The sequence below is a fragment of the Papaver somniferum genome, chromosome 11, assembly GCF_003573695.1.
Source record: "Papaver somniferum cultivar HN1 chromosome 11, ASM357369v1, whole genome shotgun sequence".
Classification (NCBI taxonomy): domain Eukaryota; kingdom Viridiplantae; phylum Streptophyta; class Magnoliopsida; order Ranunculales; family Papaveraceae; genus Papaver; species Papaver somniferum.
Window position 1 is genome coordinate 57634677 of NC_039368.1, and position 72089 is coordinate 57706765.

The window sequence follows — 72089 nt, forward strand, 5'->3', positions numbered from 1 at the left end:
TTCATCTGAATCTGACTCGATATGTGAGTCAGTAGTTTGGTCCCATAAGTCAGGAATATTTTGTTATCTGACTCAAATGGATCTGAGTCAGAAATTAGGTCTGAGTCAGAGGTCGAGTTAGATCTGACTCAAAATAGAAAACAAACAATCTGACTGCTGACTCGGTGCGAGTCAGGGATTGATTCAGATTCAGACGTCGAGTCAGCTGCAAACAAACAAGGTCTAGATTCAAAAAAAAATTGTAGCATCCTAGCCATATACCTGATTTGTTGGGAACATTTCTTACTAGGTTCAAAGAACTTGAACAGCTGGAGTAATTTTTAAGTTGATGTAGTAAGTCAATTCCATATATAATGAGTCAGATCAAATGAATCAATTGGTTTAGAAAAAATAAAATTTAGGAATTGCTAGTTAACCCTATCCAGAGGAGCCGTTTAATCGGTGGTCCACCCGTTTGATTCGTTTTACTCGCAAAACATGTACGAGTCCCTATTTTTCTTTTAAAAAAATCCTAATATTACCCTGCTGCAACGAACACAAGAAGAGAAAACCAAATGAAATCTTTATTTCTTTCTCTTTTTTTTCAACTCAAATCTGAATTTCCTCTCCTTGTTTCTGCTGATGTTCTTCGATTTTTAAGTTTTAACTCAAATCTGAATCCCAAGTGTGTTGTTATTATTATCTTCTCCGTTTTCCTTGACTTTGTTATGCTTTTCATTTTCTGTTTGTCTTTTCAACTGAAATCATGATGATCATCTCGATTTCATGATTTGTCAAATTCTTTACACTATTTTCTTTCTCGATTAGTAACAAATCATTTTTCTTTGATGCATATTGTTAAATTTCATGAATTAATTCCGTTTTTGTTCGTATTTAAGTAATTTTGTTGATTTTTTTAATCTAATTTTGTAATGGTGATATTTTTATTATTTATCAAATCATCGTATTTTTTTTGTTTATATATCGTTTAATAATCTGTTAGATTTAATTTACTTATTTTTCCCCCCAGATAATCAAGAAACAACTACTTCCCTTGTACTCAATGAATGATTTAGGAAGAAAGTCAAATAACAAAATATTACACTCAAGTGCAATAAGTGTCGGGGTTGAAGAGTTATTTGAAGCATTATGCTAAGAAAACTACAAATTTAGAAAAAGCGAAACAAACAATACTTGTTCCATTATCCTGAGCTTGAACATTTTTTTTGTGTTATACGTGTTAGGCCAAATTTTGTTTCCCAACGTTAGCTCAATGACATTAGTTGGCTTTCTCAAAGGTTTGCAAGATTAAGAAAAAGCACCTACATATGATTGGGGGTCTGCAATTTTTGATGAACTCTACATAACTCTTGGTGATTGCTCGTGTACTACTAGGGATAGCATGAACGTTTTAAAGTAATATTGAAGGTAAGAAGAACAATTCAATTCAATATGGTATTTGATTTATTATCAATTTAATTTATAAACTGGTAAATGTACTAAAATAACAATGTTTTTCAATGTTATTTTCAGTATTGGCGGTAAACTTACTTCGATTTTTGCGGAATCCGAACTTCACCATAAACAGATTATTTTTCCAGTCGTGTATAAGTACATGTTTTGGGGTAAAAACTGATTCTGCTGGAAATGATAAATTTCGGTGTGCCGCCGAGAAACGAATCTAAAACTTAAAAATTTCACTTCACGGGAGTGCTTTAGATTCGAGAGATCAATCTGTACAATCCTGGCCTAAACCAAGAAATGGCCGTTCCAGTCTTACTTCGGTCACAAAATGAAGGAGAAGGGTTAATCTTAGGGAGGGAATTGAAGAAGGTGTTGAGATCAGAATGGTTAACTCTGAAGGTGTGGTTGTTTTATGACTTGTATCATAATATGGAACTTGCTTGCGGAATGTAAGTTATGAGTTCTTTGGTGTTTTTCTGGATCCTTGTGTTGATAACCGTTGTTTTGTTAAAATAGGTTGAAAACCTATTTATATAAATCATAGTTGAACGCACCCTGATCTCAAAGGAAGTGGAAGTAGTTGAGTAATGGAGAAGTGGAAATCGTGTAAAAATATTGAAAACCACGCCTTTCTATGAGAGAAGACAGATTGGTTTGCACCCACTACTTCTCTGCAGCCAATAACTGTCCGCCTTTCCTGACACTTTCTTATAATGGGCACGTTGCACGCCCATGCTGTAAACCGCCAGACAATTACCCTGATGAACATCCCCCAGTTTGTGACATGTTTGATGTCTCAAATATTTTTGTGGAAAATATGTAGCAAGTTGCGAGTCTTGCTGGAAAGACCTAGCTATTTTGACCAATCACGCGCAAGCTAGGCGGCGAACGGTCATATGTTTTAAGTCAAGCCATGAGACTTGCCGTAAGAAAAAGCGTGTAATGCTTTTTAGGTCAAATAATTAAATTATTTGTGAAATTGATGCTCATAAAGCATCGTTGTATAAAGCTCGTTTAAATTAGTCGCGGAGCTTAATGTATTAAAATGAGCATGACCGGCAAACTTCAGGAAGCTGCCAGGAGTTATTCATGCACGTCAAAGGTGAGCTGATCGGTCCTAGTAAGAGAGTGATGGATGGTAGCCATTTTGACACCCTATTGGTTTTCCCAAGTTGAATCTAGACCGGTTAAATTGGCTAGCCAAATTGAGTGGCTGAGATAATTTACGGCAGTTAATGGCTGTCGTTGAATCTATTAAAATTCCACGTGACTAGCCACCTTTGGGCAACCGTTTGGGAGTCGTGTAGGCAAGACGCGGCTTGGCCAATCATTCCTGGTGGAAGGGGGTGGCTGGTGATCATGGCGACATCTTATTGGTCGCCTAAAATTGGATCTAGGCCAGTCAATTCGGCTAGAGAAGTTGGACGTCCGAGATGATTTGCGACAATTGCATACTGCCGTTGATTCAATTTAGGGTTTTAAATCTGTGTGTCCAACCTATTTTTTGCTAGCGGTTTTAGGTGTTGGCCTCGAGCAGGGAGTAATTCGACGGACCAGGGTTATAGCCGGACCGCTGGTGAGCATGTCCGCTCCTTGCCCGTTTATTGAAAATAAATATAGGACGGTCAATTCGTCCGGCGAAGTTGGATGACCACGATTAATTTAAGACTTCCATATGCGGTCTTAGTTCCTTTGAGCTTCTTTTTCTATCGGCGCGGCCATCCTACTTTTGACTTGCGTTTAGGGTCGTTGTCGGCGTGCTATGAGAATTCTGATTGGTTGGAATGAAAGTGGGCGTACCAGTGAGTATGATGGAGCTTGTCTGGATGCGCTGGGAGGAGGCCAGACTCGTCGAATTGGCTGGCCAAAATGTATGGTCGTGATTGTTTTGAGACTGACATGGGCAGCCTATGTTTAATTCCTTAAGGAATTAGGCGTGCGTCCAGCCAACTTTCACTTTTAATCAAAAGTGTGTGCGGTGCTTTTGGAGCGTTTTTATTGGTCGATGGAAAAGAGGGGCCAGCCAGCAATAACATGGGGAGCGGCCGGCCGGCCACGGGCAGTGACTGCTAGGGAAAATCGGTCGGCCAAGTGGCGTGGCCACGCCTCCCTTTACTGCTGCTTTTATTTGCCGCAGTTTCTCTTTCACTTCTTGTTATCTACTTTTGGTAGGATTTTGCTCCTACTAGTCCATGGCGGATCAATTTCCTAGTTTTCCTAGGTTTGGCCTCGACCAATAGGGTTCGAGATATTGCGCATGCCGCAAAAAGACCTAATTTTTGTAAATTAGTAAAATTAGGTTTAAAAAGATTGAATTTTGTAGGATGGCACAAAATCAATTTCTGGTGAATTTTGCGTTCATACAAATTCACTAATTATATTTCAGAGGGCAGCAAAACTTTGCGTGCCTCTAACTGAGTACTTCCATGCATATCTTACTCCTGACACTTCTGGAAATTCATGCTACTCTGCTGCGAGCGAGCATTAATTGTCATATCATGCCAATATTAAGAGTTCGACTGGGGAAATCAACATAGAATAAATACTCAACAAGTCGTGCATTAGTGAGTAATGCGGGTGGAAGATAAAATTTACAGAATATTTGGGATTGCTGCTGCAGGCACCATTCTGGAAAAAAATTTCATATAAATATACTGAATTGCTCAATATATATGTAAGTAAAGAGGCCTGGGCACTCATCACTTTTAAATGGCTCAGTCTCTTTGCAGAATGACGGCGCATTAAATATAGGGTTTCAAAATTTTATCCCTAAACTAAAAACCACCATCAACATTAAATCCCCTACTTAGTACGTAACAGTGCCATTGTTGCAGGGTAAGCACTAGATGGTGACAATCAAGAAAATTCACAAGAAAGGTTTAACACACGTTACCGGGATAGAGGCCAGCTCGGTTTTTGAGCAAGACACATTTAACGCAATGATCATCCTCCTAGCATTCGTCAATTATCTCCAGGTAGATAAACATTTAATCGGTTGATATCTCGTATCTAAATCCTTTGTACACGACAGGTAGAGAGTCATTCCCTTTCCCGAATATTGTTGATTTGTGGAATATAAAAGGGAGCGCTTGAGCCTTTCTTTTCATATCGATCATCACAGAGTTGCACTTTTCCAAGTACGTGCTTCGTATTCTATTGTAAAAAAATTTAATTGTTCGTCGTGTCAGTTGTTGACATAATTTTGACGTTTTTATGCAGTGCATGATGGGAACTCCTGGTGATGATTATTCTTCCAACTCCCCGGAGAAGGATTTTGAAGCTGCCAATCGCAGGATAACTGCATCCGAAGAGGTATTGGTTAAGATAGATCGTATGTTTCGTGAAGCTGGCCGAGCTATACAGGGTATGTCCCTTACACATCTGAGCATCTTTCGAGAGCGTGATCAAGCTTTTCTGGCTTCGGTCAGCATGGAGGAGAAGTGGAGACGCGATGAAGCATCTCATCCAACGAGCGCCAGGGCTGAAAGATTTGCGGCTCGGCTAAAGCGAAGAATGATTGAGTATGAGCATCCCCCAGGTGGAAATAAACATGATTACCCTATTTATAACGACGTCATAATTCTCGACTCTGATGTGGACGAACCGGAGCATCCTCAAAAGGCTATTGGAGCAGTTTCTGAAAAGGATATCGGAGCAGCTTCCGAAGAGTATATAGGAGCGACCTCTGAAGGAGATGCTGGAACGGTTCCCAAGTAAGAGGTTGAAGCATCTTCTGAAAAGTAGGTTGAGGCGGCTTCTAGAGAGGATGTTGAAGCTGCTTTTGGAGAGGACGTCAAAGCGGCTCCTGGAGTGGATGTTGAACCGTCTTTTGGAGAGGACGTCGAAGCGGCTCCTGGAGAGGATGTTGAAGCGGCTTCTAAAGAGGACCCCAGCGAAGACGCCATTAACCTTGGCGTTGATATTGATAACCAGATTTCCCACTTTGTTATTTCTTTTCGTATATAAGCATCTTTTCGTAGCTCGCATATGCTTTTTTGATATTTAGTGGTTTTTGTTTATGTGGCTGGAGCCAGGCCTTCAACGAATAATAATCTTTCATTCATGCTGCTTTGATGATTTTATGTTTCCAACTGGAAGAATGAATGAAATCCCCGGGCTAGGAAACCCAAATCCTTAGAGAAAAGAGTCTGGCAATACCTTGAAGCTTTAGACGCAGCACTCTTAGGTAGGGTTGCGGCAGAAGAGATACCGCTTCACAATAATATTTCAACACATGCAATGCTGGAGACGAAAACTCATATTAAGGAAAATAACAATAATGGTTAAGGATTCGACCAACCTTCTGTTTGATTTTCCCTTTATAGATTACATGCTTCTTGAAGATTTGTGGCGCGCCGACTAGGTATGTAGGAGCATGGACGTTGTTTCTGAAGAAGTAGTTGCGTGCCGTTTTCCGGTTTTGTGAAAGGGTTCCAAAAATCCGAAATTTATAGACTGAAGAGAATAAAGTTCCTTCTACGGATTCCACATAGGCAGATCGAGACTGTCTCAGGGTTTGAATTTGAAGGAGGCTTCTCAGGGCATGAAAGACGTCTTCTCTAAGAGGGATGTACTGCTGCTGGAAAACTTCCTTGAATATTTTGTCCTTCCTTTTTCTTTTGCATATCCCCTCTTGGGCGTGTTTCGCAATATAAGAGATGTTTCCTCTGTAGTTTAGTTTTCTGGCTTTGAGCTAGTAGGTAATTGCTTTTTGAGGGTTTTGAGTTTATTTGAGATTTTTGATTTTGAAATGGTTCACGAATACTTCAATTAACTGATAAACTGAAACCCTAATTATGAATGCAAGTCGGTGCAATCATTTTGGAGGAATTACAAATATTGCATGAAAAGGGAAATGCTAAAGGAAACTCTAGGGAAGAGGTGGCATGATATTTTAGGTATTGAAAGGTTTGAGCCACCTGCGTGTATTACTACACCTTCTAGCTCGTCAGTATTGATGAGCTTGCAGTAGCCTCCCAATATAACTTCTCCTACCAGATACGGCTCGTCTTTTCCTTATGTGGGATCGGGCGAAGTAGGTTGAGCAGTAATCCTTACTACCATATCTCCAACTTGAAATGGGTTTGGGTGTTGCACCGTTACTTGATTCTTAGATTCCTTATCTTTGACCGAGATAACTTCTAAACTCTTGATAAAATACTTGAAAGGACCAGCATCCCATTCGCATCTCCTAGTGACAGCTGGTTTGATAATCGGATCGAGTCCCCAAGCATTGACGGAAGGAGGAGTGACTGGTTTTCAAAAAGGGTTGTTCAATAAGACTTACTTGTGCGCGGAATCTGTGAACAAATGCTGATGCGCTCTCTCTAGGAATTTGCGTCACATTCGCGAGTTGTTGATACGACAACAAATAGTCTTCAAGTTTGGATGGCTTGTTGGAGACCCTTTCAGGTATAGACACTGGAAAAGGACATATTCCTAGCTTCGCCTTGTTGTCGTGTATCCATGAGCGCCTCAGGACCATATCATAATTTGGGTATTCTTTAACTATATGAAATTTGGCTTTTGTTAGAGTATCTTCCACCTTGATTTCGAGATTGATGTACCCGTAAGCGTCTCTGGATTCTCCTTATGAGATTTCGATTATGGTTGGGTAGTGAACAGCTTCCTTGTTTGAAATCCTTACAGCTCTCAGAGTTTTGATAGTGACAATGTTGAAGTCAGAAGCCGCGTCAATCAGTGTGCTGTCAAACTCGACATCCTTCAAGTGGGCGGTGGTTAGGAGTCCCCAGTTGCATCTATCAGTCGTGCTTTCCAGGAGAGGTTAGGGTTTGGGAGCGGCTTCCCTGACTGGAAACAGCCGCCTGCCTGATACAACACGGTTGAGGGCTGCAAATATGTCTTGACGCTGCGTCTTGGAGAAATACAGAATCCCACATAAATGCTCCATCATAGACTGTACGGTTTTGTGGACGAAGTCCCCAGAAATCATGCAGTTCCTGACAGGAAGGGGATCTCTGTGAACTCCTTCAGTGCCTAATTGAAGTTCGTCTGCATCCATCTTCTCTTTGAAAATGCGTTTCAATTTGTTGCAGTCACTGGTTGGGTGATTGACGAACCTATGGTAACGGCTATATTTGGGATTTGCATTTCTTCTTCAGTTGGTGGAAGCCTGAGAGGAGGTATCTTGACGGCGTCATATTGAATCCACTCTTCTAGGAGTTCGATTACCTCTTCAATCGGAAACATGAAGGTTAGAGCAGCCTCTCCAGTTTCTTGTTGATGTGCAAGCATCTTAGTCGCAATGGGTCTGCTGCGCTGGTGCCGCATGTTTGGATTGTTGTTATGCAGTCGTAGCTTTTCTCTTTCCTCCTTCACTCACCACACTTACATAGGGTTGAGTGTTGTATTTTTGTTGATGAGACGCCTGTTCCCGCGAGTCTCACGTGCATCTTCATTCCTGGAGGGCCTGGTTCTTTCCATCAAGGCTGGTGATGTTGTGGCCGATCGCTTAGCAGCTTCATGAAGTTCATAGAATGTTTGGAAGCGCAGGTTATCCAGTAAAGCGCAATAGACAGGTACCATGCCATTAATTCACAGCTCTACCAATTGATGTTCAGTCACGTTTGGTTCATGACAATCTAGCGCTTGAATCCTGAATCTCTTGACATAATCATTTGGATGTTCATTGTTTCGCTGAAATATCCTTCCCAAGTCTGACAAGGTGATTTGCTCAGACACAAAGAAATATTTCTTGTAGAAAGCACGTGGTAACCATTTCAACCTTATTGGATATGTTGTTTGGTGAAATGTTATTATACCAGGTGTACGCCCTTCCAATGAGTGATTTTGAGAATTTTTTCAGGCAAAGGACGTGGTTATATTCATGCTCCCCTAGTGATTCAAAAAAACGAGAGATGTGTTCACGAGCGTTACCCTTACCGTCATAAAGGGAGAACTGGGGAGAAGAATATCGTCTTGGACGAGGAACTCTTTGCACGCCGGGAGGATAAGGAGGTTGGTGCTGATGAATGGTAGATGTATTTTCCTTGCCTCGATTCTGGAGAAGTCGTTCCAAGTCCTCTCATGTGATGAAGTTGGATTGTTGATTCCTTTCTGACAGCCGTTCAGGAGCTACACAAACTTATTCATCAATAAAGATACTCCATGTTGAAGTACTCGCGCCAGGAGTCATGAAAGTATTCCGTGTCTGATCCATTTGAGGTTGGCATGGTTCTGGTGGTAATCTTTCCGTCATCTTCTTGAGAAAAGTGAGTACCTCCTTCTGAGTTGTAACCATATCCGTCTGAGCTTTGGCAAGAACTTCTTGTCTCTCCATAAAATCAGCAATGGTAATAGGAGGTTGGTTTCCTATGGATCCTCCAGTCTCCCGACCTAACGAAGAAATAACAGCAGCTCTGGTGACAATTGGGGGTGTTAGCTCGAAGAAACGTTAGGAATAGCAGCGGCTATGGCTCTGTTAATAGCAGGCACCTACCAGAGGGGATACTTCCGGCTCTGGTGGTGTTGGTGCTAGAGGATGTAACACCACGAGATGTGTTGATTGTGCTGGCAGGAGGTATATTGGTGTTAACAACAGGGATAGTGGCGCCAGGACTACTATCAGCGCCAGCAGCATCGGGATTGGTAACTGACCCAGACCTAAGATCCACCATCTTGAAATTGAGAAGATTGAAATGAAATTGAAAATTGATTTCACAACCGAGAGATTAATCTCCCACTGTGGTCGCCAGTTGTTTTGGGGTAAAAACTGATTCTGCTAGAAATGGTAAATTTGGCTGTGCCGCCGAGAAACGAATCTAAACCCTAAACAAATGCATTGCGCGGGAGTACTTTAGCTTCGAGAGATCAATCTGTACAATCCTGGCCTAAACCAAGAAATGGTCGTTCCAGTCTTGCTTCGGTCACAAAATGAAGGAGAGGGGTTGATCTTGGTGAGGGAAGCGAAGAAGGTGTTGAGATCAGAATGGTTAACTCTGAAGGTGTGGTTGTTTTTTGACTTGTATCATAATATGGAACTTTCTTGCGGAATGTAAGCTATGAGTTCTTTGGTGTTTTTCTGGATCCTTGTGTTGATAACCGTTATTTTGTTACAATAGGCTGAAAACCTATTTATATAAGTCATAGTTGAACGCACCCTGATATCATAGGAAGTGGAAATAGTTGAGTGATGGAGAAGTGATGCGTGTCGTGAGTGCAACAAATCAAATCACTTATTTCCACACAATTAACTGGTAATATAATGGAAGCAAGGATCGTTCCCACGAAGGGCAAGGAGTTTTCAGTTGTCAAATGTCACAAATGGGGGGTTTTGTTTGTAGGTTGCAAATAAAGCAAAGTAAATAACAAAGCAAGTAAATAAAGATGTAATAAAGGATGAGGAGTATGATCGAGGAATCCTTCTTCGTTATTAAACATTCATCAAAGTTATATAATTATCTATTCGTCATTAATCATAGATTATCTCCAACCGTAGGGTAACAGGTGCGCTTAGCTACCCCCAAGACTCCTAATATCACCGAATAACAGGTACGCTTAGCTATCGGATTCTATCCGTCTGAGCCACCTTGAGGTACGCTTAAAGATGTAACTTAATCGAATGTTTTAGGGTTTATTAATCTCGGTTCGGTCATAGCAGTTAACTCGGTACGATCTGTTCACTTACTAGTATTTTTCCTATACGCGATTGCTCCACAGAATCCCTCTGCAAGGTCTCACGTTTTCTACTTGTGTAAGGGTTATTCAATAATTACGGATATCCTAACCCGTTACTAGCAGTATATCAATTAAGAGATCAATTTAATAGGCCTCCTAAATCAACCAATCAATCAATCGTAAATATTAATCATAGTAGAAACAAACGATAATCATATGAAAAAATCAAAATAGATTCATATATTAAACCAAATCATGTTTAGAACTTAGAATTCATCCTCAATCAAATAGGAGTTTAGCTACTCATGGATTTAGTGAAACCCATGATATACATGTGATAAAAATCAAAGATAAATAGTTTCGGTAATGGAAGAACCCAAAACCCAAGCTTTCGCTCGTTGTCTTCTTGTCTCCACTTCCGTTCCTTGATAAAATCTCCGTTTGGTACTTGGAACTCTTTCAAAAGTATTTGGAAGTCTCTTTAAATATCTCTAAGAATATTTGGGTTTGAAAATACTTCCAAACTAAGAAAACCAATTTTGGCAAGTATTTTCGTCACTTCTTGGAGGGTGTAACCGATCCTGGTAATTGGTGTGATCGGTCACACATGTAGGTAGGAATTTGGCCTCATTGATCCATGGTTCTGCCCGCAACTAGAATACAAACTCGGAATGACCTCATTCTTTTTGTGTTCTTTTTGTCCCTTCATTCTCTAAAAAATAGAGTTGAATACTCCTGAATTTGGTCGAGTTCCTCGTGGTCCTTAGTCCAAGCTCACGTTTATGTCCGATTCAGCACTCTTTTTGCTCCTTTTGGATGATTCAACCTAAATAAGACAAACAAAAGAAAACAAGAGTAATACAAGGTATTATGAAAGAAACATAGCAAATACAAGCACGTAATTGATAAAAAAAAATATAGTAAATTATGCACTTACCAAGAAGTGGGAATCGTGTAAAAATGTTGAAAACCACGTCTTGCTATGAGAGAAGACGGATTGGTTTGCACCAACTACTTCTCTGCTGCCACTAATTGTCCGCCTTTCCTGAAACTTTCTTATAATGGGCGTGTTTCATGCCGCATGTTGTAAACCGCCAGACCAATACCCTGATGAACATCCCCCAGTTTGAGTATTTTCATGGAAAATATGTAGCAAGTTGCGGGTCTTGCTGGCAAGACCTAGCTATTTTGACCAATCATGTGCAAGCTATGCGGCGGGCTGTCATATGTTATAAGTCAAGCCATGATACTTGCCACAAGAAATAGTGTGTAATGTTTTTTAGGTCAAAAATTAAATTATTTGTGAAATCGATGCTCATAAAGCATCGTTGTATAAAGCTCGTTTAAATTAGTCGCGGAGCTTGATGTCTTAAAAGGAGCATGACCGTCCAACTTCAGGAAGCTTTCAGGAGCTATTCATGCACGCCAAAGATGAGTCGGTCAGTCCTTGTAAGAGAGTGATGGCTGGTAGCCATTTTGACACCCTGTTGGTCGTCCCAAGTTGAATCTAGACCAGTTAAATTGGCTAGCCAAATTGAGTGGCTGAGATTATTTACGACGGTTAATGGCTGCCGTTAAATCTATTAAAATTCCGCATGACTAGCCACCTTTGGGAAACCGTTTGGGAGTTGTGTAGGCAAGTCGCGGCTTGGCCAATCATTCCTCATGGAAGGGGGACGGCTGGTGATCACCGCGACATCTTATTGGTCGCCTAAAATTAGATCTAGGCCGGTCAATTCGGCTAGCGAAGTTGGACGGTCGAGATGATATGCGGCAATTGCATACTGCCGTTGATTCAGTTTAGGGTTTTAAAACCGTGCGGCCAACCTATTTGTGCTAGCGTTTTTAGGTGTTGGCCGCGGGAAGGGAGTAATTCGATCGACTAGGGTTATAGCCGGGTCGCTGGTGAGCATGTTCGCTCCTTTCCCGTTGATTGAAAATAAATCTAGGCCGGTCAATTCGGCCGGGGCAGTTGGACAGCCACGATTAATTTAAAACTTCTTAGAGCATAGCTCGGTTGAACCCACCAAGCGTTGGTATGTCAAGTTTGATTGTCATATTTTAGTGAGCCAAAACTCATTTAAGAGTCACTTGATTATGTACTAGAGTCAACTTCGTATAGGTTAGCTTGAAAGTATTAGGATATGAGACATTACAAGTATTGAGAAGACTTGAAGAAGTGAATAAGTAAGGAGCTACAACGACAACATCATCCTTCCACTTGAGGTTAGTGATATTTGACTTGAACTGTTTCATTCCCTAACGTATATTTCAAGTCGTGCATATTAAAAACAAAACTGCGAAGCATGAATGATTATACTCTAGTTAGACATAGTATTAAGGAATACAATACGAGGTTAATTGCTTAACCATTAAACTTCGTAGATAAGACATCGACATAATCGTTTGAATGCTATTGTGATTATGTATGGGTATAAGGTGAAGACTTCATCCTTGGAAATAATGTTTTACATTTGTTTTAAGGAAGTAAATTCATGAACTTTTTTTGTGAATCGAAAGAGAAATCGCCAGGCATTATTAGTATTGTTATTCATTGCATATCTTTTGAACTACCAATATGTGTGATTAGTATAACCGCTCATGACTTGTTTATGTTCTTGGTAAAACTATTCACAAAGGCCTGGCTTTTGTATTGGCATGACTTTTATTAGTGAAACCAAGCTTAATTAATCACCTGAGATGGTATGATCGATTTTTTTTTATTGGTATGACAGACTCTGGGTAAAGGGGAATCGATCCTAGTAAGAGGTGCAACCTATCACAAAAGGGGATCTATCCTTGTATGAGGTGCAATAAGTTTTTGACAAAAAGAGGAACGGATCCTATTGACATGTGCAACACGTTTTTAGGCAAAGGGGAACCGATCCTATAGACATGTGCAGCAAGTACAAGTTAGATACCATATATATGGGGGGAACCGATCCTAGTACCTAGTCAACCGAATTTTGGAAAGCTAGTGTGACTATGCACATTACTCACATGGAGGTAGAACCGAAACTTGTTTTGGTAGAACTGTGAAACCCATGATTTGTAATTGAGTTTTCTTGATCAATCACATATTTCTTGAAAGTCGGGTGAACCAATTCTAAACTTATTTGGAAGTGTGGCAAATCGGTTTCAAGATTGTAAGTACGAAAGAGGACTTACAAAGTAAGGATGTCGACATACTTTGAACATGTGCAGTAATGCTTATCTTTAATTATTCAAAGTTATTCCTTAATATCTAAAGGAAGAAAATCACAGATCGAATAAAATAAATCGAGAATCTTTTCTTTAAGGTTTTTAATTTTATTTTAGGAAAACAAAAATTAGTAATGTGCATTTACTAGTTGGAGATTTTCCAAGAGATTTTCAGTCAATATTTTGGACAAAGCATTTCCAGGAATTACGGAAACCGAATCTGGAATATATTGCATATCTAGAGAATATTTTAGGTTTTGGAAATTCCTTGGTGTCCAAACTTCCGTGGTCTATAAATATGAAAGTTTGCATTTTGAGCAAACTAATCCTCGTACAGCAAGAACTATCTCAGTTGTCTACTACTGGTGAAGCCGCCTATTCGGAGAGGAGAGTAACCTAACTAGGAGAAATCTCTTATGGACGCTCAGTTTAAAGACTTCTTTGGGATTGAGAAGCTCTATTAATACCGTTGGTGGGAAACTAGATCAATTGATTTGATTTACTAACGGTGGTTGAACTTTTATTGCACTTAATTTTTTTATGCTTGAGAATCTTCTCTTCTGATATAAGATTCACTTAAACTAGATCGAAGTTTCGACGGGGATCTTTAGACTGTTTTTAGATCTAAATACGTCTTGTGATAATACATTGTTAACAGACTCCGTTTTGTGTGTGGTTGATCACAAGAGATTCAAGTTGATTGTGTGCAGGTGTTTGTTGAAGATCTAAGAAGATTTGAAGACAAAGAAGACTTTGAAGATTTCTTATTTGGGATTCATAATCTGCACAATACTTGTTTCGGTAAATGAGGATCCAACTATAATCGGTTTATCCTTGTGGTAGATTATATTGATTAGTTGTGTAGATCGGCATCGATACACTTCTTTGTGATTAAAAGTATTGATGTCAAAATATTAACAATTACTTTGGTAGTTGATAATAAGATAGATCTAAGAACCTGATGAAGGAGTTTATTGAGATAAACAGAAGAGCCTTTGTCGAACTCACATAACTTGGTTGAAAAGAGTTGATACCAAACAGATTTGTTGTTCCTTTACTGTTTGGAATACGAACCAAAGGAATTGTTCCAAGTACGTGACTTATTACAGGTCGGAAGCGTGGGAATACAGACGGAACTAGGTGAACTATAGGTTTAGTTGCTTGGTCTCAACTATACGAAGTTGGTTTGATTTTGTATAGCGGCTTAATCCTGAGAGTATTCAATTCTGGACAAGGTCACGGGGTTTTTCGGCATTTGCGATTTCTCGTTAACAAAATCTTGCCGTGTCATTTACTTTTATTTTCCGCAATTATAATTGTTGTTATTATAATTTAAAGTAAAGTACACAAACATTAATTCCTATTTACTTGATAAGAAATCCTATTGTGTTTGGTTCAGTCCGAACCTTTTATCAAGTAAACATAATTCGTTGTTGTATTGTCTCAATCTAGTATCCATGGACGATCAAACAAAGTGTGAACCGATTTGTTGTATTGTCTCGACTCAGTCCATAAATAATCACTTTCGGAGAAAGGACTTATAGGTGGAAAAGTTTTAGATTGAGGTATATTTGGGTACCCTCATCTTTTCAATTGGTATCAGAGCAGGCAAACACGAAAATATATAAAAATCTGTGTTTGGTGCGATCCAACCTATAAGAAATTGAATCCATGTCTGATTCAGTTAACGTAGAGCAAGAAGAGGATATACTTCATAAAGGGTTTTTGTATGCAAAACTTGATAAACAGCTTTGCACTGTTAGTTCACTAGTGGAACACAACTCATGAAATATTAACCATGTCGATTTAATAAGAAAACAAATTTTTGTGACAAACAAGTCACATTCAGATGACAGTGATGAGATTAAATTTTTCATAAAGCTTGCTGAAAAATATAATTTAAAGGATAATATATATTATCCATTTGCCGAAAAGATCGTCAGAGAATCTTTGATTCATGAAGATGATGAATCTAAAAGACTTGAATTTGCTCAAGCCAAAAGAGATATATTAGTTAAAACAAGGATATGTGACTCTAATCTTCAGAATCTATTAACCAATATACAACATCATGATTCTAATAGTCTAACCACCTACATGAATCAAAATAGATGTGTTTTAAGGGGTAATCCTTTGACTAGTATCCAGTCAAGATCATCCGACGATGATTATCTCTTAAAAGGAGAAAAATATCAACTCAAGTGTACAAAAACAAATGATTTCAGATCATGTTGTTTTGTTGTTGATAAACTGTCTGAAATAGAACCGAGGAAACAATCTCATCAATTGATGTTGTCATATTCCAAGGAATTCCTGGGTCGATGTAAGAGTTCTGGTTATTCCACAACTCGAAAAACTTCAAGTCACGCTTATGATCATGTTCATCAAACTGATCATTTTGTTAAATCAGATCACTCCAGCTGCGACTCAGTGAAAGAAGTTTAATCTTGGAAGAATCCCAAAAGGAAAGATATTCAAAAATATCATGATGGATTATGTTTCATCAATTCTGAGTTATCACGAGCTCACTCCAACAACTGATGTTGCCATTTAGAATTTCCCTTGATGTGCTCGATTCAAATAAAAGGGAAGTTATTGATAGGAGCACAAGAAGATGAAAGATGTATGATACTATACTCTGTCTACCTTTTTCATAATCATCTAAAGTGTTGTTCTATGTTTGGACTACCTTTTCTATGTTTAGAAAAATACTCTCGATTTATGGAATGTCTATGAGAATTTTTTATTTAAAAAAAAAATCGGATCTATAATATACCTTGATTAGGTATCTCAATCTTGGAATTCAAGTTTGAATATAAACCATCTACAGGACCGATACTTTTTTATGTTCTATTCGCGGTCAAATATGGGTGAAAATACTATAGACATTGAATATCAACTTCGAAAACTTGAAACCTCTCCAGTTGAATTCAAGTGCTACTTCTCAAACAAACATAAAAAGAATCATATTTCTTTTGAGCTTATGCTTATGTTAATGGGAGATTTCGAAGTCGCTCGTGATCTTTTGGAAACTGCAGTAGTGAATGAAAAACTTCTCGAGTAAAATCTCTTGAAGTCGATTGTGGAATTGAATCTTCTGAAACAAAGACTCAATCATCTGAAAGAGAAGAGAAGACTCAAGAATCAAAACACCGAGGAATCTTCGGTAAATAATGGGAGCTCTTCTAGATATTAAGTTATATGTTGTAATACTTAATCCAGAAAAATAGACATCAATTTTGATTTCTTTCAATGATTGTATTAGGTCTATTATGAATAAAACTATCTTATTATGAATAAAATAATTTGATTTATAATTGTTCTTGTGATAGTTTTTGATTTACATAACATGTGCTTGAATGCTTTATGCTATTGCTATGTATATTTATGGGATGTTTGATTTCGGTTTTCTAACCTTGATATTCGATCTCATAATGTTGTGAACCCTTACGGTTTGGGTGACCTTTTGATTTTGCGGGATTAAGTTCTAGCCCATGTTGGTAGGCTTTATCAAAGGATCGTGAGGGGTTCTGATAGAAACAATATGTGAAAAGTCACAATATGTTGAATCGGTTTTGGTTTAGCATAAAAGCATATGTGTTTCGCGGTTTTCAACTTTTGCTTGCAATAGTTAAAAACCGGTTTTCAACCTTTCTCTGGTAAAGGTTGGTTGTTGTTATTCTTTTCTTTTGCATAAGGATGACAACATAATGATATTTCGATATCAATTCTCCCTGGAAGAAGATGCAAACATATTGGAGAAGTGGATGCGAAATTTGAGGTAACAATCTTGTTAGCTAATTGTTTTCATGTTTAAGAAAATCCTGATTTTATTGTGTATAATTATTGCTTTTGCTTAAAAAAAATTCGGTACAATTGATGTTTTATTTCATTATTTAGGTATGAATGTGTGTGTGATTCAATTGGTTCCGGTTAAGAAAAACTATTGCTATCTTGTTTATTGTGTGGTATCAATTGTTTAGGCTTACAAAATTTCGGTGCAATTGCGGTGCTTTAATGTCTATGTTGTTTCAATTGCTTCCGGTTGAGGTGAATAATTATGCAAGTTGATTTATTTGGTTTGTATGAATTGTTTATGGCTTAACGAAAGAAAATGTTCACGGGATGAATTGTTTTGTCCAATTCGATTTCGGATAAGAGAAACTAAGTTAATTCTGATCTTAGTTAGACTTATCAAAGTGGAGGTTTCGGTTATTCAAGTCTAATCGAATGCCTTAACAATAAATGCTAGTTAACTAACCTAGTACTTGTCTTGTTTAAAATTTAAAGGTCTAAGTTATATGAATAATTAGAACCTGATGAGAAAAATAGAGTTATCTTTATTTTGGTATTATCGAACAAGCGATTGTATTTGTACAATCGGTTTAGCAAAGGAACTAAGGTACTTAGTTGATTTTTGGTTTGCTAAACTATTAGGAAAAATTTCTTCGGGCAATTGTTTCCTTGGTAACATATCAAAATAAATTACTTTGTAGTTTCGATTTTGATATTGGTTATCAAAAATGGTGTGTGGAACCCTCGTGCTTAACTCTATAGGTTTGCAAGTCTATTTTGAGATTTGTAAGATCCTTTCAGTTTGTCCTTTATTTTTTTTGTTTCTTTGTCATTTTGTGATAAAAAAAGGGAGAACTATATGGAGTAAACAAGTGATATTGGTGTTGAGTTATATTGATTGGTATCACTAAGGTAAAGGACATTGGTGCTTAAACGTTTATCTAACGAATGAGTGAAAGCATAGACTAAGGGGGAGTAACATATCATATACTTGTAGTTATATGGACTACAAAAGAAATAACAAAGACGTGCGGATTGATAAAATATACCTATATTACCTTTAGGGAGAGTATTAGCTTTGTTATTATAATGTCAACATCGGCATTTAAGGATTGAATGTATACAGGTTATTGTGCTGTTGAGTTCGGGAATCAAGCGTATGAGTAATGAATTCTTGTAATTTATTTATTCATATGATGTAAGAGTTTTGTCACTAAAATTGACAAAGGGGGATGTTGTTAGAGCATAGTTCGGTTGAACCCACCAAGCGTTGGTATGTCAAGTTTGGTTGTCATATTTTAGTGAGCCAAAACTCATTTAAGAGTCGCTTGATTATGTACTAGAGTCAACTTCGTATAGGTTAGCTTGAAAGTATTAGGATATGAGACATTACAAGTATTGCAAAGACTTGAATAAGTGAAGAAGTAAGGATCTACAACGACAACATCATCCTTCCACTTGAGGTTAGTGATATTTGACTTGAACGGTTTCATTCCCTAACATATCTTTCAAGTCGTGCATATTGAAAACAAAACTGTGAAGCATGAATGATTATACTCTAGTTAGACATAGTATTAAGGAATACAATACGAGGTTTATTGCTTAACCATTAAACTTTGTAGATAAGACATCGACATAATCGTTTGAATGCTATTGTGATTATGTATGGGTATAAGGTGAAGATTTCATCCTAGGAAATAATGTTTTACATTTGTTTTAAGGAAGTAAATTCATGAACTTGTTTTGTGAATCTAAAGAGAAATCGCCAGGCATTATTGGTATTGTTATTCATTGCATATCTTTTGAACTACCAATATGTGTGATTAGTATAACCGCTCATAACTTGTTTATGTTCTTGGTAGAACTATTCACAAAGGCCTGACTTTTGTATTGGTATGACTTTTATTAGTGAAACCGATCTTAAGCAATCACCTGAAATGTATGATCGATTTTGTGTTATTGGTATGACCGACTCTGGGTAATGGGGAACCGATCCTAGTAAGAGGTGCAACCTATCACAAAGGGGGATCGATCCTTATATGAGGTGCAACAAGTTTTTAGCAGAAAGGGGAACTGATCCTATGGACATGTGGGACACGTTTTTAGGCAAAAGGGAACCGATCCTATGGACACGTGCATCAACTACCAGTTAGATACCATATATATGTGGGGAACCGATCCTAGTACCTAGTCAACCGAATTTTGGAAAGCTAGTGTGACTATGTACAGTACTCACGTGGAGGTAGAACTGAAACTTGTTTTGGTAGAACCGTGAAACCCATGATTTGTAATTGAGTGTTCTTGATCAATCACATAGTTCATGAAAGTCAGATGAACCAATTCTAAACTTCTTTGGAAGTGTGGCAAATCGGTTTCAAGATTGTAAGTATGAAAGAGGACTTACAAAGTAAGGATGTCGACATACTTTGAACATGTGCAGTAACGCGTATCTTTAATTGTTCAAAGTTATTCTTTAATAGCTAAAGGAAGAAAATCCCAGATCGAATAAAATAAATTGAGAATCTTTTATTTAAGGTTTTTAATTTTATTTTAGGAAAATGAAAATTAGTAATGTGCATTTACTAGTTGGAGATTTTCCAAGAAATTTTCGGTCAATATATTGGACAAAGTATTTCCAGGAATTATGAAAACCGAATCTGGAATATATTGCGTATCTTGAGAATATTTTCGGTTTTGGGAATTCCTTGGTATATAAATATGAAAGTTTGCATTTTGAGTAAACTTATCCTCGTATAGCAAGAACTATCTCAGTTGTGCTGCTACTGGTGAAACCGCCTATTTGGAGAGGAGGGTAACCTAATTAGGTGAAATCTCTTACGACCGCTCAGTTTAAAGACTTCTTTGGGATTGAGAAGCTCTATTAGTATCGTTGGTGGGAAACTAGATAATTGCGGTTTATCTTTTGTTTTCGATTGATTTGATTGACTTATGGTGGTTGAACTTTGATTGCACCTAGTTTGTTTATGCTTGAGAATCTTCTCTTCTGATATAAGATTCACTCAAACTAGATCGAAGTTTCGACGGGGATCTTTAGACTGTTTATAGATATAAAGACGTCTTGTGATAATCCATTCTTAACAGACTCCGTTCTGTGCGTGGTAGATTAGATTGGTTAGTTGTGTAGATCGGCATCAATACAATTCTTTGTGATTAAAAGTATTGATTGCAAAATCTTAATAATTACTTTGGTAGTTGATAATAAGATAGATCTAACAACCTGACGAAGGAGTTTATTGAGATAAACAGGAAAGCCTTTGTCGAACTCACATCACTTGGTTGAAAAGAGGTGATACCAAACAAATTTGTCATTTCTTTACTGTTTGGAATATGAACCAAAGGAATTGTTCCAAGTACATGACTTATTACAGATCGGAGGCGTGGGAATACAGACGAAACTAGGTGAACTATATGTTTAGTTGCTTGGTCTCAACTATACAAAGTTGGTTTGATTTTGTATAGCGGCTTAATTTTGAGAGCATTCAATTCTGGACAAGATCCCGGGGTTTTGCTGCATTTGCGGTTTCCTCGTTAACAAAATCTTGTTGTGTCATTTACTTTTATTTTCTGCAATTATAATTGTTGTTATTATAATTTAAAGTAAATTACACAAACATTAATTCCTATTTACTTGATAAGAAATCCTATTGTGTTTGGTTAAGTCCAAACCTTTTATCAAGTAAACATACTTTGTTGTTGTATTGTCTCGATCTAGTATCCATAGACGAACACACGAAGTGTGAACCAATTTTTTTTTATTGTCTCGACTCATTCCATAGACAATCACTTTCGGATAAAGGACTCATAGGTGGAAAAGTTTTAGATTGAGGTATATTTGCATATCCTCGTCTTTTCAAGACTGCCTTATGCAGTCTTAATTCCTTTGAGCTCCTTTCTCTATCCGCGCGTCTAGCCTACTTTTGACTTGCGGTTAGGGTCGTTGTCGGCGTGCTATGAGAATTCCGATTGGTTGGAATAAAATTGGGCGTGCCAGTGAGTATCATGGAGCTTGTCTGGCTGCGCTGGGAGGAGGCCAGGCTCGTCAAATTGGCTGGCCAAAACGTATGGTCGTGATCGTTTTGAGACTGACATGGGCAGCCTATGTTCAAATCCTTAAGAAATTAGGCGTGCGGCCAGCCAACTTTCACTTTTAATCAAAAGTGTGTGCGGCGCTGTTGGAGCTTTTTGATTGCTCGATAGGAAAGAGGGTCCAGCAAGCAATAACATGGGGCGTGGCCAGCCGGCCACGTGCAGTTCCTACTAGGGAAAATCGGTCGGCCAAGTGGTGTAGCCGCGCCTCCCTTTGTTGCTGCTTTTATTTGCCACAGTTTCTCTTTCACTTCTTGTTTTCTACTTTTGGTAGGATTTTGCTCCTACTAGTCCATGGCAGATCAATTTCCTAGCTTGCCTATGTTTGGCCTCAACCAATAGGGTTCGAGATATTGCGAATTCCGCAAAAAGACCTAATTTTTTTAAATTAGTAAAATTAGGTTTAAAAAGATTGAATTTTGTGGGCTGGCACAAAATCAATTTTGGTGAATTTTGTGCGTTCATACAAAATCACTAATTATATTTCAGAGGGCAGCATAATTTTGCGTGCCTCTAACTGATTACTTCCATGCATATCTTAATCCTGACACTTCGGGAAATTCATGCTACTCTGCTGCGAGCGAGCATTAATTGTCATGTCATGCCAACATTAAGAGTTTGACTGGGGAATTTAGCATAGAATAAATACTCAACAAGTCGTGCATTAGTGAGTAATGCATGTGGAAGATAAAATTTACAGAATATTTGGGATTGTTGCTACACGCACCATTCTGGAAAAATTTCATATAAATATACTGAATTTCTCGATACATATGTAAGTAAAGAGTCCTGGGAACTCATCATTTTTAAATGGCTCAGTCTCTTTGCAGAATGACGGTTCATTAAATACAGGGTTTCACAATTTTAGCTCTGAACTAAAAACCACCATCAACAGTACAAAGTCACTAACTGGATTCGTGGTCAGATAAATGATGGTAAAAATACTCATTTAACTCAGAGGACACAATAACTGCGCAAAACAAGTGAAAACATCAAAACTGTGCCGTATATTTTTCTTAGTGAGTACCATGAAGAACTATGTCAGAGAATGGTACAGTTTAGCTGTAAGCGGGTTGCATTTTAGGGTCTTGTTACTGGGCATGGTATTTGGTACTACGAAGTAAGACATTGTTTTCAGCTACAAGGCAGAAAGGTAAAAGCAATCAACTCATTTCCAACCTTCCTAATTTCTCAAGATGATTGGATAGAGTTGAGATAAGGAACACTGAATCTAGGGAAGAAACTGAAGATTTTATACAAATCCCTGAGGGTGACTCTGGTTACTCAAGTTGGTTCAAAATATTTACGAGCCAAATATTATTACGCGAGCACAAAACTTTGAATCTTGGGAAGAAGCTGAAGATTCGATTCAAATCCCTGAGGGTGACTCTGGTTACTCAAGTTGGTTCAAAGGATTTGCGAGCCAAATATTCTTATGCAAGATCAAAACTTGGGTAATATGGATTTTTCGGCACTAGGTAAGTTGCCACTTGGTGATCTTCCTTCCCAACCTCCAATACCGACAGGCGAAGCATATAGGTATCCTAGTAGTTAAATTAGTTCATGGTCAAATATGCCTCAATTATCTTGGGATGTCAAGAATTTATCTCCTTCAGAAGATATTATTATTCTTCCAATTAGTTTTGAAGGTTTGCATCATACTTATCCATATTACGGGATGATGGACCGGAATAGTATGAGAATAAGTTGAACAGTATGAGGTATCTACTCGATAAATTCCAGAGATTTCACTTGGAGAAGATGCAGAGCTAGAAGGCAAGCATGATGTATAAAATGCCTGCTACTCCTGCATATTCAAGTTATGATGGCATGGGTTTAAGTCGTGGTGGCACGGGTTCACATCATGCCGATATAGGAACAAGTTGGGATGGCATGGGTTCACGCCGTGCTGATGTGGGAACAGGTAATGATGTCATGAGTTTAAACCCTGATGGTAGCAGTCAAAGAAGTCGTCATTATACACCAAATTTAATGGAGGACACTCAGAGAGAACCAGGTGATGTAGGAGGATAATAGATGCTACTCAACCACCATCTCAGACTCAAACCAGTGAGTACTCTAGTATGTTGTATCCAACAAACATGGCGGCATTTATATTTGGAGATCATGGAAATGAGTAATATAATACAATGCAATCATCTCGTCCATCTGGGAATTCCAGTTTCGGCTTTCAAGGTATCTAAATCTTTGATTTTGCCGAGACGGAATGCGACCTTGAATCTCGGTTGACTCGGCCACAATTTGATAGGAAATAGCCGGAAATTTGGGTTTCTCGTACCGGGTCGAACTTAATTACCGTAAACTATACGAACTTTAATTAACCTACTTCAATCACTTTGACATAAGATTAGATGAAATATCCAACAATTACATACAAGTTGTCCAATCCTAAAATTTCAATCTGATACAACTTTTCCCCAGTCCATTACAATTACCCCGCTACCAAACCCAAACAATTTAACCAAAAAACTAGAAATTGAGAAATCCAATTTTATGATTACTGAGAGAAAACATATAAGCAACCCCAAATTACCTTTAAAAAACGAAACCAGTTATAAGTTGATGTTTGGAACAAACACAAAATAAAAGACCAAATCGATTAAGCCGATTGAATTTGAATTGTGATTTCACTACCAAAATACTGAATTTATAGACTTATAGTATTCTTCTTTATTACGGTGAATGAGAGAGTGCGATTAAGGTCATAGAAGATGAAGAGGGAAAAAAGAGAGGAAGAAGATGGGGCTGAAGTGGTTTTTATGATGGATTCGTTAAAAGAGAAGTGGTTTTGTTTAACACAGTAATACGTAAGTACACAAGTGTCTCGGTAAAAGATAATCCATTAATTTATTATTATATATTAATATATTTTTCAAAACTAAGCATTCTGGAATTAAAGCCGGGTATCTCGTCGGAATACCGGCATCTCGGTGTCTCGGACCTAGCCGAGACATCCCGAGACACAAGATTAACTACATTGGTATAATAGATGTAGCTTATTTAGATTCATTTAATGTAACTGCATTTTTATATGATTAATGAAAATCTAATGCAAATTTCAATAAAATTTACATTAAAAAGGATTGTATTTGTGTAACACCATAAGAATGCGAAAACAACTGAAGAAACAAACGGGTTTTCCGTACACTTGTTGCGGGATTTTATGGTTTGTTTAGCACATTATGGTTTGTTTCACCGATCATTCTTTCCTTACGAAATCGCATGGTTAATGCCACAAATTGCATCACATATTTGTTAATCACAAAAAACGATGAAATAACTTATGTGCATCACAATTTATGGGTTTTGTGATTTCTTCTACAAATTCCTAAAGTATGGTGCCCAAATGGTGCATTGTGTTTGTGCACCATTCATACTATCTTTTTTAAGGTTTCACCTATTTACCATCCACACTATACCTAATTAACACTCCAAGTAAAAAGAATTTACACTTTGGAACCTTCTTCTACGTGAGTATCAAAAACCCACTTTAAAAACTACTTTTCCGTAGTATTCCCGTTCAACCGTAAACCCTATACACACTGCTTCCTCAATAACCCACTACCATCATCTTAGGTTGATCATACTATGTTAAATGATTGAATCTGATTTGTTTTGACCTGTGAAAATATTTATAAAAGTTTTGAATATTGAACAAATGAACTAAATACATTCATTATTGTGATGTGATCACAAACATGAATCTAATTTTACCTTTACCAATAATTTGATTTTGTTTTTAGAGAAGGTTAATTGACAAATTGTAAACATAAGTTTGATTGTTATGAGATAAATTTTCATTAGAGATTTGTTGTTGCATTAGGGTACACCTACTGTGATCATCAGAAAGGGGGGTGTGATCATCAGAAAGGGGTGGGTGTATGCATGAAAGTCGATAAAAACTACCCTTTTCTTCTTAACAAAGATACAAGTAGAATTCAAAAATTGTTCCTTGAATGCCTCCAACTTGGAATCAAACTTGCATGAGACCTTATTCAATTTTATCGTTTATTAAACATCTCATCTACGTCTGATAAGAGAATCAGCGGGGGTGGCGGTTTCAATAGTTGTGAGGCTCAGGAGGTTTTTTAGACTAAAGCAAAAAGATAACTATTATTGTCTTGCTTCTTTCTTTCTTTTTCCTTTTTTCTTTTCTTTTCTTTTTTTTTGATAAAAGGAAATTTTATTAAGCTAAGCAAAAAAGAGAATATTGTTAGAATCATTGAGTTTTGCTACCCATGTAGCTCTACTCTAATCATCCATGTTTTTCGAGTCTATTACAATACCCTCAAATTTATCAAGTATTAGCTAGTTTATTAACAAGAAAATTATAGTTTCTATTTATATAGTAGTAGGAAGCATTAGCAAAAATTTCCTTGTCTTCCCAAGCTTTCAGTATGTAAGCTTTACTTCTCCACTCTAAAGCAAAAAACTTGTTCTCCATGTTGTTGATGATGCTTTGATTATCATTGAGAAATACTAAGTTGTCTAGACCCTTTCCTCTTGCCCATCTGGTAGGTTCTCTACAGGCTCTTGCCTCGGCTTCAATGGAACTACAACATCTGCCTGATCCACCTGCAAAATCACAAATATCCCCCTTATTGTCCATAAAAATAATACCATAAGCAAAATTTCCTGATTCGTTTTGGTAAGCAGCATCAAATAAGATGTAGTTGCATCTACCCTTGTTTTCTTTCATCTCCATTTTGCAGTTTGGGTGGTACATTTGTTTTTTCCTTCTTCTTGATTTCACAAGAATTTTTACAATTAACATGGTCAAGCGTATCTTTTTTCATCAGATTATCATTTTCTCAGGGCATGGTTTAATTTATGACATACAACTCCACATCTATATTTACAAACATGCCAAAGAACAAATGCAAAGTGATCTCTATTTTCCTTATTTCCTAGCCATTGAACACACCAATCTTTATAACTCATGTTAGCAGCTTTATAAAAAACTATAGTGAGAGATAAGCCTCTCCAAATAGCTTCAGAAAAAATGCATTTCGTGAACAAGTGGTCTATACTTTCAGTTGTAGAATTATCACAGAGAGGACAGGTAGTATTAATAGGAATATGTCTACCAAGGATTTCTCTAACTGGCAGACAATCACTAAGAGTTTTCCAAAGGAAAATTTTAACTCTAGGCATAACATTAAGATACCAGATTGATTTCCAATTAAATTTTTCCTGACTATTGTTTTTATTGGCAATATAGTTGTAAGTTGATTTTTCAGAAACACAACCATTTTGGGTCTAACCATTTTATGTTGTCTTTACCATCAGTGCTAGAAAGGAGCTTTATGGATTTTATTGTATTTTTATCAAACAAATGTTCAATAAGATTAAGATTCCAAGAACCATTGTTATCTATGATATCAGCAACTCTATTGAATTGTGAATTAATATTGTTTCCTCTAGACTTAGGTAGTCCTCCATTTGGTATCCATCTATCATTCCATAGTTTGATATTTTCACCATTACCTATTTACCAACTATGATTCTCCTTTAAACCTCTAAGCCTTTGCAAATATTTGTCCAAACCCAAGATCTAATTGCCTTCTTTTTATGGTTTAAGGGGTCAGTTTTAGGAAAGTACTTACATTTAGGATAATACTCCAAAGTTTGTTTGGATTTTCTAGTAATCTCCAAGCTAGCCTAGTTAACAGAGCTAGATTAAACTTATGAGGTTTTTAAGACCCAGTCTTCCATATTCTTTACTAATACAAATTGAATCCCAAACTTTTATATAAATTCCTTTGTTTTTCTCGTTTTTCTTTCCACCAAAAGTCTCGTTGCAGCGCATTAAGCCTATCTAAAGTCTTATTTGGTAAGGAGAAGCATATCATTTGATATATTGGCATAACACTAGTAACTGAACTAATTAAGGTAGTTCTCCCTGCTTGTGAAAGAAGTTTGGATTTCCATCCTTGGACTATGCTATAAACTTTATCTAGCATGTTTTGATAGTTAAAAGTTATGGTTCTATTGAAAAACAAAGGGTTACCTAGATAAGTATCAGTTTTAGTGATTCTACTTACTTTAAGAATTTTATCTAGTAATTTGAAGTGTTTATTCTCAACTTTTTTGCTAAAGTATATACCTAATTTTTGGTAGTTAATATAAGTTGTCCTGGGGATTCACAACTTTTTTTTTAAGTATTTAAGAAGATTCTTAGCTTGCTATGGTTGTTGAAGTAAAGAGAAAAGAGTCATCAGCAAGAAATAGATGTGAAACAGAGGGACTGTTCTTGGTAACTTTAACACCAGAAATATCTCCCAGCATGCAATAACAATTTAGATAAAGCTTCAATGCAAATAATGAAGATCGTAGGGGATAAAGGATGCCCCTGCCCAATTTCTCTAGTAGGATAGTAAGTTTCTCCAGGAATTCCATTCACAAGAACAACATAAGATACAGATGAAATACAAGCATAACTTGAGTTGCAGAAATCAACAAAAAAAATTAATAGTTCTAACATTTTAATAATAAAATCTCATTCTAGTCTATCAAAGGCCTTAGATAGATCTAACTTAAGAGCCATATGACCACTTTTTGTTTTACTAGTTTTCATTGTATGCAGAATTTCATAAGCTAATATAATATTATCAGTTATTTGTCTTTTTGGTATGAAAGCAGACTGATTTTGCGAAATTAAATTATCTAGTAAAGGTTTAATTATATTGGATATTATTCTAGCAACTATTTTGTAGAGAGCATTGCTAAGACTAATAGGTCTAGAATCATTAGAAGTCTTGAGGGTTTTGTTCTTAGGTATTAAGGTAATGAAAGTACATCAAGAAACATAAACATTGTTATTGATGAGGAAAGAGAGCAACTAAACCAGGACATATTGAATGATTGGTACATGATTGAGCAATAAAAAGAATGCATCCCAGTCGAAGTAGCTGAAAAATTCTAAAGGATGATTCTGAAATGGAGAACGGGAGAAAGAGAAATGATTTAATAAGAGTGACTATAAATACTATTATGAATAATGAAGAGATTGATGAATTGGTTTATATGGGAAAAACAAACCCACTGGAATGGATCTTGGTTCAACTTGAGGAAAATGAAAATACACAAAGAGCAACTACTGAGGAGGTCTTCAATGAGCAAGGAAATTCTTCACAATTTCCAGAGGAGCACTTGGAGGTATGGGCAAACAAACACTTTTATTTAAATCCTGAAATATTTGAGCATTTAATTTTTAAAACCAACCAATTCATGATACTTTTATATGCTTGTATACTATTATGTTATCTTCATATCATGTTAAGTTTTACCAATGTTGAAAATAATTATTTCAAACAATAGCTTATATCAAGTATTAGTTATATAGTCTTGTTTCTTGACATTATCACCTGTAGCATAACTCCATTTAACTACAAGAATGCTTGTTTTCATGTTGTGATGGAAGAAAACAATATTGGGCATGACTTTAAGATTTTATCTTGGAATTTGCTAGGAATTAGATCAAAACTAAAGCAAGATCATCTTAAGCATATGATTAAAACACATAATTAAGACATGATATTTTTATATGAAACAAAAAATCCAAAATAATATGGTAGAAAAGGTGTTACATAAACTTCAGGCTAAAGACTGGTTCATTTATCCATGAATTGGTAGATCTGGAAGCTTTGCCATTGCTTGGTTCCAGGGAGTATCAGCTAACCTTATCTCTTTTAAGGATAATGTCTTTAATTTCCATATCATTAAAGATAACATGAGTTGTAATATTTCCTTTATATATGGTGATTCGAATAGTAATTTGAGGACTAACCAATGGGAATTTATTAGTAATTTTAGTGATCAACAAATACCCTGGTCTATAATAGGTGACATGAACTTTATTCTTCATAAGGATGAAAAGGAAGGAGGAAATGAAACATCTACAAGTAGTTTATCTTATGTATATATTTGTATGCAAAGCTTAGGAACTTTACTGGATTGCCATTTACTTGGACTAACAAGAGAACAGGAGACCAACACATACATGAAACAATAGATCGTGTTATAGTTAATCATAAATGGCTTGAATGGCTTCCAAAATGATGTACTAAACATTTAACTAGAATTGCTTCAGATCATGCCCCAATCATGCTAGAAACTAGACCTAATAGTGAAAAAGGAAATAGACCTTATAGGTACATGAGATGTTGGATAGAACATAAAACTTGTAATGACACTATAATAAAATTTATAGAAGAAAGTAAAATTTATCAAAATATAATCGCTGAAATTGACACTGGAAATAGTAAACCCTATAATGTAGACACAAAAATAGAATAGAATACCTACAATGAACTTAGTTCTTGGTATGAAATAGAAAAAATATATTGAAGCCAACATGTTAAGGACAAATCGATCATAACGCAAAAAAAAATTCATCAGAATGCTTCAGAAAGAAAGAGAATTAACATTATCTATACTATTAGAGATAGTAAAGGATTGTGGATAGAAGGGCAAAAATAAGTAACTGACATAATAACTAACACTTTAAAGAAATAGCCCAAACTAGCAACAATAGTATTGATCATATTTTTAACAGCATTATAGTCTAGATAATAAAATCAGTCAAGAGGAAAATCTTAAGCTGTGTTTTATTCCAGACAGAGAAGAAATTAAAGAGGCCTTATTTTCTATGAACTCTAGGGGAGCACCTGATGGTTTCCCCCAGGCTTTTACCAGCATCATTGGAATAACTTAAGTGATGAGATTGTAGACGGGGTACAAAATGTCTTTAGGAACAAAACCTTAGAACAAAAGGTTAATCATACTTTTTTTTTTCCCTTAGTCATCTCCATTTGTTTTGCTTTGTTAAGATAAGTCTGCTTCTTTTCTGTTTCTTCTTCATTGTAAGAATTACTAATAACATGTAACTTTCCTTTTATAGCTTTCCCCAAATCCTCTGCAGTTATGATTCTCCTTTCCCTATTGATATTATTTTCTTCTTCCTTATTCTTTTGTTTGTCAGTATTCATATCTTCAGTACTTTCTTCTTCCACGGATATTCTCCTTCTTTTGGTTCCTCTAGCCATGTGATCACTCTGTCTAACTGACTTTCGTAGATCCTTAAAGTTGTTGTTGCTTCGACCAAAGACTCCATATTTATGTCTTTCCCTTCTGGCAGAACTCTCGTTTCTTCTTCTTCTTCATTGATGAAGATTCTTGGGAAGTGTCTTCTATACTCCATATTCTAGCTTCACATTTACTTCCAATGTGATCAACATACCAACAATCTGTACAAGTACTGTGAGGAATACAAACATAGAAGATTCTCATGATTATATTGATCTGATGGAAGAAAGCTTTTAAGAAGTTAACTAAGACATCCGCTGTGTAATCACCTTTCTTACTTAGAGGACCTGATAAAGATAGAACATATCCCACCTTTTATGCAACTTTTCTTGCTACATATCCTTTCTCTACTAGATCACTTCTTACTGCAAATTCAGTACATATATCCAACATCATGAATATTTTCATCACCATTATAGAGACACATGCTTAGAAATTTACCATGAACTCTTTTTGGATTTGAGAAAATAGCAGAAGCGAAGTCCCTTGCTTGAGTAAATCGAATATTGAAAATTTGTGGATCAACTGAAAGATGAACAATATAGTCGTTTGTTGGGATATCAGACATTGTATTTTGAAGATGATTGAAAGGAAAAGGTTTGAGGCTTTTTGAAAGAAAGTTGAAGATTTTTGTTCTGAGAGTAATTTTTCAACTGAGAGTGTGGTACTTTAGAAGAAATAATGTTGCAGAATTTATATCTTCCACCATTGCATGTAAATAGTGCTGATAATCCACTTTTGAGTTGACACTTGTGGATTATTTAAGAAAAAACGGCCAAGTTTCTAATTGAGTTGACATCCTCCTCCAGATAAGCAAGTTTTATATGTTTGCATGTTATTCAATAACTGTGGTGTCTGCTATATTTTGCCACTTGTGAAGAATTTCTGATACATCCAAATATTTGATTGAAAACTTTTCTACTGACATGTGATCCTCTCTTTTTTCTCCAGACATAATGATTATTTCTTTTAGTTTGCTACCACTTTTTTCCACCTCAATATCCCAACTAACACATATTATGTCTTAGTATCATTGTCTTGTAGTGTGGTAAGAGGTCCCTTACTTGAGGAAATAGCCAATACGTCACTGGAGTTGAATCGGACGAATCGACTATTAATGCTCTTTCTCTGATTTGAGCAACTGACCTGAATCGGTCTCCACTGAGCAAAAGCTCCCAACACAATTTCCCTACAACACAAGGAAATTAATAGAATGATGATAATTAATGATAATTAAATTGAGTGGTTCATATTGATAAGGGAGGATAATAAATTGTATAGGAGAAACTGAGATAAAACTTAAACAAATGAAAAATCGAGTTACAGAACTAACTAAAATAAAAACCTAGAGTTAACAGAAGGCTTTAAATCAGGATAGAAAAGAAGAAACAGAAGCAAATTGAGTTTAACAAAAGCAAAGATTTAAAGGAATTGGTTTAAAAAAACAGAAGTTAAAAGAAATCGAAAAAGTTCAGTACCCCTACAAAACTCCCAAAAAGAAGAGGAACCAGATTTGATGGATTTAAACTAGAAAATGCTAAATAAAAGGCAAAGAGAAAGCAGAAAAAAAGGAACATTATCTATACAAAATTAGTCATATAAACCTAAGGTGACCAAACTTGTGGTACAAAAACCCCACTTAAATGTTGGGATTCATTAAAACTCCATCATAAACAAATTGATACAAAAATCCCAAATTATAAAAAATTGATACAAAAACCTCAAATTTCAAAATTGGTTTCATCAAATTTTATGATGAAACCAAAAATTGGTTTCGTCAAATTCTATGAGGTTTCATCGAATTTTTTGATGATTGTTTTTTGAGATTTTTGTGTTCCTTTTGTTTCGACGGATTTTTTGTGGATGGTTAGTGACATCTTTGGGGTTATAACTCGCGGACCGTTATCTATATACCCCTAGTATCTTACCCCTTAAAACATACCCTTTCTAACTTAATTTATACCCTCAATCTCTCCGTATTATTTCATTTCTCGTTTTCTCCCGTCTCTCTCTCTTTCTCTCCCTAGAAACCTTCCAAAATCACCCAGAAAACAATTGAAATTTTCGAAAGAAAATCTTAAAAATCAGATTTAGGATTTATTGTTGATAGATCGGAGAGATTTACAAGATTGATTGACACATAAAAGATCAGATAAAATCAAAAATTTAATCGAAACTAGGTTTAATCTCCGCTTTACTGTCAATTTTCGATTGAAGATACAAAATCGAAGGTAAAAACGAATTTCTCTTTCAATTAGTTTACATTTTGATTTGTTCAGGTTAGAGTTGAATTAGGAAACAATTTATGGTTGAATTTATGAAACAACATCATAAATTGTTCATATTCTTCGTAATATTCTTCTTCTCTGAAAAACGAAATTCGTAACTCCGGAAATGATTTTTTGGTTCTAGGAATTTAGATTTGGTTTTGATTAGAAGAATCTTAGAGATATTTAACTTCTGCATGTTCGATTCGGTGAAGATAAATACTAATTTCAGTTTGTTCATTTTGGTTTGAAGATATGTTTTTAATTTGAATTTGGTGTTTTCTTTCTGCTTTAATCAACAATCAGTTGAACTCGAGATTGACGATTCATCTCTGAAAGAGGTATCATTGTCGTTTTTTTTATGTCTTGATGTTGATTCAATGTTATTGTAAATTATGTATTGAAATTAATGATATTTTTTGTTGTATTTTCAGTATGCTAACCACATTCGATGTTGGTGAAAACTTGTATTGAGTTTGTTCTTGATTTTCGTTTGTTCTTGATTTTCCTTTTATGATCTATATGGCTGACCACTATTTATTGTTGTTTTGTATGTTCTAGATGCATAATATTTGTTTATTTTTCACATGTTTCATTCAAGCTATTTAAAAGTATAAAACTGAATCTTCAAATGAAAATCAGTGTCAGCAACAGCAGAAACACCAACATTTGTTACTGAACTATTATTATTTGAAAGATTATGAACTGCCGGATTAGTAGTATTAATTTGTTTCTAGTTTATTTGTAGTTTTGAAACTTCAGGTCATCTCAATAGTTATGTGTATGATTAGAAGTGTTACTTTTGAGAGATAGCTAATTTTGTTTTCTGTGTTTGCCGTAACATTACATTATGCTAGGCTCGTAGTGTACCCATGTTGCCAGTAAGAAAATTCAACTTGAAGCATTAATGGATTTCTTCATATGTTGCCCATATACTATAACAGATCAACATATCTTCACATTATGGGTCGACATAATCAAAAATTGTGCATACGTTAGATATGCATGGACATGGCATACCTTGTCAATTATCTCTCTTTCATTATTTGTTATCACGTAAATTTTTGAAAGTTGTGCTAGCATATCCCATATATGGAGACAACTTATGCTAGTTGGCTCCACTTCTGGAGGCAAATTGAGAAAGTTGCCTCCATTTTTGGAGAGAACTTGTACTAGTTGCTCCCATGTATGGAGACAACTTGAACTAGTTAACTCCATTTTTGAATACCACTTGTGATTTAGAAAATGTCATTCGACACTAACTATTCTATTGTTTACAGGGAAATCACCGGAAGCAAAGGGCAAAGCAACCAAATATGTCGATAATCTTTCCGTCGAAAAAGGTATGAAAAAACAGCATACTGACCAAGCTGTGGTTTGCATAGCGATGCCGTGAATTAGGTTGCTTTGGCTACTTTGGCATGTTTTTGAAATTTGTCATCAACAAAACATAAAACAAATGTGAAAGATATTTGCAATTACATTGTTTCTAAGAGTACGTGACTGTGTTATTGTTATTCAAAACACTGCTAGTTGTCATTGCATTCTAGATCAAGATGTGGAAACAACTTCTACTAGTTTCTCCCATAATTAAAAGCAACTTGCACTAGTTTATCTCAATTTCCTACGATAAATTTTGCTAAGCAAAATGATTGTATATACTAACTCTTGTTTTGTTTAAAACATAACAGCTATAGCCGTTATGAAGACGTGTGTTTGTATATAAAGATGCTGAGTTGCAGCCGTCTAATGGAAGTGAGTCACGAAAAAGGTGTTGCTATAAAGTAAACTAGAAATGGATCAAGACGGTGTTCCGCGTCTTGAATACAATAGACGGTTGAAGCTTCAGAAAGAAAAAGATATGAGTTTGGATGACAGATAGATTGTAAATTTACAGATATAATTGTTAGTGTTGGTTATAATATTACTGAATAGATTTTAACGTGAATGACTAAATAGTTGGATGTAAACATAAATTTTAGCACGAATGACTAATGGTTTAATAGATAAAATATTATTTTCATGTGATTGCAGATGCAATACTGTTGTATGATTGCAGATGCAATACTGTTGTATGATTGCAGGTACAAAAAGCTAAAAGGAGATGGGAAGCAACTAGAACAAGCTCTCTCTAGTAATGGAATCAACTTGGTGAAGTTGTTCCCAAAATCTGGAGCAACTAGCAGAAGTTATCTCCAGTAATGGAAGCAACTAGCATAAGTTGTCTCCGGTAACTGAAGCAACTAAGTTGTCTCCAGTAGTGGAAGCAACTTGGATAAGTTGTTGCCAAATTTGAAAACCAGGAACCTGCAGTATCAAGATTGAAAAAGAAAAATAAATTTAGAACAAGCAAGTAGATGTACACAGAGGATCAGAAACATAAATCTCACAACAGTTTTGTGTACCAAACTTGAATGGTTCTTCTGTTTGTTAGTCTTGGTAGTAGCAAGAACAACACCCGAACAAGCTTCTTAAAAAAATGGAAAAACTGGAATCAACTGGCTCAAGTTTCCTCTGAATCTGGAGTCAACTAGCTCAAGTTGCCTCCAAATGCGAAAGCAACTTTCTCAAGTTGCCTCCAAATGTGAAAGTGAAAGCAACTTTCTCAAGTTGTCCCCAAAAAATATAGTCCAAGAACGAAAATGGAGCAAACTACATAGAGTTACTTCATGCCTTCATCGTAAGACTATTGCAACAACATACTCAGGACTAGGATTTTTCCTTCATTTTGGTTCTGGCAGAGAACACACCTGCTAAAAGACCTGGAAAACAATGTCCAACAATATCTTGTGAGTGCAAGTAGACAAGCCAAATTTGTTTACTACATTACTGATGCACTGAAAAATACAAGATAAATCAATGCTTGTATATTGATGGAACCTACCAAAAAGGATGCTGGTAAAGTTCTGTAAACTAGTAGGAACGTGGAACAGAAGGATTCCCGCGACGGAGAGAGGAACCTTATTCAGTGATCCGACAAGGCTGCCAAATCAAGAACCAGAAACAATTTTGCCAGAATATTAAGAATCATCAAAAAATTGAACTATTATGAGTGTATCGCGCAACTTTAACAACAATTATTTCTCTAACTTGTTTTCACAACAATAATTATGAATTTCTACAGAATGTTTTATTGATTGAGCACCAGGTCAATTTTTTTTCATTATTAAAGAAATAGACTTACTACTGTTGGGGTCAAGTACTAATGACTTTTGAAGACAAGACTATGGGTTGGGTCACTAACAAATTTAACGAAATGCATGGGGACCTTATTTAACCTACTGAATTTGTTTATTTTCCTAAAACAAAGTCATGCAAGGAATCTCATTCAAAATAAAACCACCCATTCGCTCCCTTTCACTCTAGTAGGATGCCGTGGACATTATTATCAATTTGTTACTAAGTTAAACATAAACAAGTTCACAGTTCTAGGTATTTTCTAGAGCCATCATTTGTAAGAGTAGTACCTGTAAGTTGTAGCCCCTGTTTGGTGCAGAAACCACATCGATGTGAAGCTGATAGCAAGGCCTAGGAATCCACTTGATGTCATGACCAGCCAGAACGTAGGCATTCTCAGAAGAGGCCTGCCAGTTCACTTCAAGAATGCATTAGTTGTCGATAGGAATGTGAAACAGATATGTTGTCTGGGAAGATTTAGAAAGCTATAACCTAATGGGACTAATTGTCACTCACTAAACCATTTCCTAAGTTGTCAAGAGTCCGAGGAGCATCTAAAGTATTTCACACTTATGCAGCAAATAGAAAACTGATATTGAATTCTAAGATGATAACCAAATACTAAAAGTATAACTAGATACACCAAGTATTAATTTGAATTATAAGAAATATCATAAACCAAAGAATGAGCTGTACAATCAGTTGTTAAAGCAGCATCATTTGAATCAAATCTACACTCACCAAACGGTAGTGATAGATTAGAAGCACCGAAATCAGTTCTACCAATACTTGTATATGCATTGTTGATATCCCAATACTTTGTTCTAAAAGACGCACAACAAAATTCAATAAAATGAGAAACACCCAAAATTTGTAATCAAACCACCATTATTGTACTGTCAGTTCATCATTCCAACCTCACCACCACCACCACCACCAAAAATCACATTACAACACCACCAACACAAAAAATGTGACTTCCCTACCACCACAACCACAATAAAAATCAAGCAAAAAAAAACCCCATTATTTTCTACTTTTATGAGTCAATACAGATGAGAATAACGATTTCAAGCAAAATAATATGATTAATTACCTGAATCAATCATCAATCTGAAGAAAAATGAAATCCAAAATTAGGGTTAGAAAATGGAATAATTCACACTTCAGTTGAAAATCGAAGTGAATCCAACTTTTCTGATGCTCGTGATTGGGTTATGGTGATTAATTTCTCTTTGCTTCATTACTAGATTTGAGTTTTGTAGTTGAATCAGGTGAAAATATATTTAAGAAGATGAAGAACAATTGATAAAAGTTGAAATCATACATATAAAATGTAACAGATCTGCTGGTTATGGTGGCGGAGGTGACGGAGTTGGTGGTGCTGGTTATGATGGCGGCGATTGAAATGGAATGGTGGTGGGAGCTATGCAGAATTGCAGATGGTGGTGGTGGGAGAGATGAAACATTTTTCTTAGATTTTTGAAGTAAAGAAGAATGGACGATGGTTGAGGGTTAAAAGAGGAATTATACGATTTATGTTTTATCTAAAATTTCAATTACGCCATTAGGGGTATTAGTAAAGATGCTTAACGGTTAAGGGTGCACACGGTACGGTTCGGCTCGGTTCTTGCCGAGGCCGAGTACCTGTACCTCCTTAGCCTCGGTTCCAAAATTTTGGACCGGTACCTGTACCTTGTACCTCGGTTCCGGTACCATTCGGTACACGTACGGTACCAGATACGGTACTAATTAACTTCAGAGAGGTGTGGTGTTCGCAAACAAACTATAACTGCAGTTTGAGTAGTAATTAACTTCCTAAACTGTGGTACAATAACAAGTCATATGCTAGTGCAGTTGTGCAATTGTGCAATTGCTATAATGACTAGTGTGTTGAACTGATGATGCTTCTGCTCATCGTTGATGAAGAGGGTGACGTATCAGTGGTGTTGCTGCCATTGACTTTCGAAGTTGAGCTTGGTTTCTGAGACTGTTGGAATTGGAGCTTGGAAGTGATAAGCTGGGGAGGTTACCTTCTCCGCACCTTCTTCAGTTGCAAACTCAATATGGAAATGTCCACTGAATTTTCCATTATCAAGTGAAGAGAAACGCACATCGATAATTTTCCCAGCCCCTTTAAAGAACTTGATCCTACAACAGCAACGAAAAAAGAGTGTTGAGACAATGAAATGTGGAGAAGATTAAAAAGTAAAAATAGGATATATACGCACACATCTGATTTAGTAATGGACAAAGATAGGTGCTTGGCAATAAGTGTTTTTGATGCTCCAGTGGTTTCGGTTCCATAACGGTCAATTACAATTTCCATGTTACACAAGTTTTGGCCATCCAACTCCAATGCCTGCAATGATAAATTATTCATAGAGTAAAAGCTAACACAGAACTTTCAACAAATTACGGAGCACAAACTGAGAAGTCTACCTTCTTTGTAGCTTCTTCAGTTGCAAACTCAATATGACAGCTTCCCTTGTACTCAATATGGAGGATGATTGCAATTAAACAGGCTATACATGGTCAATGATGCCAGCTTCACTTGTTGACATAAGAGTTTTTCACTATCTACTCTGTACCTTTCTTAGCATGTTTCGCCGTACATTTTCCACATTGCCTACCGCATGAAATCATCCTTTCTGCATATAAAAGAAGGAACAGATTAATCAGATAAATCTATACCGAGACCACATAAAAGAAAGAAAATACGATGTGCCCATCAAAGCCATTAACTTCTCTACAGCAAACACCATTCCCTTGCAACTCAAGAACATCAATTATTATCGGAAATCATCAGCAACCCCATCGAACACCACCAACATTCGAACCCCATCTCTTCATTTCAACAGCAAACACCACCACCTCTCATCTCTGAACATGATAAAATTCAATTACAATCTTCACTATAACATCATCATCGCCCCCATTAATAGAATCACTACCAAATCATTCACAACAATTCCCACCATCATCCATCTCACAATCAACACATTCAAGATCCACAAATCAAAAATAAAAACCTAAAATTGGAACTCCCAAAGCATAAAAATTCAATTGATTTGAGACCAAAAAACTGTACTTATGTGATCTTCATACGCAAGAAAAGTTCAATAACTAAAAGAAAGCAACAATTTACATACCGTTTTCCGAAGAGATGGGGAAGCAGAGGGGTAATTCTCTCTTCTCAGAGAGAGGAGACGAGAAAAAAAGGAAAGAAAGGAAACTGAAATCCTAACCCTATTATGTTAGTTTATATACCCCTTTAATCTAACGGCTAATACTGATCCCTTATTCCCCAAATCTAACGGTTTTTATTATTCGGGACTTTCGGTCCGGTACGGCACGGTACTTGTATTGGACCGTGTACCTGTACCCCGAGACCTCGGTTCCTATTTTTTGGACCGGTACCTGTACCTTGTACCTCGGTTCGGTCCAAAATCAGGTACGGTTCCACCGGTTCCGGTTCGGTCCGGCTCGGTTCCTGTGCACCCTTATTAACGGTATTTGTGAATGACCCATGGAGGGGCGTTTATAACATTCATGGACGGGAGTTCCACAAAAAAGATTAAGAGTTAGTAGCAGATAGAAACTTAGAGAAAGAGCATCAATGACTCCGATTTTATCGCCGATTTACAGAGCTTCAAAAGATTACATTAATTAATTACATGGATAAACCTGACAGTTATACAATGAGAGCTCGTTCGGTTGGGAGAATGAAAATCCTAGAAATCCAATTTCTTGATCCGAACGGGGCAAATGAACTTTATGTAATTGGGAATTTCAATTCCTAAAAATCCATATCCCTCCAAAATGGTAGATTTCCATTGCTTTGGTCCAATGATGCAATGGAATTGAATTCCGGCGTAATAACAAAGATAACTGAATTACCTTAATCGAACATTAATTTTTTAGATTGGAATCAAATTCCTGGGAATCATTACCCATAATTGAATTCCTAGGATTCTAATTCTCCCGACCAATCGCTGATAGTAAAAAATTTAACATCAAAACTTAAACATGTGAGACAATCCGGTCTTTTCAGCTTTCACCTTGACCTAACCTTATTGTGAGGTGAGAAAAGAAAATTTGTGTATTCCTTCCTTGACCACTTCAGAGAACAAAAACAAAAAAACTTACATTTGCAACATTTTTCACAAAATTACTGTTCAAATTGTCTACCGTCTACTTTTGTCATTAGCAACTTTTCAAACGTACAACTCTCACCCAACACAAAACTTAAATACTAGGCATAGTTCATATAGGGAATATAGAGAATCACATTTCAAAAAAAAACAAAAAAACAACAACAAATGACTACGTGCTTCCTGAACAGCTTCTGGTGAGTGTCCGGAATGTCGCCCTCAGGGCCTCGCTTCTGTTGCAAGTGTTTAACCAACAACCCTGAAACATGGCAAAGTAATTTTAAGTTGCAAAAACAAAACACAACCCTGATTTGAGGTTTCATGATGCAAGTGGAGTTTCCAGAATAATTTCAGATGTATGTGGAGTTTCCCGGATAACATGGTACTGAAAGGCCATGAATCAGAATGGCCACAAATTAGATATAGCAACCCAATCCATTATCTCAAGAAGAACCTATGTCAATCTTCCTGAATTGGTAATGGGTGAAATGCTGAATAATTCAAAAAACATAATGATAAAAACTAAATCTATTGCTATATCATTAAAAACCGAGAAAAAAGGAAAGAGATCAATAGTGCTCGGACAGCCAAGGGTTTGTCATCAAATTAGGGTGAAGAGCCCAATCAGAAACTCTAGTCCACAATAGTATCATCACCACACTCACTAATTAGAAAAAAGGAGTAAATTCTTTAATAATAGGAATTGAAAATGTACGAATATATCAGATTGTCAAGTTTGTGTTAAGCTGTTGGGTCATTACAGGCAGCAAAAACATTTTCGCTTAAGCAGCAAAGCGGGTCCCCATGTTATTATTTGCACGATTAAAGAATGGCATCATGCAACCAAAGCATACAGAGCCATGTACGTGTGCAATTTCAGACATCAAGGGAAGAGGGTTGAAATGAATGAACACCGACTAATCACAGATCCTCATTGGTAGGATGACGATTTTTCTCGGTTCTGCGTAGCATACTATTACCTAACATTAACACATGATTATAGGGCTGATATGCTAAGCATGTGGGGTACGTGAGACTCAAATACCCACATGTTTAGAATCTCAACCTACAATCAAGTGTTATATGAGACTGGAACAAGAAACAAAAAAATTTACCATCATTCTAATACTGGGGATGTCTATTCAAGGAAATCAGATATAAGATATACTGTTTTCACATAAGTGGTTTATTAAATTCTATAGAACCAAAAAAAAATCATTTCTAAGATATAAAAGTGGATTTGAGAAATTCACTATCTACTTTGGGAACTCTGAACGAAAATCCTTTACCATAAGAGCATCTCCAATGCTAGGGGTGGAGGTCATCCTATGTGGAGGTGATATTAAGACTTTTTTTTATGGGTCATTCCTATGTGGCTAAGAAAAACAATAATAAGACTTTTTTACCAAAAGTTTCATCTCCAATGCCAATGTCTTGCTACTCTGATTTTTCATACGTGTTAAATAAAATTTCATTATCAAAAAAAAAAAAGAATTGGAGACAAATTCCCCTCGAAATATGAACAATTTTTAGGTTAGATAAAAACCAGGGGGAAATTTCCCTCCAACAGATTTCCCTCCAAGAAATTTCCCTCCAGAGAAAATTAGATTGATATAAATCTACAGATCGGTACCTCTTCCTATTCTCACTTTTCCAAATCCTTTAGGTGTTTGAGATTGAGATAGATTGGAACAAAAATATTGGTTCAGATAGAGGATTGATCATCACTGTTATCAACTATTACGGTAAAATCTTTTGATTTTAGTTTCTTCTTTTGATTCCTGCTTAGTTAAATTTTATCTTGTTGAGCCCAATCTTCAATATTTAGGAAGATTCAGAGATTTATATCCATTTGGTATACATAATGATTATTGTACTTCCATCACACTATTTAGGTTCAAAGAATGCATACTAGTTGTTTGATCAATGTTCAGTAACTTGTATGATGTATTTACTTGTGCTAAACTCATTAATATTTGGCTTGCTTGTATGGATAGGTGATAAACACGGTTGTTCATGAATTCAACATCTGATGATGATGCCAGACACTCTGACCTATCCAGCACTCAAACTAATGGAGTGAACAATAATGGTGTTACCAAAAACCATAACTCCTCTTCAACACCCAGTGTAAAAGCTCAAAATTATCATGGGTTTTTACAATCAAACCACTTTAGCCTATGTCCACCAACACATCCGAACTTCGCTTTGCATAGAGTTGATGCTCCTTACCCTGCTCAGCAATTTTATGGAACTAGATTACCTTATCAGGGTTTTATGAGAACTTCTCCATTTTTTCCTTATGATTCTCAAAATTCTGATGCTTCGGTAACTACGGTGAATACTGAAACTCCTAATTCTCAAAAGAAACCCAGAAAGAAAGTTACAAAAAACACTAAAGCTCCTCAACCAAACCAACATTCCAATTCCCGTGTTACTTGGACAATGAAGGAGGATGTTGCTCTAACAAAGGCGTGGTTGTATGTAACCCAAGATGCAATAACCGGAAGAGATCAGCCCTCTGATAGAATGTGGAATCGCATTTGGGGTGTTTGGAGAGACAACATGGTGAATCCCGATGGTCGGGGGTGGAACGCCTTAAAATGTCACTGGAAAGGGATACAAACACAAGTGTGCAAGTTCCATGGTATCTACGAAATGTTGGAGAGGCATCCCCCAAGTGGAAACAAATTGCAGGACATAGTAAGATTTGCGTATAATAATTTTTTTATTCAATATGTTTTTATTAGCTTCATTTCGCCATCGTTTCCCATTGTATTTTATGTAATGTGTAGGTAACGGAAGCTAAGTTTTTGTTTGAGGGAAATGATAAAGGACCATTCAAGTATGAACATTGTTGGTAAATAATGAAAGCCAACCCAAAATGGTGTTCTCAATAACTCACCTTAGCTAATTCTTCAAAGAAATCGAAGGTACTTGATGGTGACTCAGTTGACACCGGAACTGCATCTGTACCTAACAATGAAGAAGAATATCTAGATGTTGATGGGGTTGATCGAGGTCCTGGAAGGAAGAAAGCTAAAGAGAATGTCCAGAAAATGCATGATCAAAAAAATGTAGTTGATATGCTGAGTAGTTATAAAAGTACTCTTGAAAAACAACATGCCATCAATCAACAAAATATGGAATGGAGGGAACAAATGTTTAAAAAAGATTTTGAATTGCGAGAAAAATCTCAGAAATTGAAAGAAGAGACTCAAAAGAGTAAGCAAAAGGCCTATAAGCGAAAGGAGCAAGAAAGAATTTTGAACACTAACCTTGAAAAACTCCAACCTGTACTGCGAATTGCATATGAAAAAATGCAAGCTCAAATATTGAAAGAACGGGAGAATGAAGGCTTGTTTGGTGATGAGGTCATGAACGGCGGTGCGGATATCTCATCTATTTGAACAAGTATCAAGTTTTAACTTGAAGTAGGTTAATTTGAATATTTGCACTGTGGTTCTTTTACCTTTTGTCTTGGTTACAGTTGCTTCCACTCTGTAGTGTGATGCAACTCAACTCTAGTTGTTGGTGTCTTTTACTTTGGTACTTCAATTCTGTTTGGTTGTGTTTTTTCTTTAGCCTTTTATGTTACCTTCTTTGTTTTGAAAATCCTTTTTCAGCGAGTTTCGGTTAGTCGTATGTGTTGTTTGGCACTAGTCAATTGAATTTAATGTTCATAGTATTCAGCCTTAGCAAGGATTTTAAACAGTCTTTATGCTCATATACTTTCTGCAGTCTCTACAAACGTCTGTTTTATCAACTGCAAACTCATTTTAGCTCCCTGGATTACCTGCAGTTGTGTGTGGCTCCATAGATTCCCTGTATTTTCTACAGTATTTGTACAAGTGCAGTATATTATTATTTGCAGGTAGTGTCAGTCTTTTGAATGAATCAGGAGCACACCTCTACTACAATTGCCAAAGTGGGAACTACTTCGAATACCAGGTCTTTGCTATTGGGTCTCGCTCGCAGTCTGCTAAAACTTACTTGGAACGCAATTTTGACTCCTTCGCCAACTCTTCCCGTGATCAAGGAAAGATGCACTCTCTGCAATCAAGGAAACTTTACAAGGAGAGAAGCTAACAAGTTCAATCTGCACTGTTGCTGAAAGGTGATAAAGTTACAGAAAATGAAAATATAACATATCAGGCCATTCTAAATCTGGCAGTAAAGGAGGTGTTGATTTGAAAGCGGAAATTGCAGCACTTGAATCAGATGTCACTAAATTTTGTCGCAGAAATTGCAGCACTTGAATCAGATGTCACTAAATCTTGTCTGACCAACCCAACACAAACAGAAAAAGAATTGCAAGGATTTCTGCAGTCCAATTAGTAACACAGCCAATTCCAGAAGTGGATATCATTAATTTCTAGTAGAGACGTTGCTTTGGTTCGTATGTGTATCCCACAAGTGGTTGATAAGATCAGTTTTCAGTGTGTCATGTGCTTCGGTACTTCGAACTTGTTTCATTCTATACATCATCCTGCAAACAAGAAAGCGATGATCATGCTCTAAATTAACAAGCCTAACTCTTTCTTCTACATGAGGCTCCCATCGTGACGGATCAATTCCTCGAGGTTCTTCATTCTCGATAATCATATTGTGCAAGATAATACACGTCTTCATTATTTTACCAAGGTCTTTTGCCTTCCAATTACGCGCTGGGCCCTTTACAATTCTCCACCTACTCTGTAAAACTCCAAAAGCTCGTTCCACATCTTTCCTCACAGCTTCTTGTCGCTTAGAAAATAATTCCTCTCTATCATTACTTGGGTTAGAGATAGTTTGAATTAGTGTGGCATATTTGGGATAAATTCCGTCCGACATGTAATACCCCATATTATACTTTTTACCTTGTATTGCAAATTCACAAGGTGGAGCAACTCCATTAATAATGTCATCAAACAGAGGAGATCTATCCAAAACGTTGATGTCGTTGTTCGTACCTGCCATGCCGAAGAAAGCGTGCCAAATCCATAAGTTTTGAGATGCTACAGCTTCTAAAATGAGGGTAGGGACCCTTTTGAAACCATTAGTGTGTGTACCATGCCAAGCCGTTGGGAAGTTTTCCCAGTGCCAATGCATACAGTCAAGACTCCCAATCATGCCTGGAAAACCACGAGTCTCTGCTTCCTTAAGCAACCTAGCTATGTCATTTTCATTTGGTTTTCTTAGATACTCTTTCTCATATATTCCGATTATGGCATCGCAAAAACGCTTGAGACATTCAACTGCAGTACTTTCACCAATCTGTATATATTCATCAAGAATATCAGCTGGCAAACCATAGGCAAGCATCCGTACAACTGCAATCATTTTCTGCAAAGGACTTAAACCTTCCCTTTTAACAGCATCATACCTTTGTGTAAAGTACTTATCATAATTTGTAATATCATGTAATATGCGAATGAAAACGCTAATATCCATACGAAAACGACGGCGGAAATGTTGTGGAGGGTATTTCGAGTCTTCACCTCTAAAGTAATCACGAATAATAAGATTGTGACGTCGTCTCCTATCGCGAACAATTGTGCGTCTACCAAAAGTAGATCCACCATGAGGTCGCTTGTTATCCATTGTCGCAGCTGTGAAAATTATAGGAGTAATTGTTTCAATGGAACTTCTAGAAGATTGTAACTCACCTTCGACCACCTCATCCATGTCTAACAATCGTTTGGTGTAAGTGGACGAATTTTCGCTATCACAATCAGACGTTAAACTTTCATCAGAGTCCCAGATTGAGTTGTCGGAGTCGGACATTGAACCTGACAAAACCATAATTTAAAGTGCACCTGTTAACAGGAAAAAAAATAGTCCAATGTGTTGTCAAAGAAACAAAAAAAGCATTCTGAATTGGTAAACGAACACAAAACCAAAAATTTCCCATCTAAATTTTATTTTCTTCACTTGGAATCAAGAGCATACTTCAGTTATAAATACCAACTAAACAAACCTAATCAAGATCATACTTCAGTTAAATAACCCAAATTGGTTTTACCCACAAATGTCAATTGGATGTGTAATTTGCTTATTCTGTATTTGTTACTGCAGTAACCCAAATCTGATTAGAAATCATTTTATTTCGATTTGACAAAAGTTACATCCTAAATCAAGCAACTAAGAATGATTTAACCATCAGTTAGAAAAAATCGAAATAGGAATTGTACTTGGGTTTATATTTTAAATTATCTTTTTGTGTAATTTGAATGAATATGAATGCTTAATTGATCAATTCCAATAGATTTGGCGGACCATTTGAAGAAATTTTGAACTGATAGTTCGTTGTGAAGGACATGAAAACAATTTCTTATCATATAGATATATGTTCAAGCAAGCTATTAGATTAAACAGGGAGGTTAACAAATAAATCAGGTATAGAAAAGAAGAAAAATATGATCAAGATTTTACCTTAGCCAGAAGCTTCAATCGAAGATGATTGTTCACAGTGAAGAAAAGTATTTCGATAGGAAAGGAAGAAGAAGATGCAATCTTTGAGATTGTCGCCGAATACGTCTAATTTAAAGGAAAAAAATATTTTTTTTTGGAATAAAAATGATGACGTGTCACTGGGTTTGGGGTCAATGAGAGGGTGAAAATATGACTTTCTGGTTTACCCTTGACTGTGAGATGGCAGCCATGTCATTGTCATTTATTAACCTCCATCTAGCATTGGAGACAAATTTTTGGTTGAAAAAGTATTAAATCCTATGTGTCATGTCTATTTAAGACCTCCACCCCTAGCATTGGAGATGCTCTAAGGAAATAAATAATGTCATCTAACCATAGCTTGCAATTTTTTTTAAATACAGATTACAGCTAAACAGAGTTTATACTAACATATTAACCCAAGCATCATTAAAACCCATTACAACATGATATCCTATCAACAAATTATCATATCAACAAATTTACAGTACATTGAGGTAAATCAGCAACAATACTCAAATATAAACTTATATACTTATAAAGGTATACTTATAAAGGTATCAATAGAAAGGGAAACATACCATTAGCTTAAAAAATTAGGTCATAGGTTTTTGTTGGCACATTCAACGCGCAAAGAACTAAACCAACGTACCTGCTAACAATCACTCAAACAATGCTCATAAACATAGAACAGAAAAAACGGTCGTATGTGAAAATTAAAAGAATAGGTAAGAAACTTTGCAAAGTAAGCTAGAAATCAACCTAAACAGAAGATTAAAGGAACACAAACTTCTTAAAAAAGAAAAACAGAATCGAAAAAACAAAAAAACTAATCGAAAAAACAAAAAACTAATAGTAGAATGGTGGGGGTAGCCCGCGAGTCCATCATAGTCCCTCTAAGAGCAACTGCAGTGGTGCGAGTATAACCAAAGACCAAAGAGGGAAAAAAGAACCAAATTTTGGGTTTAGTCTGGTGTGTGACGCTACGGTGAAAAAACTAAATTTGGTCAGACGTACATTATACGTTCGCCTGGTGTGGGGTGTGGACTATACCAACGCCTGGTGTGGGACAGGCACTATACGTTCGCCCGGTGCATAAAAATTCAAAAAAAAAAAATTGTAAAGAGTGGGGCGGAGGTATTAACCCGCCCCATGCATTTGAAATTTGTAAAGAGTGGGGCGGAGGTATAAACCACGCCCCACACAAAAGAAAAAAAAAAGGTGTGCATTATACGTTCGCCTGATGTGGGGCGTGGACTATACGTCCGCCTGGGGTGGGACGTGGACTATACGTCCGCCTGGTGATGGGGCGTGGACTATATAAACGCCCGACTATATTTGGGTTTGGTCTTGGTCGCCGACCAAATTTGGTCTGGATTTTAGTCTTTGATCAAATTTTGATCGATGGTCCGTCCCACTACGCCTATCCACTGGACCAAATATTTGGATTTGGTCGTCCATTGTGGACGCTCTAACAGTGTAGATTATGGGACTCTGACCGCAGGCAGTCTTCATCGCAGCGAAGCAACACAGCTGATCTCAAGGCACCCATTATAGAAGCTCGAAACGGAGGCCGGAGAAAATGCTACCAGAGCACCTGCGAAGACGCAAGCGGGCAACATCTTAACAGGACACTCGGATTTCGGTCAACATTAGTGAGATTGTCGCCATTGAGAAGTTAGCAGCGGCTCCTTTCTGCTCAGATAAGATCAAGTAGATGATTTCGAAGTTAGGTCGTTTCCCCCTTTTTATATTCGAGCGACCGCCTCTCCCTTTAGATAGTAAGCCCTAATAATCTTTATTTAGGTTCCAAAAATAACCTCCGCCATACTTGCGTTTTAGGGTAAAATTAAAGTGAACGGTGGAAGCCATGAATTATGGTTGAGCACTTCACCTCGCTATAGTTTAAGGGCTTTTTCTGATATACACCCATCTGATAATGTGTTTTCTAATATGCATCTGTTTTTTATAATATTTCTAAAATACATCATGTACGAAATTTCATCAGTTTTGTAAATAAAACGGCAAACAGCTATCGTACAGCTGCCAACACATAAAAAAGTTAGAAAAACCTCATTTAAACAGGGTTTGAATCAAATGGGAATTTTAGGGTTTGAATCAAATGGGATTTTGAAGGAGAGAAAGCAATCAAAGAAGGGGATACGGTGAAATTAATTTAATGGGTTCGTGAGATTGTGAAGGATGATTTGCTGGGATATTAGAGAGGTGATGCAGTTGTTGGTGGTTAAGAAGTCGTATGGATCGATGGGTGTTTTCATATAGTTAAAAACATGGATACAAGCTGAGAAGAACTGGAAGAAATTGGTAGATGGGTGACTGCAGATATGGCACTGTTATTGCAGTATGGCGATGAACTGCAGATATGGCATTGTTATTGATAGAAAGTGTAGTTGAGCTCAAAGACTTCATGGCAATCCATCAAGTAGAAGAACTACTCGAGGAACCGGTGGAACTTCTCGACAAAAAGGTATGTGAAGACTTGAACTTATCTATCACTCAAAAGTCTATCTACTCTATCTCCTACTCTTTGAGACAAGAAGTCGTATGCTATATATATAGACTTTGTTTATACACATTTGGTATTTCGAGCCGAGTATACCTCGCCTATCTATATCTCGAAATATGAGTTGGTAAGATTTTTGCTTTAACCAAGTTTATCTTTACCATGTGACGAATGTCATGATATGTTTCAATCATCTTGAAAATTGCTTTGACGAGAAATGGTGTAACAACTATATAACGTCCTCTAAGAATGTTTCAATGATTGAAATGAGAGTTTAGATTACATAACCAATGGTGGACATCAACATCGTTATGGAAACACATTTATGTTAAGTCGCACTCCTTGAACCAAAGTTTGCGAACTTTGTTGATCAAGAGAACCGGAAGAATGGCGTGAGCCAAGTCCGCGAACTGCCGAAGTTCTCAAACCCGAAAATTTCTACTGGAGTTGACAAACTACTTGCGTGAAACTAAGTCCGCGAACTCAGACCGCGAACCGGCGAAGTTCTCATACCCGAGAATTTCTGCTGGAGTTTGTAAACTCTGCCCGGTAACTTAAGTCCACGAACCTAGTCTGCGAACTTGAGAAGGTTATATATCTGAAGATGATTTCTGAACTTAAACTTAAAAAGACTAAGGAATGTAGTTTGCAAACCGTGGCTATAAAAGTTCATGAACCTATTCGGGTGAATCAAATCATCTTTGCTTCAATTGTGTCTTGTGTAGTACATGAGATTTCCTTGCAATTGAACAACTCTCTAACTAGTTCATTTGAAGTCATTTGAACTAGTTATAGTGAAGAAGAACGTGGTTGATATGGAATGCTCATATGGCTAACCATTTGGTTAACTATTGTTGAACCAACAAGTGCATACGTTTGGGTACGGTAACAAACCTATAAACGTGCATTGACAAGTGTGTATAACAAGCTAAGTTTTCGATCTAACGGTTGAGAAATATTAGCTTGAATCTAAATCATATTTTCATCTAACGGTGGATATTGATTGCTTTGTTACCAAGGTAACTTAATTACAAACCCTGATTTGAAAGACTATATAAGGGGAACTCTAGTATATGTGCAAAACTAATCCCCACACCTCACTTGTGATACTAGTTTGCGTATTAGAGTCGGTTCTCCTTTAACCTTTGGTTTTCTTCTTCTAAAACCAAGTTAACGACTTAAAGACTTCATTGGGATTGTGAAGCCAGACCGATACTACTTTTATCGTAGTCGTGTGATCTGATCTTGCATCCTCTATCGTACGAGTACAATCAGATTGATTGGCTTGAGATTGATATCTCCGATAGGCAAGATATAAAAACTAATCACAAACATCTTCGTCTCATTGTTTATGATTCCACAACATCTTGTTTCGCTACCATACGATTAAGATTGTTGTGAGGTGATTGATAACTCTAGGCTGTTCTTCGGGAATATAAGACCGGATTATCAATTGGTTCATGTTCACCTTGATTATTATCAAAAGACTGAACAAAACCTTTTAGGGTTTCTATGTGGGAGACAGATTGATCCTTTGACAGACTTGTCTGTGTGAGACAAATTTGTTTATTGTCAAGTCTTCGACTTTGGGTCGTAGAAACTCTTAGTTGTGGGTGAGATCAGCTAAGGGAAACAAGTGCGCAGTATCCTGCTGGGATCAGAGAGGCGTAGGGAGTACAACTGTACCTTGGATCAGTGGGAGACTGATTGGGGTTCAACTACAATCCAGTCCGAAGTTAGCTTGGATTAGGCTAGTGTTTGTAGCGGCTTAATACAGTGTGTGTTCACTCTGGACTAGGTCCTGGGGTTTTTCGGCATTTGCAGTTTCCTTGTTAACAAAATTCTGGTGTCTGTGTTATTTCTATTTCCGCATTATATTTTTTTATCTTTATAATTGAAATAACACAGGTTATGCGTTTAGATTATAAATTAGAATAATCTAACCTTTGGTTGTTGATTGTCATTGATTGATCCTTGGATATTGGTCTTTGGTACCATCCAAGTTGTTCCTTGTGTTTGATTAAAGACTCGCTGATTTCTATTAGCTCGAGTAAATCAAAACAAGAGAGAGATATTAACTCCTTGAGTTACTTTTACCTAGATTGAGTCTGACTGTATAGTTGATTCTCTAGAAAGTATTTCGGAGTTAGTCTATACAGATTGCTAAGCAAAATATTGGGTGGTGTTGTTAGACCCCCGCTTTTTCAATTGGTATCAGAGCACGTAAACACGTTAAAGACCTTATAAGTCTGTGTTTGTAGCGATCTGATTATGGACGAGTCTATCTCCAATAATGTACCAGTTCAGAAATTACCAGATGATTCTAAAAGCTTGGATTCGCTTGAGAGAACTGTCACATCTAAGTCAATATCGAAACATTCTATTGATGTAAAAACTGTTGATTGGGAAACTCTCCTAGAAGAACAGTTGGATGAACTTTCTGATGAAGGTGATTCAGATATTGATAGAGATGTTGATGAGGAAGTCTCAGAGTATGTTAAGATTTTGGATTCATGGAAAATGAAGAAGATTATAACTTCTCATGTCACACCTCTTCTGAATCCTCTCTGTCGAGAAAACAAGAAATTGAGAAGATGTTACGCATGTGTTATTTTTCGAATCGTTCTAACAAATCGATCCTCAAGGATTCTGAGGAAAACCTTCGTATGAAGTCACTTGAATGTGATAATCTTTATCAAAAGTACTTTTTGTTGGAAGAGAAACTTGCAGAATCTGAAGCAAGGTTTAACTCTCAACAAATTAGTTTTAATGACAGAGAAAGTGCTTGTCTCACTCGTGAAAAACGCCTTGAGGCTGATTTAGCTGTTGCTCTTGATAAAATCAAGATGTTGGAAGATGACTTGAAAAAGTTCAATACTAGTTCAAGAAAATTAACCACTATGCTAGGAGCAAGTAAAGATCATCGTGATACACAAGGATTGGGCTGTAAAGGAATAGATGCTCCAAGTATTAGCAAAGAGGTAAAATTTGTTAAGGCTAGTGATTCTTCTCAACAAAAGGTTTCCACTGATGGCAAAAGTGAAATACCTTCACCAGAAGTTAAAGTTCGAAAGAGAAAAGTATATCAACCTCCCAAGTCAGCACACACAGATCGAGGTAAGAACATTCCTTATGTCTGACAATATTGCGGAAATAAAGGTCACCTGGAAAGGAGATGTCGTTTCCGTATAAGGAATGAAAAACTTCATGATGTTCTTGTTTGGGCATCACAAGAAGTTGTGAAACCAAGATCATATGTTAATACTAATCCCCTTAACGTTACAGGTTGTAACTGTCCAACCTTTAGGCAAAGGAATTAGTGCTGTGATAATCCTAGTTTTGCCTATAAACATCATACGAATCCTTTTCACAATCTTAATGGTTATCAAAATGATAACTTCGTAAAGACAAAGACAAGATCCGATGCTCCCAATTGGAGAAAGACTAACTTGCAAAAGAATAGTCAATCAAATTGTCTTCCGAGAATTCTAGAAGACAGTAATGGGAAGAAGGTTTTGGTTGTTCCTAAACGCGCTCAGAAGTGGGTACCAAAGAAAGCCAATGGTGATTTGAGTGTGAAAAGGAATGATCTTCCATAAAATTCCATGACTATGGAGAAGGCAGTATCCATGATGTTGGAACTTAACAAGTTTTTTGGAAAAATGGAATTGGATGTGAAAGGTTCTGAAAGCGATCTCTTTCATGATAATCCAAAGGTCACTTGTGGTGAGCAAGGCTTTGTTCACCCCAACACAAATTGATTGTGTTGTAAGTGCATCCTCACCAAGGAATGCCCTGTTATGTATATGGTGAGGGAAGCACGAGAATTGGGGCACACAGATTATGTTCGGTAAGGCTGTAGAATTAAACTGGATTCTTCTAAAAAGGTATGTCTATAAACCTGAGCAAGATTTGTGTTTTTATAATGATCCATGTACCTTGCTTATTATTCATTTCTACCTAACGTGATATGTGTTTAAGGTTCTTAAACATTTAGGTTTGAAAATAGTAGTTCGGGATGTTTGGACTTCATGGTACACCTACCAGATATGCATAACATCTTTTAAAAACAAAATCCAGGGGTTTAAGTTCCAGACTTGAAAATTCGTTGGTAAACCCGTTATGCATATTTTCCTGTAGACGTCAATATTCGGTCGACTTATTTTGGCCGTAACTTCTTTGTCCGAACTTGGAATGAACTCATTATTTTTGCATTCTCTTCCTCTTTGAATTCTCTTCGAAATGGAAATGAGAATTATTGATTTTGTATGAGTTAAGATTGGTATTTGTCCTGTCTCTTGTTTTTGAGTGTTTTGATCCGTTTCGTTGCACTTGTTCCACTTATCTTGGACTTGGGCACTTGGATTCATGGAGTAGTACTCTTCTAAGCTCATTTGTAGCTTTTACAAGAATGTTGTTGGTGAATCACAAAGAAGGAAGTTCAAGAATGGGCAGTAGTACGCATTACTATGGGATTCTTGAATGTTCACAATCATTTTATGTGAACTATGGTGCATGGTCGTTAATAACTTTGTATGTTCTTCTTTGAAAATCTTTTTATACGCCTTTGGTAGCTATTCTTGGTATAAATCCGGGCGAAAAAGATTGATTCTACTCTCTAAGGACAAATCATCTTATATGTGCATTACGAGTCTGTCTTGATGCCTAGGAAACTTCTTATAGAATTTATTCTTATTTTTGAGAAGGATTACTAGAGTCTGGAATAGCCATTATTGTGATTACACATAGCTATGTCCAACGTTTTCACCTTCATGTTTTTAGATTTATTGGTTCAAATTCTAAAATTGTTTGGAAGATGATTTTTGCAGTATCAATCTTTATGGTTTCATATATTGCAATAGTGTTATGGGATACGTGTGTTTACGTCCGTGAACTATGATTGTCCCATACCTTGTCAAAAGTAAACTCTTTCGTAAGTCGATATTCATATATTGACAAAAGAATGAATATACTTTTGACAAATACAAAAGTTAAGCCTATTATGTCAATTATTGATGGAAGATAGGTTAAAATCTTTTGTTTGCAAGGATTATGTCTATTGAACGTCGTTAGGCGAATAGTGATGGAAAATATAATAAATCATTGTGTTATTCCGCAGTATTGATCTTCCCTGATCCATATTTTATGTGTATACTGCAATACTCCATAAGTTTTTCTTGTGTTGAGTATATGAACGGTTAAGCTAATCATTTCCTTATGGTTAACTTAGTCGTAGCTACGTAAGTTCTCTTATGTTGAGCATTTCCAATTAACTTGATCACTCTTGTGTTTAATTTGATTGAGTATTCCGATTAAATTAATCATGGGTTTACGTGTGACTAATTTGATTGAGTTTTTGGATATAGAAAATCATTCATATGGTTTTTGCTGTCCAATAAAATCCTTTTTTTCTTTCGAAATTAAGGTCGCTCTTGTTGTTCTTTCGGGAATGACATCAAATGGGGGAGAGTTCTTTTGAACTTGTGCTTAGTGGTCATATCTTGATGGGTGTGCGGCTGTGGAATTTTAGAGGGGTTATCTTGTATCTTTAAACTCCTTGATGAATGCATTTAGCTTCGGCTTTATGATTGCATCTAAATTAGTTGGTATGTATTCTTTTCTTCCTTTTTTCATGAAATGTCTCTCTCAGAAATTTCATCATGATCTCGTTCTTGTACCTTTGCCAATTTTATTGGCAAAAAGGGGGAGAATTGATGTGTAGTTCATACTACAAATACATATGGTTTTCAGATCATTGTGTAAGGGGGAGTGGTTTCCATGTGAGATGGAGTATTGACTAAGGGTGAGTGATACATATAACCATAGCGTTATTGTTGAAGTTGTGATACAATTGAACTTTGGTGCTATGTAATAATACTATGACACTGTATAACAATGATCGAGAACTATGTTTTCTCATTGTTATAGCAACGGATCTTCAACAGCGGTGATGTTAAACTTACAACCTTTGGGATCATTGGAGTACTTGGAAGTGACGAAGATTTCGAGGAATGTTGAAGAGTAGACATGTGGAATAGGAGCTACAAAATTTTCTTTATGTTTTTTGTATTCCATATGTATTGATAGTTTTGTCACTAAAATTGACAAAGGGGGAGATTATTAGAGCATTGCTCGGTCGAACTCGCATGAGTTGCTATCTCAAGCATGTTTGTCAATGTTAGTGACCAAAACTATAAGTCTTGATTTCTAGTCTATTATAGCTAAGTCTCGGACTAGGATAGAAAGTGTATTTGAGCTCAAGGACTTCATGGAGATTCATCATACAAGTAGAAGAAGTACTCAAGGAACCGGTGAAAATTCTCGACAAAAAGGTATGTGAAGACTTGAACTTATCTATCACTCAAAAGTCTATCTACTCTATCTCCTACTCTTTGAGATAATAAGTCGTATGCTATATATATAGACTTTGTTTATACACATTTGGTATTTCGAGACGAGTGTACCTCGCCTATCTATATCTCGAAATATGAGTTGGTAAGATTTTCTCTTTAACCAAGTTTATATTTACCATGTGATGAAAGTCATGATATGTTTCAATCATCTTGAAAATTGCTTTGACGAGAAATGGTGTAACAACTATATAACGTCCTCTAAGAATGTTTCAATAATTGAAATGGGAGTTTAGATTACATAACCAATGGTGGACATTAGCATTGTTGTGGAAACACATTTATGTATAAGTCCTATTCCTTGAACCAAAGTTTGCGAACTTTGTTGATCAAGAGAACCGGAAGAATGACATGAGCCAATTCCGCGAACTGCCGAAGTTCTCAAACCCAAGAATTTCTGCTGGAGTTGACAAACTACTTGCGTGAAATTAAGTCCACGAACTCAGTCCGCGAACCCAGTCCGCGAATCGGCGAAGTTCTCATACCCGAGAATTTCTGTTGGAGTTTGTAAACTCTGCCCGGTAACTTAAGTCTGCGAACCTAGTCTGCGAACTTGAGAAGGTTATATATCTGAAGATGATTTCTTAACTTAAGCTTAAAAAGACTAAGGAATGTAGTTTGCAAACCGTGGCTATAAGAGTTCATGAACCGATTCGAGTGAATCAAATCATCTTTGCTTCAATTGTGTCTTGTGGAGTACATGAGATTTCCTTGCAACTGAACAACTCTCTAACTAGTTCATTTGAAGTCATTTGAACTAGTTATGGTGAAGAAGAACGTGGTTGATATGGAATGCTCATATGGCTAACCATTTGGTTAACTATTGTTGAACCAACAAGTGCATACGTTTGGGTACGGTAACAGACCTATAAGCGTGCATTGTCAAGTGTGTATAACAAGCTAAATTTTCGATCTAACGGTTTAGAAATATTAGCTTGAATCTAAATTAGGTTTTCATCTAACGGTGGATATTGATTGCTTTGTTACCAAGGTAACTTAATTGCAAACCCTGATTTGAAAGACTATATAAGGGGAACTCTGGTATCTTTGCAAAACTAATCCCCACACCTCACGTGTGATACTAGTTTGCGTACTAGAGTCAGTTTTCCTTTAACCTTTGGTTTTCTTCTTCTAAAACCAGGTTAACGACTTAAAGACTTCATTGGGATTGTGAAGCCAAACCGATACTACTTTTATCGTAGTTGTGTGATCTGATCTTGCATCTTCTATCGTACGAGTAAAATCAGATTGATTGGATTGAGATTTATATCTCCGATGGGAAAGATATAAAAAGTAATCACATACATCTTCGTCTCATTGTTTGTGATTCCGCAACATCTTTTTTCGCTACCATATGATTAAGATTGTTGTGAGGTTATTGATAACTCTAGGCTATTCTTCGGGAATATAAGACCGGATTATCAATTGGTTCCTGTTCACCTTGATTATTATCAAAAGACGGAACAAAACCTTTTAGGGTTTATCTGTGGGAGACAGATTGATCCTTTGGTAGACTTATCTGTGTGAGACAGATTTGTTTATTGTCAAGTCTTCGACTTTGGGTCGTAGCAACTCTTAGTTGTGGGTGAGATCAGCTAAGGGAATCAAGTGCGCAGTATCCTGCTGGGATCAGAGGCGTAGGGAGTACAATTGTACCTTAGATCAGTGTGAGACTCATTGGGGTTCAACTACACTCCAGTCCGAAGTTAGCTTGGAGTAGGCTAGTGTCTGTAGCGGCTTAATACAGCGTGTGTTCAATCTGGACTAGGTCCCGGGGTTTTTCTGCATTTGTGGTTTCCTCGTTAACAAAATTCTGGTGTATGTGTTATTTCTATTTCCGCATTATATTGTTTTATCTTTATAATTGAAATAATACAGGTTGTGCGTTTAGATCATCAATTAGAATAATCCAACCTTTGGTTGTTGATTGTCATTGATTGATCCTTGGATATTGGTCTTTGGTACCATCCAAGTTGTTCCTTGTGTTTGATTAAAGACTCGCTGATTTCTATTAGCTCGAGTAAATCTAAACAAGAGAGAGATATTAACTCCTTGAGTTACTTTTACCTAGATTGAGTCTGACTGTCTAGTTGATTCTCTAGAAAGTATTTCGGAGTTAGTCCATACAGATTGCTAAGCGAAATATTGGATGGTGTTGTTAGACCCCCGCTTTTTCACCAACAACCTCATCTGTTTGAATACTCGACGAGGATGGTAAAGCTGTCATGAAACTTACTGGAAATGAGTATTTGAGTTCAGTTCATAAACCCAACTATAATGTCGTTTGGGGTACAGATGTGAGTATCACTTGTCTTATTAATACTTTGACATTATATTTGTGATGTAGTTTGTTGCTGTCAAAATAAATAATTAATTTTTTTTAGTACTCGCAGGAGTTGTGGTGCCAATTGCTGAGAAATAGTGATAGCATAAGAACGTTGCAGAACAATTCATGTTGGATATACAAAGGAGTTGCAATATCAAATTCATCCCAAAGGAGGCCTTATATGGAAAATGCCTTTTTTCAAAAGGTATGATACATTATATACATGTGACTCGTTGGGAACCCCGAGCTTGTCTTGTGATTCAGGTGCATCTTTAAGTTCCTTTATTCCAAACAGTCAAGATGTCACTGGCTACCATCCTAAAATGAGTCTCAACATCCCCATCAAAGAGGGATAATGTATGAAGAACGTGGTTATGCATATGAAGTACAAGATCCAAGTCATCAAACAAATTACAATGAGGGAGATGATCCATGGTTGTACAGTACGGGGGTTCTTATCCTAGATATGATAATGATTTCATGTTAGATTATGTTTGAATTTTCCTTGTTTGAATTTTATTACAATTACTTTAATCAAATACTACAAACTATTTTTCTTTTGTAACGACTAGTTTTATGTATAACGATTATTTTAACCGTATATGTAATGACCCGTCTCTCCACCGATATTGTTCGTTTTTAGTCACAGCAGTCCCGGAAGGTCATCCATCCCTGGATTACAATGAGGGAGATGATCCATGTATCATCTCCCTCTTTATTCAGGACGTATCTCACTTTCGAGGAATCACGATTACATATACCATGCACAAGAAGTCTTTTAACCCCAAAGTGACCCTAGTGCACGAGTTTACTCCCGTGAGGATCTACAGAGATTTGCCCACAAAATCTAAAACAACAGTTGTATATATTAATTATCGGCTTCCCCTTCTAGAGGATTACGGGGTGTAAGTTTCATATTAAAATTGAATAGAATGGTTATTGTGTTGGTGTGTCGATTGTTAATCGACCCAAATTTGTGATGATTTTTGTGATGCCAATGTGTTGGAGTCTAATTATGTATATGTGTGTTGTAGGATTAGATGCATTTAGAAAATTTTCATCATGTTATGAATTATATATATCTGATTTCTTTGCTGAATAATCATGATCATAAGTTAAAACTCCCCAAGGGAACAAATATGAGTAAAATAAGGAGACATTGAGGTATTACAAGCAAGATTAATTATTTTTATGCCATTATTTGCAACGATCCTCGTGCTAGACAACTTGTTGACAATTATGGGTTTGGATCCATATTTCGAATACATTATCCAAGGCTTAGCGACTCGGCTCTAACTAGTGGTATATTCGAGAGATGGTGGTATACTACCAATACATATCACCTTGCTAGTTTTGAAATAGGGTTTACACCATTGGCCACAACTATATCAGGAATCCCCATTGGCCAAGGAACCCCCATAAGTTTGAAATTAAGTGATACAAAATTAAATGAACTTGATCCCAAATTATAGATTGTTTGCTCCCATATGTTAGGGCATATGTGGAAAGAAAAAGGAAGGAATAAGAGGGAGATGGTGTAGAAGGAGAGCAACAAGAAGAATATGAATGAGAGGGAGATGGTGTATAAGGAGAGCAACAAGAATAATGGCAACAACAATTACCGCAACATAATATCTTACCATTACAAGAAGTGACACTTGAAAACAGAGTCGCGGTGAGAAATAAATTTGTCAAATGAAGCCAAGGGATCACGGTTAGTGTGATAAATTTGTTTCTTGACCATAGGAAATACCAAGTTAACGATATTCAATGTCAGGATCAAAATGCAAGGTGGTTTTTGATGTGGGTTTTGGGGAACATACTTTTCTCATACAAGAACGATTTTTTCTAAAAATCCTGGTATCGATATTCAGGGATTTGGATGTACTTCGTACTTCTGGTTGGGGTTCAACTATTTATGGTTGTATGTTATGGCTATTGAGTCGGCAGTTCGGAACGACAAAACTGAGCTTCAGTTCTGGAATCTATTAATGCAAAAATGTTCATACCTATTCGTAAATTTACTTTACTTTGTTTTTATTGTTGAAAGTATGATATTGTTAGTCGTAAATAATCTTTAAATCTTCAATGATTATGCAGCCTTGGTTTTGGGCATATTCCTGATGTTTGTTTTCCAATATAAAAGAGCAACATAGATTTTGAAAATGCAGGGGGTTTAACAACCACACCCAACAATTCATTTGGCAATCTGAGAGGACTTACTCCAATATACTTTATAGAGAATCAACTAGACAGTTAGACTCAATCTAGAGAAAAGTATATCAAAGAGTTTAATATCTCTAACTCTTAATTCAATCCGCAATCAGCAAATAAAAATCTGAGAGCTCGATTGAATATAAGAGGAGTAACTTGAACGGTACCAAAGACTAATTTTCAAGTGTCAATCAATTTAAATCAACAACTCAAGGTCGGATATTCTAATTCATTGAACTTAACGCACAACCTGTGATATTTCAATTATATAACAAAATATAATGCGGAACAGAAATAACACAGACACCAGAAGTTCTATTAACGAGGAAACCGAAAATGCAGAATAACCCTGGGACCTAGTCCAGATTGAACACTGATGTGTTTTCAAAGTTATTGTAGATAGTGATAAAAGGGTTGTTTTAAGACTTGTGAAGGAAATGAATTTTAGACTTAATAAAAATTTAAAAACAAAGAAAACTTATTACAAAATTGACTTCAAGATATTAGAAAACAACCAAGACACTGATTTCACTATTACACATGAATAAATTATGGTAAACAATCCAAAACTCTAATTATATTTTAAGACTCTTATTTCTTAATTCACAAATAATCTGGAAAATTCTCGAAAATTAATTGTATCCCTAAGCATAAATTATCTAAACAAAGCGTAACCTATCTAATTGAATCACAACTAATGAAGAAATTTTTTGCAAACAATTAAAAACTCTGCAAAAGCAGTGATTGAGTGAATTATAAATTATAAATTAGAGGAAATAAATGATTACCAATTATTCATGCGTAAATAGCTTCCTCACTGCCTTGGTTGTGGGAGAATTAGCTCATCATCATGTTGGAAACACGCTCAAAAATCACTTTTATTGCTTAAGGGGTTTACAAATGAAGAAAATGGGAGAAATAATGCTTAAACCAGGGTTGTAACAATTATTTCTGTTACAAACCAAACTGTTACAAAGAACGATATAAGGTTTGTGTAGCTGTCACTGTTGCAGATAAGTCTGCCCTAGTGTCACTGTTACTGTGCAAATAAGTCTGCCGCTCCACTGTAGCATAAACGACGGTTCTCCATGGGTCGTTGTTCTTCACCAGCAGCAATAATGGAGTTCTCTGCAACTTTGATTTCTCACCTCTGTTGTCTTCTAAAGTCTCCCTAACTATCCACCCCCCTTTCTGCTCGACCCCAGTAGCCTATTTATACACCTTTGGACTAAGAATCTTTGCTCACTACTCCATAAAATCTTCCCATATCTCGACAGTAAAGAAAAAATAATAAAGGAAATTTTCTTTCCTTTCTCTCCTGTTCACACGCCTGCTGATGTCGATATACTCTCAGGGCATTGTTTTCACGTTCCACGGGAAGTAAAACTCTATCAATCCACACGCCAACTACACAGAACTCGTGATGGAGCAACCAAAACCCGAGCTACCCTGTTTTATTCACTGCCGATTATCCAACCAAATCCGGATGATTTTGAAGCCCATACCACGCCGGTATATCTCAGTCAAGTGTTCCTGTGAAGTTTTAGCCATTGAATCACACTATAACATCTTCAAATTTCGATCGAAAATTCTCAGAGAGCTGCCACATTTTTCCCGCCAACTTTTAAGTTTCAAACGAAGAAGATGGTGTCCCCCTAACCAGTTGTGGGGTGCGAATAGCAGCTGCCTTTTTGGGGGTGCCCCTTAGTAATTGAGGTGCCCCTTAACCAAATCTGGGCTCCGTATATCAAGTGTCCTCCGGGGGTGTTGCGAGTGATTTTTCGAGCCGATTTTTCAAACAATATTTATTTTCCAAAAATACCTAAAAATACACAAAACACCATAATAAGGACGAAAACGAGTACCAACAATACGAAACATTGAGGACAATTTAGGCACATAAATGCGCCTATCAAACACCACACTGTATTAAGCCGCAACAGACTCTAGACTACTAACAATTAACTTCGGACTGGACTGTAGTTGAACCTGAATCAATCTTGCACTGATTCAAGCTACAGTTACATTCCTTACGTCTCTGATCCCAGCAGGATACTACGTACTTGATTCCCTTAGTTGATCCACAACCAAGAGTTGCTACGACCCAAAGTCGAAGACTTGATAAACAAAGGCCTCTCACAAAGAAAAGTCTATAGATTAAATAAATCTGTCTCCCACAGAAATATCCAAGAGTTTTTGTTCTGTCTTTTGATAAATTAAGGTGAAAAGGAACCAATTGATAAACCGGACTTATATTCCCGAAGAACAGCCTAGTATTATCAATCACCTCATAATAATCTTAATCGACTAGCGAAACAAGATATTGTGGAATCACAAACGATGAGACATAGATGTTTGTGATTACTTTTATCTTGCCTATCGGAGAAATTAATCTCGAGTCAATTATTTGAATTGTATTCAATACGTTAGAATCGGGCAAGATAAGAACACGCAACTACAAAGAAAATAGTTGGGTCTGGCTTCACAATCCCAATTAAGTCTTTCAAGTCGTTAACCTACAGGGTCTCGATAGAAACCTAAGGTTAACGGAGAATCGACTCTAGTTTATGCAACTAGTAACACACAGGAGGTGTAGGGATTAGTTTTCCCAGTTTCTATAGTTCTCTTTTATATAGTTTTCAAATTAGGGTTTGCAATCTAAGTTACCTTGGTAACAAAGCATTCAATATTCGCCATTAGATGAAAAACCTGATTCAACCAACCTAATATCTTTTAACCATTAGATCGAACTTAGCTTGTTACACACAAATGAAATGTACCCTCATTTAGGTTTATGTAACCGTACCCAAACGTGTACACCATGTTGGTTCACAAATAGTTAACCGAGGTTAGCCATATGATTACTCTCATATGAACCTTATTCATCTTAACCATAACTAGTTCAAATGAAACTAGTTAAAGAGTTGTTCAATTGCTATATTCTCATAGAATTATACAAGAACACAACTGAATCAAAATCGGTTTGATTCACTCGAATCAATCATGAACATTATAGCCACGGTTTGCAAAGATAACCGATTTTAGAACTTTAACCTTCAAGTATGCAAACGGGTACGCATACTTGAAATACCCGAACTAAGATTGGGTTTTTCCAGTACGCAAACGGGTACGCGAACTTTCATTCCCAGCAGAAATTCTCGGACATGAACATGTACATCAGTACGCAAACGAGTAAGCATACTTAGGTTCCCGAATTTCTCAAACCAACAGGTACGCAAACGGGTGCGCATACTATGGTTCCCGGACATGGATTACATATGTGCAAGAGTGCACAACATGACATATCCAATAATGGTTAAATGTTCTAAACTCTTATTTCAATCATTGAAACTTTCCTAGAGTATGACAATAGTCATATTCACACACTATTAGCACCAAAGCAATTTTCAAGTTATTGAAATAATCATAACGTAACATTGCAAGAGAACACCAAATGATTGTATCACACAAACCATGTAATATGTTACTCGGTAATTTTCACATGATATAAGATGAACTTGGTAGAAGCGAAAGCTTGCCAACACATATTTCGGGAAATATGTAAGCAAGATAAACTCAGCTCGAAATCTCAAATGTGTATATAGAAAACTACATCGTGATACGACTTATTTCTCAATATAAGAGATAAAGTAGAAATAAACTTTCCAAGTGATAGATGAGTTTAAGTCCCCACATACCTTTTGTCGATGAAGTTCCACAAGCTCCCCTTAGTATTTCTTCGTCTTCAAATGATGAACGCCTTGAAGTCTAAGCTCAACTACACAATCTATTTCCTAGTCCGAGACATCTATAAATAGGCTAGAAATGAAGACTTATAGTTTTGATCACTAACATTGACAAACATGCTTGAGATAGAAACACATGCGAGTTCGACCGAGCAGTGCTCTAACAATCTCCCCATTTGTCAATTTTAGTGACAAAACTATCAATACATATAGATTACAAAATAAATAAAAATTTGTAGCATCCAAATGCTTGATCTCCTTGGCATCTTCAACACGACTCGAAATCTTCGTCACTTCCAAGTACTCCATGATTCTAAACGTTTTCAACTCAGCATCATAGTTGTTGAAGATCCGTAACGATAACAATGAGAAAACAAATGCTCTCAATCATTGTTATACAATGTCATAGTATTATTACATAGCATCAAAGTTCAATTGTATCACAACTTTGACAATAATACTATGGTGATATGTATCACTCCCCCTTAGTCAATACTTCATCTCTACATGAAAACCACTCCCTCTTACATAATGATCTGTAAACCATATGTATTTGTAGTATGGAACTACACATTAATTCTCCCCCTTTTTGTCAATATAAATTGGCAAAGGTACAAAAGATAGTGGGATCCTCATGAAATTTTTATAGAGATTCTTCATGACCAAAATAGAATAACATACCAACTTTTTTAGATGCAATCATAAAGCCAAAGCTAAATGCATTCATCAAGGAGTTTATAAAGATACAAGATAACCCCTATAATATTCCATAACTGCACTCCCCACAAAGATTTGGCAATTAAGCACAAGTTCAATTAAGAACTCTCCCCCATAATATGCCATTCCTGAAAGAACAACAAAGGCGACCTTGATTTTACAAGAAAAGAAGGATTTCTTTGGATATAACCAAATCACATGAAAACATGGATTTGAATCCAAAAATATCAATTGAATCAACCATAAAAATGATCAATTCAATTGGTCCTGCTCGACAAAAGAGAACTTACGGAGCAACACAGCATGTGCACAAAAATATGGACTGGAGATCGACCAATACTGCGGAATATACAAGAATTCATTCTATTTATCATCACTATTTGCACAATGACATATAATTGACATAATACTTGTAAACAAAAGTTCATCCTTTCTTCCACCAAAATTTGCATAATGACATAAAAGGCTTTAACTTTTGTTTGTCAAAAGTTAATTCTATCTTTTATCAATACTTTCATACCAACATAATAGAGATAACTTTTGAACAAGTATGGGACAGTCACAAGTTCACGAAAGTAAACAACATATCCCATAACAATTTGCAATATATAAAATCATAAAGATTAAAATTGCAAACATCATCTTCAAAAAAACTTAGAATTTAAATAAATAAATCTAAAAACATGAAGATGAAAACATTAGACATAGGTATGTGTACTCACAATAATGGATATTCCAAACCCTAGTTATTCTTCTAAAAACACAAGAAATAAAATCTCATAAGAAGATTTACTAGACATTGAGACCTTTGAAGAATGCTTTATCGTCCCCGAACTCCTTTTCGTCAACATCCATAGGTACATAAGGTTCGTGAAGAAAGGAGTCAATTCCAATAAACCTCTAGGCTGATGATGTCGAACCAGGGCCTTCTGAATTTCGAGAGTTGTCATAAAAAAAGCCTTTATTTGTTGAATCTCCTTCCTTGTTTCCTTCAACTCTTCAAGAACACCAGAAAACTTCTGAGAATTTGAAGGAACAACTCTTAGCTTCCTCACATTCCTTCTTTTTCTTTTCAAAGTTATAGGTAACGAAGATTTATCTTTTTCCTTCATGATTGATGGATTAACAATCATACTAACATCTTTTCCATCAGAACACATGATGCTTGGAGTATCCATACGTAAATGGGTTTGTGAGAGAAAACCATAATTTAAACTCAACAGGCAGTCTTAAGATGAAAAGAGTTTCAGAGAAGGAAAAAGAATGTAGAGTTACGGAACCTTTAACCACACAGGTTCACGCACGCACAATCACAACCCTAAAGTGAGTAGAATTGTCGAGAATAACCCTCTTTTTATTGATTAAACAGGGAAGTGCCTTCCGATAGAAGAAATTCCAATTTCACAAAACACACGGAAAATCTAAGAAAACAAAAACAGTTTTTTATTAAAACCTGAGGTGTGCACAATCTTTTCTCTTTTAATCAGGCATATGAGACAAGATGCACCAAAACAACACAATTAAGTCGTGATGTGGTGAACAACAATTTGTCCACCATAACCCTTTTGAAAGGAATTCATAGAACCCTGTCTATCAAAATGTTTAGACCATACTCTTTTTTTTAGTGGTATTGTCTTCTATTTGGAAACTAACTTCTTTGAAGATGATAAAATCTTACATACCTCAGCAGTTTTTTGATACAATGTTCGAGCTTGTTTGCTAGCCGATTTGCTCTTCGTTGAAGTTTATTGACATATTCATCTTGTGTTTGTAATTGAAACACTTTTGGAGTTCATGATCTTTGAATGAACAATAAGAGCATGTCAATGGATAATATGATTCAAACGCCCGAGATGTGCAAGCTGCTAGACACATAATGGAACCTGAAAAATCAGACAGAGAGTTTCCAATAGAAAGGTCAATTTTTTCTTCCAGATTGCTTGTGTCTCCTTCTGAAAGAATATAAAGATTGATGTATGTATTCATACAATTATCAAAATCAATATCTTCACAAAGAAGCGCAACACTTGATTTTTCGTCTTCATTGCAATCATAGTGATCAAGAATTTCATTAAGAGTTGCAGCAAGACCTTTGTTCCCAGTGTATTTTCTACGATTTGGACACTCATTTGTAAAATGACCAAAACCTTTACACTTAAATCACCGTGGCATATCCTTGTCATCAGCCTCGTCATCATCCCTGTTTTTAGGAGGAATGCGATTGTGAGGTTTAACTGATGACCTAGGTTTGTCTCTAGAAAACCGTTTACTTCTCTTCGACAAGATATCTCTAAACTGTCATGTGATTAAAGAGACTGACTTGTCAAGATCTTCATCTGATGAATCAACCTCAGAAAGATCATCCTTAGAGGCATAAACACATTTACTTTTGTCAAGTAATTTAGTGTTCTTTTGTGCTTTGAAGGCAATATCCTTTCCGATTTTGGATGTATGCTCATGATCAAAGATATTTAGATTTCCAACCAGCGTATTTCTGGAGAGAGCATCAAGGTTATTTCCTTCAACGATGGCATGCTTCTTAGAATCGTATCTAGATGGCAGCGATCTGAGAATTTTCATCACAATGTCTTTTTCAGGAATAGTCTCACCCAATGCAAAGGATGCATCAATAATTTCAGACACTTTTTGATTAAACTCATCAAATGAATCTTCATCTGTCATACGAAGGTTTTCCTAATAGGAATTTAGGTTTTGAAGCCTGGCTTCCTTTTCACTGGTATTTCCTTCAAATACGGTTTCTAAGATATCCCAAGCATCTTTAGACCGAGTGCACGTAGTCACATGGTGCTGAAAATCTGGGCTAATGGCATGTATGATGCCATTCAAGCCGTCGGAGTTTTGATTTGCAGCAAGTATCTCGGCGGAATCATATACACCAATATTCTTTGGAACGGTCGCAACGGGAGCATCATAGCTATTAACTACATGAACCCATGATTGAAATCACGCGCTTGAAGAAAGGCACGCATAACAATTTTCCACCACAATTAATTTGAGCCATCAATGACTGGTGGTACGTTTATAGAGATAACACCTCTGTCCATATCATATCGCTACAAACACATACTTATAAGGTCTTTAATGTGTTTGCCTGATACCAATTGAAAATGCGGGGGTCTAACAAACACACCCAACAATTCGTTTGGAAATCTGAGAGGATTTACTCCAATATACTTTTTAGAGAATCAACTAGACAGTCAGAATCAATCTAGAGAAAAGTATATCAAAGAGTTTAATATCTCTAACTCTTAATTCAATCTGCAATCAGAAAATAGAAATCTGCGAGCCCGATTGAATATAAGAGGAGTAACTTGAACCGTACAAAAGACCAATGTTCAAGTGTCAATCAATTTAAATCAACAACTCAAGGTCGGATATTCTAATTGATTGAACTTAACGCACAACCTGTGATATTTCAATTATATAACAAAATATAATGCGAAAAAGAAATAACACAGACACCGGAAGTTTTGTTAACGAGGAAACCGCAAATGCAGAAAATCCCGGGACCTAGTCCAGATTGAACACACATTGTATTAAGCCGCTACAGACATTAGACTACTACAAAATAACTCCGGTCTGAACTATAGTTGAACCCCAATCAATCTCACACTGATCCAAGGTACAATTGCGCTCCTTACGTCTCTGATCCCAGTAGGATACTACACACTTGATTCCCTTAGGTAGTCTCACTCATAACTAAGAGTTGCTACGACCCAAAGTCGAAGACTTTAATAAACAAATCTGTATCACACAAAAAAAGTCTACAAGAATAGATAAATTTGTCTTCCACAGAAATACCTACGAGTTTTGTTCCGTATTTTGATAAATCAAGGTGAACAGGAACCAATTGATATACCGTACTTATATTCCCGAAGAACGGCCTAGAAATATCAATCACCTCACAATAATCTTAATTGACTAGCGAAACAAGATATTGTGGAATCACAAACGATGAGACGAACATGTTTGTGACTACTTTTTTATCTTGCCTATCGAAGAAATTAATCTCAAGCCAATCTTACGATTTCTCAATCACGATATAAACAACAATATCATATCACACAACTACAGAGAAAATAGTTGGGTCTGGGTTCACAATCCCAATGAAGTCTTCAAGTCGTTAACCTACAGGGTCTCGGTAGAAACCTAAGGTTAAAGGAGAATCGACTCTAGATTATACAACTAGTATAACACAGAAGGTGTGGGGACTAGGTTTCGCAGTTGCTAGAGTTCTCCTTTATATAGTCTCCAAATCAGGGTTTGCATCTAAGTTTCTTTGGTAACAAAGCATTCAATATTCACTGTTAGATGAAAACCTGATTAGATTCAAGCTAATATCTTTCAATTGTTAGATCAAACTTAGCTTGTTATACTCAAATGAAATGCACGTTCATTTAGGTTTGTGTAACTGTAACTAAACGTGTACACCTAGTTGGTTCAACAGTAGTTAACCAATGGTTAGACATATGAGCACTTTCATATCAACCTTATTCATCTTCACCATAACTAGTTCAAATGACTCATAAGAACTAGTTAGAGAGTTGTTCAATTGCTTAGATCTCATAGAAGTATATAAGACACAATCGAAACAAAAACGATTTTAATTCACTCGAATCGATTCATGAACATTATAGCCACGGTTTGCAAATATGCATTCCTTAATTTATACATGTCTTAGTTTATGAATAAACCGTTTTTTAGAAAATAACCCACTCAAGTATGCATACCGGTACACATACTTAAGTACCCAGATTGAGTTTGTTTTCGGTTCACAAACTCCAGCAGAATTTCACGGGATGTGAACTTCTGGCGGTACGCGTACGGGTACGCGGACTTAGCTTCCGGACATCCTGAACCAGTAAAGTACGCATACTTTAGTTCAAGGATTTTGGACTTACACAAGTACGAATTCACATATAATGTTTATATCCATTCAAGGTTATATATTCTAAACTCTCATTTCAATCATTGAAACAATTTTAGAGGATGTTAAATATAGGTTATTCACACATTATTTTTCATCAAAGCGATTTTCAAGATATTGAAATAATCAACATGACTTTCGTCACTTGTAAAGATGAACTTGGCCAAAGCGAAAGCTTACCAACATATATTTCGAGAAATAGATAAGCGAGATAGACTCGGCTCGAAATCGCAAATGTGTATAATCGAAGTCTATATAGCAATACAGATTTTATCTCAAGATAGTAGATAGAGTAGATAGACTTTTGAGTGATAGATAAGTTCAAGTCTCCACATACCTTTTAGTCGATGAAGTTCCACCAGTTCCTTGAGAAGTTCTTCGTCTTTGCATGATGAACACCGTGGAGTCTAAAGCTTAACTACACTTTATATCCTAGTCCGAGACTTAGCTATAAGTAGACTAGAAATTAAGACTTATAGTTTTGGCAATTAAACTTTACAAACAAGCTTGAGAAAGCAATGCTTGCGAGATAGTTTGAGAAGTGCTCTAAAAATCTCTCCCTTTGTCAATTTTACTGACAAAACTATCAATACATATAAAATACAAAATAAATAAACTTTGTAGCTTCTCTTCCGCATGCATGATCTCCTTGGTTTTTCAACATTACTCGAAATCTTCATCACTTCCAAGTACTCTAATGATTCCAAATATATTCAAATCAACATCATCGTTGTTGAAGATCCGTAGCCATAACAATGAGAAAACAAAAGCTCTCAATCATTGTTACACAATATCATAGTATTATTACATAGTGTCATAGTATTATTACACAGCATCAAAGTTAAATTAAATCACAACTTTGACAACAATACTATGGTGATATGTATCACTTCCCCTTATTCAATACTTCATCTCACATGAAACCCACTCCCCCTTACATAATGATCTGAAAACCATATGTATTTGTAGTGTGAACTACACGTTAATTCCCCCCCTTTTTGTGAATAAAATTGGCAAAGGTACAAAAACTAGTGGGATCCTAATGAAAATTCCATGGAGACACTTCATGACCAAAAGAAAGCACATATGAACTTTTTAGATGCAATCATATAGCCGAAACTAAATGCATTCATCAAGGAGTTTATAAAGAAACAAGATAACCCCAATAATATTCCACAACCGCACTCCCTACAAAGATTTAGCAATTAAGCACAAGTTCAATTAAGAACTCTCCCCCATTAAACGTCATTCCCGAAAGAACAATAAGAGCGACCTTACTTTCACAAGAAAATAAGGATTTCTTTGGATATTAAAAAATCACATGAAACGTGAATTTTTATCCAAAATACTCAATTAAATTAACCACAAGAGAACCCATGATTAATTTAATCGAAAATGCTCAATATAAGAGAACTTACGGAGCCGCACTGTATATACATAAAAAATATGGATCAGGGAAGATCAATACTGCGGAATAAACAAAGATTCATTCTATCTTTCATCACTATTTGCACAATGACATATAATAGACTTAATCTTTGCAAACAAAAGTTCATCCTTTCTTCCATCAATACTTGCATGATGACATAAACGGCTTAACGTTTGTTTGCCAAAAGTTCATTCAATCTTTTATCAATACTTGCATATCGACATATGAAAGACTTGACTTTTGACCATGTATGGGACAATCATAGTTCACGGACGCAAACACACATATCCCATAACAAATTGCAATATATAAAACCATAAAGATTAATACTGCAAAAATCATCTTCCAAACAAACTTTAGAATTTAAACAAATAAATCTAAACACATTGAAGATGAAAATCGTTGGACATAGCTATGTGTAATCACAATAATGCTATTCAAAACTCTAGTTATTCTTCTTAAAAACACAAGAATAAAATTCTCATAAGAAATTTTCCTAGACATTGAGACCTCTGAAAAATTCTTTATCGTCCCCGAACTCTTTGTCGTCAACAACCATGGGAACATATGGTTCGTGAAGAAATGAGTCAATTCCAACAAACCTTCTAGGCTGATGATGTCGAACCAAGGCTTTCTGAATTTCAAAATTTCTCATAACAAAAGCCTTTGTTTGTTGAATCTCCTTTCTTTTCTCCTTCAACTCTTCAAGAACATCAGAAAACTTCTGAGAATTCGAACGAACAGATTTTGGCTTCTTCACATTCCTTCTTTTTCTTTTAAAAGTTGGAGGTATCAGAGATTTTTCTTTTTCCTTCATGATTGATGGCTTAACAATCATATTAACATCTTTTCCATCAGAAGACATGATGCTTGGAATATCCATATGTGTATGGGTTTGTGAGAGGAAGTCACAAAATAAGCTCAACAAGCAGTCTTTGATTAAAAAGAGTTTCATGGAAGGAAAAAGATATGTAGGGTTACGAAACCTTGAAACACACAGGTTCGTGTATGCACAACTCTCAACCCTATAAAAAGCAGAATTGTGTATTTTAACCCTCTTTTATTGATCAACCATGGAAGTCCTTTCCCATATCAATTAGATATGAAAGGCGGCATGAATTCCAGACTTTACAATGCTCTCAGAGAAAAAACAAATAAAGAAAATCAAAACAATTAAATACTTTTCTTTTCTTAAAGCCTGAGATGTGCAGAATCTTGTCTCTTTAATCAGGTACATGAGACAAGATGCACTAACCAACACAATCTAAGTTGTGCTGGGATGAACAATAATTTGTCTACCACATCCTTTTCGATCGGAATTCGTAGAAACCTGTTTCTCATAGTTTTTAGACCATAACTTTCTTTCCAATGGTCTTGTCTTATCCTTGGAAACTAAATTCTTTGACGAAGATAAAATCTTACATACCTCTGTGGTCTTTTGAACAAGTTTAAAC

The 72089-nt window shown here is 36.3% G+C and overlaps 2 protein-coding genes, 1 long non-coding RNA gene and 2 other non-coding genes across 12 annotated transcripts; 1 reads left to right on the forward strand and 4 right to left on the reverse strand.

Annotated features, from left to right (window-relative positions):
• The first annotated feature begins 32079 nt into the window (after nucleotides 1-32079).
• LOC113322166 lies at nucleotides 32080-34579 on the forward strand. Its single transcript, XR_003347073.1, has 4 exons — nucleotides 32080-32522; nucleotides 32865-32899; nucleotides 33839-33901; nucleotides 34250-34579. It is a non-coding gene; the product is annotated as an uncharacterized LOC113322166 (long non-coding RNA).
• On the reverse strand, nucleotides 34540-37223 carry LOC113322165 (GDP-mannose transporter GONST1-like). 8 transcript variants are annotated; one of them, XR_003347070.1, is made up of 6 exons: nucleotides 36832-37223; nucleotides 36477-36717; nucleotides 36026-36142; nucleotides 35443-35540; nucleotides 34964-35320; nucleotides 34540-34865 (listed from the first exon to the last, which is right to left on the reverse strand). XR_003347070.1 is itself a non-coding variant. In XM_026570202.1 (5 exons), the coding sequence occupies exons 1-4, from the start codon at nucleotides 36842-36844 to the stop codon at nucleotides 35520-35522; spliced, it is 234 nt and encodes a 77-aa protein (XP_026425987.1). In that variant the 5' UTR covers nucleotides 36845-37223; the 3' UTR covers nucleotides 34880-35320; nucleotides 35443-35519. The 8 variants fall into 8 exon arrangements, 3 of the variants coding, with proteins under 3 accessions (XP_026425987.1, XP_026425985.1, XP_026425986.1); XR_003347069.1 differs by lacking the exon at nucleotides 34540-34865 and having other exon boundaries at nucleotides 34880-35320; nucleotides 36477-36712; XR_003347068.1 differs by lacking the exon at nucleotides 34540-34865 and having other exon boundaries at nucleotides 34880-35320.
• Nucleotides 37224-40241: 3018 nt separating this feature from the next.
• LOC113325629 lies at nucleotides 40242-40367 on the reverse strand. The gene has a single exon (XR_003348086.1). It is a non-coding gene; the product is annotated as a small nucleolar RNA snoR80 (small nucleolar RNA).
• A 93-nt stretch (nucleotides 40368-40460) lies between these two features.
• LOC113325613 lies at nucleotides 40461-40554 on the reverse strand. Its single transcript, XR_003348074.1, has one exon. It is a non-coding gene; the product is annotated as a small nucleolar RNA Z157/R69/R10 (small nucleolar RNA).
• Nucleotides 40555-44079: 3525 nt separating this feature from the next.
• Nucleotides 44080-45237, reverse strand: LOC113320627. The gene has a single exon (XM_026568528.1). It carries the CDS (start codon nucleotides 45209-45211, stop codon nucleotides 44258-44260), a length of 954 nt encoding a protein of 317 aa, XP_026424313.1. The 5' UTR covers nucleotides 45212-45237; the 3' UTR covers nucleotides 44080-44257.
• Nucleotides 45238-72089: the final 26852 nt, after the last annotated feature.

Bases quoted from the DNA above. Each gene is read 5' to 3' on its own strand.
- LOC113320627 (XM_026568528.1), bottom strand. From the start codon at position 45,211: ATGATTGCAGTTGTACGGATGCTTGCCTATGGTTTGCCAGCTGATATT.
- LOC113322165 (XM_026570200.1), bottom strand. From the start codon at position 36,129: ATGCCTACGTTCTGGCTGGTCATGACATCAAGTGGATTCCTAGGCCTT. The intron at 35,541-36,025 runs GTACTACTCTTA...TTGATTTGGCAG, and splicing joins ACAGGGGCTACAACTTACAG to CCTTGTCGGATCACTGAATA. The intron at 35,321-35,442 runs GTAGGTTCCATC...ATTGTTTTCCAG, and splicing joins CTTTACCAGCATCCTTTTTG to GTCTTTTAGCAGGTGTGTTC.